Source organism: Natrix helvetica (genome assembly GCF_964273705.1).
Source record: "Natrix helvetica genome assembly, chromosome: 1".
Lineage (NCBI taxonomy): Eukaryota > Metazoa > Chordata > Lepidosauria > Squamata > Natricidae > Natrix > Natrix helvetica.
Window position 1 is genome coordinate 219,707,119 of NC_138548.1, and position 72,089 is coordinate 219,779,207.

Sequence of the window (72,089 nt, forward strand, 5' to 3'; positions counted from 1 at the left end):
CTACAAGAAAAGCAGATTGTGGAAGAAGAAAGACACAACTTGAATGATTACATCCAGAAAAGTGAGGAACCAATGATAAAGGAAGTAAATAAAGGAGGCCTTTTGAAGACAACTAAGTTAAAAGCTGAATATAAGAAAGAAGTAATTGAGAAGCGAGCTGAAAATTGGAAAAGCAAAGCTATGCATGGCCAATACTTGAAAAGTATTGAAGGCAAAGCTGACCAAAAACTAACTTGGAACTGGTTAAGATCAGGAATACTGAAAAAAGAAACAGAAGGCTTTATTTTGGCAGCTCAAGAACATGCCTTAGCCACAAATTGGATGAAGGCAAAAATTCAACATGTTATCACCAACAGCAAATGTCGCCTCTGTAATGAGAAAGATGAGACAATCGACCACTTGATCAGCAGTGCAGCAAAATTTCACAAACTGACTACCTACAATGCCATGACCACGTTGCTAAGATCATTCACTGGAAATTGTGCCAAAAGTTTGGATTTGAGTACAGCAAAAACCACTGGGACCATCAGATTGAGAAGGTTTTAGAGAATGAGAAAGTCAAGATCTTGTGGGACTTCAGAATTCAGACTGACAGGCACTTGGCCCACAACACACCTGACATAACAATAGTTGAAAAGAAAAAAGTATGGTTCATTGACATTGCAATACCTGGAGATGCACGAATTGAAGAAAAACAGCAAGAAAAAATCACAAAGTACCGGGACTTGCAAATTGAAGTTGAGCGACTGTGGAAAAAGAAATCGTGTGTTGTCCTGATTGTAATTGGAGCCCTTGGAGCAATACCTAAAGGACTACCTCGCTATTTGCAAAATGTAAATTTATCAAATTTGAACATTCTGATTCTACAAAAAACTGCCTACTTGGAACAGCTTATATCCTTCGACGTTACCTTAACAGTTCCTAGGTCCTTGGTTAGGACTCGAACTGTTGAGCTACCAACCAGCCCCAAAGGCTGTGAATCTCACCAAAGATTAACCACATAATAAGAATAATAATAATAATAATAATAATAATAATAATAATAATAATAATAATAATAATAATAATAATAATAATAATAATAATAATAATTTGGACAGACAACTATCTGCCACATATCCTCCCCCTCCCCATCAACAATTGTTGATAAGAAAGAAAGAAAAGGGAATAGTGGGCATTGCAGTACCTGAAGACAGCAGAAGGGAAGAAAAAGGAAAGAATCGCACAATATAAAGACCTGTAAATCATCGTGTCTGATCCACTGGAATTTGTGCAAAAATTATAACATTAAAACAGCAACAAACTGGTGGGAACATAAGCCTGAAAAAGTCATCGAGGGTCAGATGGTCAAGATCTTGTGGGATTTTCGCATACAAACGGATAAAATACTGGCGCATAATACACCAGACATCACACTGGTTGAGAAAAATAAGGTTACAATCATAGACATCGCAATACCAGGTGATAGCAGGGTCGCCGAGAAGGAATATGAAAAAATCGCAAAATACCAGGACTTAAAAATTGAAATTCAACGATTATGGCACAAACCAGCAGTGGTAATTCCAGTGGTAATTGGCACACTGGGTGCTATTCCAAAAGCACTGGAATTACATTTAAAACAGTTAAAAATTGACAAAATCACCATCAGTCAAATGCAAAAGGCCGCACTGCTTGGATCTGCACGGATATTACGAAAATACGTTACGACGTCCTAGGCCCCTGGGTGGGGCCCGACTAGTAATCAATGCCAAATCCGGCGAAACAACTGGCCGCTGTGATACAATTCTGTTGATGCAATAATAATAATAATAATAATAATTTGGACAGACAACTATCTGCCACATATCCTCCCCCTCCCCATCAACAATTGTTGATAAGAAAGAAAGAAAAGGGAATAGTGGGCATTGCAGTACCTGAAGACAGCAGAAGGGAAGAAAAAGGAAAGAATCGCACAATATAAAGACCTGTAAATCATCGTGTCTTCGGTTGCAATTCCAAAACCTCTGGGGCCCCACTTGAACACCCTGGGCATTGACCAAATCATCATCAGTCAATTGCAAAAGGCAGTTTCACTTGGAACAGTTTACCCCCGGCAATGATACATTTAATGCCATCAAACAACATCTGCCTATCCCAGATCCTTGGGAGGGACTCGATAGGTGGATAAAAATGCCAAATTCAGCTTAAACATCTGACTGACTATACAACCAAATGCAATAATCAGTCACAACCAAATTAACTATTTTTTTTCTGCCCAGAAATAGGGCTGCAAACTGTGTACCGCAATTCCCCTAATAATTTAATATTACACGGTAATGAGGGAAAAGGTGGCCTCGGGGTTGAACCAGACCATTCCCAGCTCATGAATTCTGAGGTAATCCACACTTGAGGAGGAACAGTGACTGAAAAAGCCCCCTTGCTGCTAGCCCCACCTTCAGCCCCTTTGTTATAAGCCATTTCTCCCTTCCTCCCCAGCCTTCTGGGGAACCAGGAGAAGACTGAAATCCTCCACCTTCTCTGGGTCTGGCTAGATTGCAGGAAGGTGATGGATTAGCCCTAGAATTAGGAGGGGGCCATCCTGTGGAGAGTGGAGACATCCCAGGAAACTGTGTGTGTGTGTTTATTACGTGCCTGGTGGAGCAGAAGGGAATTTATAAATAAATATTTAAAGGGATGGTGTGATTGTGATGATCTGGCCAAGTTGGGGTGGTCTGTGCCACTTGATGTTCCATATAAGGCAAATAGTGTATGTTTAACCAATGAGGTTTTTTTGTAACCATGCTGTTTCCTTGTTTCCTTGCTTTGAACTATATAAACGTAATTGGAAAATGCCGCTTTGGGTCTTGGCTCCTTTTGATGGAGTACTCTAATAAAAGAAGCTGAAAATGCCGTTCCTTGTATCTGGTGGTCTTTATTGATTTTGGAGCCAGACTAGGACCCATTTTGGGTTCAACAAAGGGAAACCAAATAAAACCTTTAGGGGATCAATAGCTGAGGCAGGTGCTGGAAGGCCACCAGTGAACTCAAGGATTTAGCCCAAATCAACTTTATTGAAGGTGCCAAAGGAGACAAATACACCAAATACAGTTTTTTAAAAAAGATAACATACAATCTTAATGCTATTCCAACTACAGCTAAACAACTCAACGTCCAGGTTTCCTTGAGGCCATCCCCTCATACAGGATTCCAGTTAATCCCCCCAAAAAACCCCACTCAATAAAACACCCTTCTTTTCCTTTATTGGCTCCTAGGGGTCAGGTAACTCACTATGGGCATATGACTGATTTGTTTTTTTTGAAGGAACAGCTACTCCCCACTACCTATTCATATCAGGTACATTAAAATTGTGTGTCATCTGTGACAGTCTTTAATTAGCAGCAGTAGGACCCCCATAATGGTGATTTTGTAAAAAGAAAATTATTTTAATCTCATGATTCCAGCAACTTCATTTTGCAATCTAATGCAGTTTCAGTATTCTTTTTTAAAAAGTTTTTTATTAGATAAACATTAAAAACATTGGACGTAGTGCGACATTTCTTGCATAATTGTTTCCATATAGTAAATAGATCTTACAACAATTACATTTTATATCCATTACATAGGTGTGTGTAGTCAATCAGATTACCTGTTCATTGATCCTTTCTTTTATATAATTACTAATCATACAAATTACTAATCATACAAATACCACCCTTCTTCCCTCGTCAACACAGAACACACTCCGGACCAGAACTACTTCAACAGGATTTATTGCACAGAGAGACAGACAGATCCTTGGCAGCAATCCACCACGACCAGGCTCTCAGAATCCTCCGGCACAGAGACACAATAGCAGCTGCCCAGCATGCTAAGCTTCCAAGACAGAACTTTCCGAATAATTCCTTTGTTGACTTCTGCAAAGGCCGTATGCTCAATCAATCCTTTTATAGACTGAAGGGGAGTCTACTTATCAGCAGCTGAGAGCAATTATTGCCGGTAACTGCGCCCTTGCTCCTTGCGCTTGTGGGCGCGGCGATAACGGGCATCTAAGAACTCCCTGCTTATGTCTGAGTCACTGTCCCGTGACTCCTCCCCACTGCTCCAAGGCATGGCATCCGGAGCCCCCCTCCTTTGGCTCTCACCGCTGCTCCATGCCTCAGGTGCCTCCTGGTGGCTGACCAGACTCTCCGATCCCTGCTCAGAGTCAGAACCCTGCCCAGGGTCCTCCAGAGCCGACTCATAGGGACCCTCGCTGTCGGAGTCTGGTGGCAGCTCCAACGGCTCCTGCTGGGCCACAACACATATCCAATTCATACCTATCACACATTCTTAATACCATATTTTCCAATTCTTAACTTGTCTGTGTTTTTCTGTCCCGGCCTTTTCCCCTCATTTCTAACATTCGTCCCAGATTTCACGATATTCCGTCTCACTCTTGTCTTTAAGCTCTAGAGTCAGTCTGTCCATTTCTGCGCATGTCAGTATCTTATTTATTATTTCTTGTTCCGAGGGGGTCTCTTTCTTGTCATCATGATGCCCAGGACCTGTAAAGTTTATTAATACTTGAGTTAATTAATCAGTATTAGATAACTTGAAACTCAAGAGCAATATAATATAGATTTACCATTTTGTAAAATCTGTACACTATCTTGTATAATAGGGGAAATACTTTAGAACACTATTTTTATATGTTGAGAAAATGCCAGCTGGGAAGTGTTCTTATAAAATTAGTACGATATGCAGACAGACTGCATAATTTGCAGAGCAAATTAACGTGTAACACAGTATGATCCTTATACAGTAATTAAAAATGAAAATGTCCTATTCTGATGCCATGTTCACCTCATCCATAGAAGAACAGAGGCCTCTAGTGGTGGCATTGGGAAATAACACAAGCAATGCAGTTAGGATCCGATATAGAAATGAAGAAATTAACAAATGGAGATGCTTCTGAAATTTTCATATGAATTTTTACTCGGAATTGGGTTTATTAATTTAATTTTCCTTTGGAAGTGGAAACAGATTATTTCCAAAACTTTCCATTCCTCCATTATTTATTTTGGAGCAACTGGATACCGTGGGCCTTCACTTATATCCTTTCACCCATTGTTATTGATGTGCTTTTGCACACATGGGCAATTTCATATAATTGTGTGGATTAGTTGTGTTGATATTTTTTGCAGTGTTTTTATTACTGAATTGGAACATAACTGCATAGTAGGAGAAACATTCAAGTGCTGTTTTGAATCATGTTCAAACGTTTTGGTGCAGTCAGCGTACTGTATACAATGTGCCTCTTGTTAGATCTGGGCAACAAGAGACAGACTGCGGACACGAAGTGACTTAACAGCTCTTTATTAATAGTAGTAATGATCCAGCTTGCTCTGTGGTCGGAGGGTTCCCCTTTTATAGGGATCGGGTACGCCCCTCGTCCAATCAGAACGATACCTGTTTCCCGCTGTAGCAGCGGACCAGAGGGGAGACTTACTACGATATATGCTAATATCTAACACCTCTCTCTTGCCTATAATCTTTCCCTTAACTCACATACTCGAAACATGCCATGTATATTTTCCCCAAGTCCTCCAGTGATTCTTTTTTAAAGCCCTTCCAACAACACTTTCTTTGACTCTTGGTCTGTTCCTATTTTACTTCCCCCCCCCTCTATTGTTTTGCCCTTTTACCATTTTCCATCCTCCCTCGCCTCGCTCCCTGTCAGGTAGGTAATACTGACCTCAATAAACATTGCCGAGCAGAGTCTGAACTAAACAATGTGCTCTGCTTATTTAGGAATCTGGAAGCCCTGAGATGATGTGTAAAGCACTAGAATGAGCTGATAGATGTGCAATACATTGGCCTTCTGGTTTATGAACATTTGTGGCTAATCCTCAAAGCATGTGCTAGGAAATTTATCCCCACAAGAGAATTCACTCCATTGTGCAGCATCCAGAGCCATCAAGACTTCAGGAAGAAAGTTGTCATCTAGTTGCTACATATCATAACAAAACTTTCTACCAATCTGCCATAAAAGTGCAATTAAAGAAATGTGCTAACCCCTCTCCTCCCGAAAAGAGAGGGGGCCTGAAAATTCTGGCCCTGACCCCTAATACGGTCTTAGTGTTATCACCGCATTTCCAGTGAGCTTCCGCAGGCTAAATAATGAAGAGAAGGCATACTCCAACCTCAAAACTAGCTTATCCCTATGATGAAGAGAATAATAGATGTTTTCAGATGTTCCCTGCAGCTGGATCAGGGCACACTGATGTCTCTAACGCCGGGATCTAACAAAATGTTTTGCCAATCCAAGCACTGAGATGTTGAAAAGGAAAATCAATTTTCTTCCTGCCAAACTTAGGGATGGGTCGTCTCCTCGTGGCATGAAATAGGGCGTTATATCAAAGTGGATGTTACCCAAGCCAAATTCTGAAATTCAGTTCCCATTACATTCCTGAGAATCTCAGGGGCACATTGAGGGCCCAAATACCTCTTCTTGACCCTTGCTGCTCCTTTTCCGTCCAATTATTCAGCAGTATCAGGGCCGTGGGGAGGTCACAGCCTCTCTGTGATATTGGTATGTTCTGAGTTGTTTATTCAGACCAATTCCACGGTCCGTGCTGAGGTTTTCCTATCAGGAGTGGCTCAGGAATTCATGGTTACTATAGCAACTACAGAGTCTATTGTGAGTTATTTCTGGCCCTACCCATTCAGCTGGATATAGGTTTAACTAGATAATGTTAACTACCATAGATGTCCTATTCAATAGGACCTATTGGGTTATTGTTTCAAGATATTTCCTTACATCAGCTGAAAAATAGAATGACCATGGACAGACCAAAGAATAATGGGAGAGAGAACAACTTCCAACTTCCTGCTGGCTTCTCCACTGGTTTTTCTTGTGGGAATTCACAGAGCACACTGGAAATCTTCCTTCTGTCCCTTCCTCTTTCTTCATTCTTTCCTGTTCCTTCCTCTTTCCCTTCCACTATTTCTTCCTTCCTTCCCTTCTTCCTTCCCTCCCTTTATTTTTCCTCCTTGCTGTTCCTCCCTTTCTCTTTCTTCACTCCTTCTCTTTCCACCCTTCCTTTCTTCCCTTCCCCCTCCTTCCTTCTTACTGTTCCCCCCTCCCTCCCCCCTCTTTCTTTTCCTCCCTCCCTCGAATTCCAGTTGGTTTCCCTATTCAGTTTGCTTGTGGGAAGCTTTCAGGGGGAATGTCAGTGGGGAAGACAGCTGGAAGTTCCAAGTCTGAGTAGGCAGGTAAATGGCTGTTGCCATGTGGAGGAGGGAGCGAGGGTGTGTGGGACAAGACAAGAAGGTTGTATAGGTATGAACAAAAGATGCAATGTGGGTTGTGGAGAGTACATGGGTAGCCAGCATGGGCCAGGAGGCTGCATGGGGGTGCGTGAGAGATGCTATGTGATGTTAGGAAGGGCATGTGGGGGGAAGTGCAAGCCAGGAAGCACGTATGGATGTTGTGGGGCTATGTGAGAGGTGTCAGAGACAGGGCAGCATGGGTTGAGAAGGTTTGTGGATTTACCCAAGAGGTGCCATTTGGATCAGAGAAGTGTGATGGAGAAGGAACATGGACAGTGTACCATATGGGTTGGGAAGGCACATGGGGAGGGGATGTGGGTCGAGGGAGCATATAGGGAGCAACCTAGACCAGGAAGGATGCACAGTGGATTCTTTCTTCTCTGTTTCTTCCTCCTTTCCTTCCCAGGAGACAGATAAGTGGCCGATGTTGGATGGGGAGGGAGCAAGATTGTGAGAGCGGCTGGGAAACTGTCATGGAATGTTAAAAATGAGCATCTCATGAGAGCAGCAACAGCCTGGCAGCGCTGAAGCAACCCCAACTAGTAAGTACCGACTGCTAGTACTAAATTTGTAAGTAGTTGAATTTAGGAAAAATTCGACAACCTGTAGCCCTTGACCTAATTTCCTGTGGAGGTAGCTTCAGAAGTTTTCTGCAAAAAGAAAAAAAAAATAACCCCAGTTTAGGTCTTTGATATGAGAGGTGTGTCTCTTTTCTGCCATCTGCTATTTGGGGGAGAAACAAGTTGGTTCAGCTCCCACTGATCCTACTGGCTTGGGCTTATAGAAGTTAAAGCCAACACATCTGGAGTATACCAGGCTAGGAAGACTTCCCTGTTGAAAAAGAAATAATACAAATGCATTGTCATAAACTGGAAATAAACCAATATACCCGCAGGCGAAACAATAATTAGAAAAGCACTCAAATGTGCAGAGATGGACAAAATGACCATGGAATTAAAAGAAAGCAAAGAATCGGATTTCTATAAAATATGGAATAGAATTTATAAGTGGCTAGAAAACAGAAGCCAAACAGGAAATAGAAGTCTTTGTTGGTGTTTTTTCTAAACTAGTATTGAGTAAAAATTAACCAAAGTTACTAATTACTATCAAACTTAAAGTACTGACTACAATGTAAATATAATGGTGATATGAACAATTAATGTTATTACAAGTGTTAGTACTACTCTTACTACACTATTAGAGAAGTTAAAATCGATAGGAAGGCAATGTAGAATGGAGAACTACAAAGGCTAAATATGAATGCAGAGGGCTGTATAACTACTTTATATTGTTACGTTTGTCTTGATTTTTCTTTCTTTTGTGTGAGTGTGTGTGTGTTTTTCTTTCTGTTTTTAAAGGTAAAAATGTTTAATAAAACCTATTTTGAAAAAAAAAGCATTGTCATGGAAGAAGAAAAGCTCTTGAGATGGTAGCATGCATGGCTTCGATTTTATTATAATGTGTTAAGTTGCCACTGCTTTATTGGGCCATTGGGGGAGGGATGGAGTTGCTCAATTCTACTTAATGACCCTAGGGCAGTTATGGGTAACCTTTTTTGGATCACGTGCCAAAAGCGGGGGGAACGCAGGGGGGTTGTGCGCAGGCATGCCACACCCATAATGCTATGTGCACGACCTCACGTGCATGTGCATGCGTATGTGACCTGTGCTCCGCCCCCCACTTTTGGCACACTTTTTTTGCCCTCCCCAGGCTCCGGAGGCTTTCTAGGAGCCTGGGAAGGGTGAAAACAGCCTCCCTACCCCTCCCCGAGGCCCTCCGGAGAGTTCAGGAGCTTCCCTGAAGCCTCCAGAGAGCAAAAAATGGCCCTAGAGGCAACCTAGAAGTTCAGGAACTGTGACCTCCGGTTTGTCCATAGGGCTGTTTTTTGCCCTCCGGAGGCTTCAGGAGGCTTCCCTGAAGGCTCCGGATGGCGAAAAATAGCCCGATAGCCAAACTGGAAATCCTCCTGAAGGCTCCAGAGGGCAAAAAATGGCTTTACAGCCAAACCGGAAGTCTGTTCCTGAATTTCTGGTTTGTGGGTAGGGTCAGTTTTTCACCCTCCGGAGGCTTCAAGGAGGTTTTTCACCCTCCGGAGGCTTCAGTCTCAAAAGACGATGGTATACTCTGGAAAGAGGTCCTAATGCAGCATCTGGTGTGGCTAAAAAGGCCAATTCGGGAGTGGCAATCCCTTCCACACTGAGGGTAGTGCCCAGCTCCCAGTCCCCTGTCCAGCCCCCAGATTTCACTGGTTCTGGGACTGCCTTTCTGCCTCAGCAAACTTTTTTTCCTTCCCCCCCCCACCTTTTTTCCCCTTCCTTTTTCCCCCTTTATTTTCTTATTTTTCTGATTGTCAAATTTGCTGTCTTCATCTTTTCTTCTCAACGTGGACATTAATATTCAGTATCAATACAGTGGAGATCTTACTACCAAATTCTAACCTAAGACAAAAATGTTTATTCTATAACAAATCCTTGAATGTAATCTGCAACATTTTTTATTCAATTCTGGATGAAAAGGGTAAATAATCTGATGATCCAAAAAATGGGCCATTTTTTGCTCAATTTTGCTCCCTTCCCCCAGGAGCACTCTATAAGCCTCCTAAAGGCTATCCATGCCCTTTAAAAAAAAAAGGCCGCTTTTTGTGAAAAAATGGGTTGTTTTTTGCTTGTTTTTGCTCCCCCCCCCCCCGCCCCCAGGAGCACTCTACAGCCTCCTAAGGGCTATTCATGCCCTTTAAGAAAAAAAAAACCTGGGCCCGTTTTTGCAAAAATGGGCCATTTTGAGGAGGTTTGCAGAGTGCAAAAACTTGTTTTTTTAAATTTGCCTCTTCAAAACCTTGGTGCGTCTTATACTCCGGTACATTTTATACTCTGAAAAATACGGTAATTTCAGTCACTTTCAATTCGGGATATATTTCAATGCATTCTGAAATTCAACTGAGTTATCCATGTTCAAGGTAAGATGGATCATGATTTTGTAATCAAGTGTTCTGAAATAAAACACTGGTGAGGAAATAGCTCTTAGCTATCTATGGGTGGTTTTTTTTTCTTTTTAAAATGTAATCTATGTAAAACTAATCCATACATATGAATATATAATCTGTCGCTTGAAACTATTTTCACCTTGCCAAACCTAGAGTATGCACAAACACATAGAAAAAAGGAGTAAATATGCTCCTATGTGGCAAGTCCAGGGTATGGCATCTTTTAAACTTCCCTAAAAGTAAATTATAGGCTAATTAAATTTTACAGCCAAATGTCATTTTACAATCAGGATTCAATGGGAAAAAGAAATTGTGCAATCTAATTGCAAAATACTAGGTAGGTACAGATAATCTACAACTCTAACCTATTTAGCCATGGTTAGCAACTTGCTTGTTGCCAGACCTGAAAAATTGGATATGTCCCAACTTACAAATTTTTCAAGGCATTGTCAAAAGTGCTTTGGGCAAAGTCTGGGGATCATGCACTTAAAAAAAAATGGCCCATGCATGAACCACCATCCAGCACCGCATGTGGTTCTTGGGACTGAGGCGATTGCCCTGCCCTGCTATAAATGTTCCATGGCAAGCTGTCTTCCTTTCTGCAGATTTATTGCTGTGAGTATGTGCTCATAACATGGTGCATGAACTTCTGCTTTCTCAGCATCTTAGGGATTTAGCAAAAGAGCCCATGAGCTCCACGCAGCAAGCAAACGCTTTGCAAGATCAAAGCTGCAGACTACTGGCCCAGGCAGGAAAAGGAGATTTAAAACCAGGCCCCAACCGTGAAAGTCTCTCTGCTGAGTACAAGTTTTGTTTCATTTGTGTATAGAAAGGGAGGGGAGAATCAGCACTTTAATGTGTGGTGCTTTTAAATGTAATAAAGAATGTTTGTGAAATACCTGAATCCTAAAAGCCATGCTGTATATAGGCCAGGTAGAAAGTTGGGTGAGAAACCATGATAGCAATAGCACTTAGAACTTATATACCGCTTCACAGTGCTTTACAGCCCTCTCTAAGCGGATTTACAGATTGTTGTTACCCAACAATTTGGGTCCTCATTTCTTACAGAGTTGGTCCTCCCTTATTGACCTCTCATTCAGAGGTGTCAGCGCTGAATGAGTGGGACTTAGGACCAGTCCTTGAAGCTGTGGTCATTGCAGCAACCCCGCAGTCATGCGCTTGCAATTGGGGTGCTTGGCAACCATCTCATATTGCTGAGGGTTGCAGCATCCTGTGATGAAGTGATCACCATTTGTGACCTTTCTTTCTGGCTTCTTGCAAGCAAAGTCAATGGGAAAGCGGCCAGAGTAAGTTGCAATTAGCTCTGGTAAGTCTGCTTACGCACCACATTGGGCCCTCCTTCCCTCACCCTCCCCATGCTTGCACCCACTTGCACTACCATGTCCCCTTCCTCTCAGCTTCCCTGAACTCAAATGTGCTTGCGCTGCCACGTCCTCCTTCCCTCAGATGCCCTGCACTTGTGCCTGCTTGCACCATGCCGTGCTCTCCTTCTCTTAGCTTCCCTGCACTCAAATGTGCTCACACCACCGTGCACACTCCTTGCTTCCCTGCACTTATACATGTTCGCACTGCGCCGTGCCTTTCTTCCCTTGGTTTCTCTGCACTCATACATGCTTGCGCTGCACTGCACTCTCCTTCCCTCAGCCTTCTTGCACCTGTACACGCTAACGCTGACCCACACTCTCCTCTCCTTGGCCTCCCTGAGTTCACTGCGCACTGGATCATCCCCTCTCCTAACTCACTTGTGGCCTGTGCCAGGTTTCCCAGGACCTCTTATATCCCTTTGGGGCATTCCTGCATCCCTTACATGAGATTCTGAGCACTTCCTCCTTAACAACCCACATATCTTGAGATTATGATGGCAACTGAGACTGCCTGGATTGTCATCCCTAAGCAAAGCAGTCATGTGACATTGTGTTTTACAACCACATCACTTAGCAATGGCAATCCTGATCCAATTGCCGCCCTACTCTGAGAGCTACTTGTGTATGGCAAGAAAATAACATGAAAAATGAATGCAGGGAAAGAGTTCAATTTTTCAGACATAATACTTGTGAATCTCCCTCTCTTTCTTTCCATGTAGTTAGGAATTACAGTAAATGTGAAAGCTTATATGCCCCCCCAAGTACCGAAAGAGACATTTTCATGATGTTATCATTCTATAATGATGATGTCATGTAATTATCATTATCTCTATAATCTGCCGTAGACTTGATTGAGCATGGGCCACCTAGAATACAAAGGGATGTACATCAGGGGAAGTGTGATTTCATTGCAAATTTGCTGACTGCTTATACAAGCTTTTTAATTTAATAATTTTAATTTAATTTAATTTGCTTCTCCTTGGCTTGTGTTCTTTTATCTTGAGGGTGAGCGTTCTCTGTATGAGAAAGGCTTGCTTGTAGGTATTTCATATGATCTGGCTATTGTGTTTATCTGGCCATTTCTTCTGGAAAACCGACTTGTTACAGCTTCTCTTGTTTCTGCTTTATATCTTGAGCCAGGGTACCAGCAATGTGGAACATTTTGCAGAATCCAATAACTGCAGCTTATTTGAAGATGAAAGCCTTGTCTCTCCTTTAAAATCCTAGAAAACGAAAGCCCATTTTCATTGTCAAAAAGAAAACACTATACATCTTGGCACAAAATCTGCCTCTTTGAAATTTGTACCCATCAGAATCTCCTTAGAAGTGTCCACCAGCTTAGGGGCAGAGGTATCAGCCTCGGCAACGTGATGGATGAAGAGTTGAAATGCAGTCCCTGCCTCCTCCTGTATTTTTTGTTAATAGCAATTTTATTAAAAATTATCATAATCATAAAAACTAAAAGAAATAAGGGGGGGGGAGAAAAAATAGAAGGTACAGACCAGTAATGGTTTTCTCTTACCTTCACTACCGGTTTGGAACTGGGACCACGCGCAGAGCGTCCATGATAATGACTGGGTGGGTGGGCAGAGCCTCCGGCCACTGCTGCTACTGGTTTGCCCGAACCAGGGCGAATTGGCAGAATACCACCTCTGGTGCAGATAGAAAAGAAAGAGGAAAAAGGGAAAATACTGTAAAGAAAAAGAGAAGAAACATATAAAGAAGTGACTTCCCTCTTCATCACAGTTATAAATAATTTTAGTAATTTATCACTTTTAAGTATTCCCTGTGAAAGGACAAATGATTGAGGCGAGTGATCACTGAAACACGAACTGCTTTAATCAACACAACTAGGAGAACAGAACAGAGCCTGACCGTTTGACAGCTGTTTATACAGGTGGCTGTCAAACCGGCAACCAATTAGAACATGACCTTTTCCCTCCAGAACCCTCCTTTAATTTCAACCAATGGCAATCATCCTCAACCCTGATTGACACTGAAGACACAACACCACTTTCCCCCCAGACTGCGCACGAGTAGTCTGAGAGATAGGCCGGCCATTGCCGGCTTTGTTCAGAGTGTCGAAGCGGTTGACCCGGCGTCTGTGTAGTAAGTGTTGGAGTCGCTTCCCGGCCTTTGAGATGACGCCCCATAGGACTCCTTGGAGACTCTACCCCTGCCTGGAAATGATGTTCCCCAGGTGAGTTGGCCGTCGAGATGTCATTGGGCAGGATCGGTGGGCTTATGAGGTTTGGTGAGGCAACCGGCCGGCAGACGGCGCTTGATGTTTCCAGGATTTGTCTGTGTTCCATGTCAGTTGGGGCCTCTGGGACCTGTGAATCGTCGCTGTCTCTTGGGATGGAGGCCCTAGGGCCAATCGGTGTGTGTCAGCTACGCAGTTGATCTATATGTTGTCTCCACAACCGACCATTGGTGAGTAGGACCCTGTAAGAGCAGGGTCTTGTTACTTCAATTATCTCTCCAGGCACCCATTTTTGAGTGCCTGCAAAATTTTGCGCGAAGACCCAGTCCCCCTTAGCAAATCCCCAAGTGTTAAATCCCCTAATCGGGCTTTGGGTATTAGTTGCATAATGAGGGTGTATTCTGTCTAGAGTCGTTCGGAGCTGTCTGGCCATCAGAAGCTCCACTGGACTCTTATTATTTAATGGACAGGGGGTTGAGTGTTGTAACAACAAGTATTGTGATATCTTCTCCTGTAACTGCCCATTCCCCATTCTTCCCAATAGCTCCTTTGCAGAGTGGACCGTTCATTCCCTCGGCCATTGCTGGCAGGATGGAAATGTGGAAGTGAGGGCTTGACGCACTCCAAGGGAGGCTAAAATGTTTGGAACCACTCGGCTGTCCATTGCGGACCATTGTCTGAGACCACTATGTCGGGTACCCCATGACAGGCGAATAAACGCCTAAACATCCTGATTGTCGCCTCGGCTGTGGTGGAGCCCATGGGTACAATTTCAACCATTTGGAAAATGCATCCACCACTACCAAAATCATTGTTCCCTGGATTGAGCTGGCAAAATCCACATGCAGCCGGGACCACAGAGCTGGGGGCATTTCCCATTCCCTGGCCTCTGCCATCGGGGGCGCCGGGCGAGACAACTGGCAAATGTTGCATTTTCTTACCCATGCTTGGATGGCATCATCCATTTTAGGCCACCACAGGGCACTCCGGGCCAAGGCTTTCATGTGGACAATGCCCAGATGTCCCTCCTGCAGTCACTCTAACATTTAGGAGTGTAGTGTCTCGGGAATGACAACATGGTTGCCCCAGAGGAGGCAGCCCCTTAGCTCGAAGAGTTCCGTTCACCTTTGGATGAATGGCAGAAACTCCTCCGTCATCTGACCAGAAGGCCAGCCTCTACGGACCCACTCCAGGACCCTTAGAATTATCTTGTCCCTGCGTGATTGCGCCTCTATATCAGATGCAGTAATCGGCACCTGCAAGTCATCCAGGGCGAGGACCTGACACGCAGGAGCAGGGTCCTGCATCTGTATGGGCAATGGACAACGGCTTAGGGCATCAGCGTGCCCTAAGTGTTTTCCAGGTCGATACTCTAACCTGTAAGAGTAGGCAGCTAAGAATTCAGACCAACATAACATCCGAGGCGATAAAATTAAAGTTGTCTGGTCACCTGCCAGAATGCCCAGAAGGGGTTTATGATCTGTGACAAGGAGGAAACAGCAGCCGTACAAATATTTGTGGAATCTCTTGATTCCCACAACGGCCGCTAGTGCCTCCTTATCGACCTGGCTGTAATTTCTTTCTGTGTTCGATAAGGTGCACAAGAAATAGGCAATAGGAGCCTCCTGACCATCTGGCAGCCTGTGGGCTAGAACTGCTCCAACACCATAGGGCGAGGCGTCACATGTGAGAGTCAACAGTAGCCTTTCATTATATTGTATGAGGACTGCGGCTGACGTCAGAAGTGACTTCACGGCGGAAAACACTTTGGCCTCTTTATTTCCCCAATGCCACATGGTCAATTGGTCCAGAAGCCTGTGGAGAGGCTACGCTACAGAGGCTTTATGTGGCAGGAATACCACATAAAAGTTAAGTAATCCTAAAAATGCCAGTAGTTCCTGTTTAGAGGTAGGGGTAGGAGCCTTATGGATAGCCTCTACTTTGGAAGGCGTGGGGTGTATTCCTTTAGCATCGATCAAAAATCCTAAAAATTCTACTGATGGAACTCCCAATAGGCACTTACTCTTCTTCAGTCAAAGGCTAGCTTCCCTAATACGTGTTAAGATGGCCCATATCTTGATGACAAGATCTGCTGTGTCCTTGGCGGCCAGCAGTATGTCATCAAAATATGGGACTACACCTTCCAGCCCCTGCAGAAAATGTTCCATTAGTCCCTGAAATAACCCAGGAGCCACGCAGACTCAGAACTGGAGTCTGCGACATTTGAAGGCTCCCTTATGGGTGACAATAGTTTGAGCCCTGGCAGTAGACTCATCAACAGGTAGCTGTTGATAAGCCTGGGCCATGTCTAGTTTAGCGAAAATCCGTCCCTGTCCCAATGAAGGCAATAAATGTTGCACTACTGCAGTGCTTCTCAAATAGTGGGGCGGGCCCCCCAGGGGGGGTGCGAGGCTCCGTAAAGGGGGGCTCAGCTCAAATTATTTTATATATTTTTGTTTTGCAGGTTAAAGTTTTTTTTAATATTGTGTTCCTTTAAATCCTGTGCTCCTTTAAATCTTTTCTGCTACAGTTAATAAAGCTATTCTTTGTTGTAAATTGATCCACATTTCTTTCTTTTTTAATTCTCTTATACGTTAATAAGGATACAGTGTTATGCAGAGGTGTACTTATAACAATTTTATAGACAAATGATACTATTTACAGTCGTGCGGGGGGCGCGAAATGTTTTCTTCTTCCTAGGGTGGGCATGACAGAAAATAATTGAGAAGCACTGCACTACTGGAACAGGGTACGGATTGGCCTGCAATGCTTTATTTAAAGTGGAACGGTAATCAGCGCAGATCCTTATGGACCCATCGGCCTTCACAGGGGTGACTATAGGGGTCCCCCACTGCGAATGATCGACGGGTTCCAGGATACCTTGATTTATTAATTTATTCAGTTCCACCTCCACTTTAGTCCTAATAGCAAAAGGCACCCTTCGGGCTTTTAGCCGAATAGGTGCAACCGTGGGGTCTAAATTTAATGTAATAGGGGTGCCCTTATAGTTACCCAATGTCCCCTCGAACACATCAGCAAACTCTTCATACAAATGGTAAAAATCATCAGACATAGTCGCAGCATGTATCCCGGCAATAGTTAGACCTAACAGTTCAAACCAGTCAATGCCAAAAGGCTAGCCAGCGGATTGGCAACGACAATATGTGGTAGGTGACCCTTGAATTCCTGGTGCTCCGCCAACACCGACATTGTTCCAAGCACCAGAACAATCCAGGAATCGCCTTTCCTTGGTAATCGCGGAGACGGCAGCTGCAATGCGTTAACGAGTCCTTCATAACAGCAGGCATCAGTTGTTTAAAGCTTGACCAGGACACGATGGTTTTAGTGGAACCGGTGTCGATTTCCATTTTGCAAGGTGATCGTTCAATCTGTACTGTAAGAAAAAAAATGTTTCTGGGAGCGCTCTACTGCGGAGCGCACGTCCCAAACTTCTTGGGATGGCTCGTCGTCCACAGCAGCGCAGTAAGCTTTTGGCCATCCAGATTGCCTGGCAGTCTTTCTTCGTGAAGAAGCGTCATTACATTGACCGGGGTTGGGTAGAAGAGCTCGGCACATGTGGCTGTTTTGAAACGGCAATTTGATCGATTGTGGTTACCCCCACAACTGAGGCAACCCTTCTGAGGTAATTTGGCAGACCATCCACTTCCATTTGCCCTAGTCCTCAGATGGGCAACCTCCTCACCCTCATCAAATAATTTCTCCTCAGGAATTTCTTATTTGTTGACAGCCATTGATTTGAGCCCTGCAGGGGCAGCCGAGAGATAGCACTGTATTTGGGCGGTGGAGTTTTTGGCCATCTCGCTGGTGCTGGCCTCATCAATCGCAATTTGGAGGGTGGCTTCCAATTTAGCTAATAGCCTCCGTTGCAATTTCAAGTCCCTAATGCCACACACAAATTGTTCCACTAACGTGTCGTCTACTTCAGGAAACTGGCAATTTATCGCTTCTCTGCACAGCGAGGCCACATATTAAATTATTGATTCACCCTCCCTCTGAAGCACTGGCTAAAAGCATGTCTTCTCGCAATCTTAGACGGGGTTGGAGCATAGTGATTTTTTAATTTACTCAGGAGCACATCCCAAGGTACTGTATTCACGGACGCCGGGACGGACAACGCTCTGGCTGTGCCAAACATTTCCGGGCCACAGGCACTAAGGAAGAATCCCTTCTTCCTTTCAGTCGTCGCCTCAATAAGATCATTGGCTAGAATGAAGCAATCAAATCTCTCAATGAATGCTTCCTAGGATTCTTTTTCTGCTTTGAAAAGCGCGAAGCTCGGGGTGGCTGCCATTATGAGGATTAGAATTAAAGCACTAGCTTGGGTGGCTGAGGGAATTTAATATCCCATCCTCGTCGCCAGTTTTAAGTATTCCCTGTGAAGGGACAAATGACTGAGGCGAGTGATCACTGAAACATGAACTGCTTTAATCAACACAACTAGGAGAACAGAACAGAGTCTTCCAGTTTGACAGTTATTTATAAAGGTGGCTGTCAAACCGGCAATCAATTAGAACACGACCTTTTCCCGCCAGAACCTTCCTTTAATTTCAACCAATGGCAATCATCCTCAACCCTCATTGACACTGAAGACAAAACAATCACTTTCTCTTAAGATACAATAAATAATCTCTTCTTCCCATATGCCATCTCTTTATAAATAAATCCATATAGCCTTGTTGTTTCAGTCCTGATGTCAGGAAAAGTCCATTGAAGGTTACCAGAGATAAGGTATCTATCATAAATTAAAGCAAATATAGATGTCCAAGGATAATGTTGCAGGATCCAATCTGGTTCAGTCACTGGGACCAGAGGTTTAGTCTTCTGAGCTTTCGGATTCGTGCTGGAGCCCATACACGAGGAACTTATTTCTACTGGAATGTCACATTCTGGAAAGAGAGAAGTTCTCTGAGGATGGGTTTCAGCATGAATCCGAAAGCTCAGAAGTCTAAACCTCTGGTCCCAATGATTGAACCAGATTGGATCCTAAAACATATCTATTTTGATCTTGATCAAATAAATGAAATTTATATTCTTCCTTTTACTTCTAACAATCTTGATTTTTAGTCCTTTTAAGTAATATCATAGAACTTGATTTCTTTTCATTTTTCTTTGTCCTTTCCTCACAAAATTCTTCAAAGCTCAAACAAGCTTCTTTTGCAAATCCAATGTAGGAAAATTATCCAGGTCGCTCTCTTGATTTGTTATTTGTACATCTGGATCCTTTTGTATGTATAACATCTTTCTCCATGGTACCCTCAGGGTAGGAGTCTGCCAGACTTCAGCTACATAGTGCACACCCTTATTAAGATTCGTATGAGAGATGTAACTTCAGTTGCCTCGAGGTAGAAATATTCTGGGCCTTCTCAGTAGCCAACCCTGAGCTCTGAAATGCTTTTCTCTGAAAACCTGGAGAATGTTCATGATGCCTAGTAATTAGGAAAGATTTGAAAATAAAATCTTTTAGTCAAGTTTTTTTCCCTTACCTGGAATTTGAATATTTTTAGGCATTTTACTCTACTGCTTATATAATTTGGGAAGTGCTTTCACACATTCAGTATTTTTTTTTACAATTCTATAATCCCTTAATTCAGGGTAGAGTCAGGACGACCGAATGAAACTGTGCATTTACCAGCAGGATGCCCTTCCTGATGCCTACGTGAAGTTCACAGCAGATATTTTCTCTTTGAGCCCTGAGTAATTAACTTCCTATAATGTTGAAATGAATAGATGAAGGTGGGGGAGAGCATTTCGAAAGAAGGCATGAATGGATATAGTATTATATCATTTGTAGAGTAATATGGAAATGATACTTGTTTTGTCTCTCCATCCCAAAATAACAACATGTTGATTCAATAGAAGCTCAATCAGAATCCTCACATACCATTTCATATTTTCCAATTCTGCCAGACAGACATTTTTCATTCTGGAACAATGTTATTTGCACTCTAGAGGCCTGCATCAGTCAGCAGACTGATCCAGAAATGTTTTGGGACTTGAAAAAAGGCTGTAGCTGCTACTTTAAATCTGGGGTTAATTTTAATGAATGGATTCCTTGAAGAATCTAAAGTGCCTTCTCTGTATTTATGTGAAAACCTGAAAAGAGTCAGGCTGTTTGAACAGTAATGTGGGTGCAAAGCACTTCTTCGGAACTGTTTTTGAAGTGTGCAGCGCACACACACACACACACACACACACACATGCATATAATTTTGTACAATAGACATAACATGAACATTCAGCTCATTTATGTATTTTTTATTTTTATTTTTTTAAGAAATATCAATGTGTGAACAGTGTGGCACCTGGGTTTCATACATTCCAATACAAATAAAACTAATGAAATTAATCATAATTATTACATTCAATCAACTCATGTATATCTAGCAATAATGCATATTTATATTAGACTATAGTCTATCATCATTCAATTATTCCATGTTGTATAGAAAATTATTTCTGTCTATCCTACCTTCTAATCCTGTCACCTACCTAAAAGGAGAAAAAAAAAGGAAAAAGAGTGAGAGGAGAGGAAAAGCAAACCAGAATAACAACAAATAGAAGGGTCATCCATCCATCATATATAGCCTACTTCAATATTTTAATTGCTACACTTTAAAGGAAAAAGAGAAAGATGGAAAAGCAAATCAGAACAATTAAAAAGAAAGAAAAATCATCTAACCATCATCCCTTGCCCGCTTTTATACTTTAATTGCTATGCTTTTTCTATTGACCTGCCTCCCCAATTCCTCTCCTACATCTTCCATCTTCATCTGCTTCTTGACTGTTCAGCACTTCTCCCATCTCTACCCTCTTCCATTGCCCAGTTCATAGGTTCCTACTCAAACCCCAGTCTCCCTTTCAAGTGTATCGTCCAACTCAGCTCATGTATGTATTGATGCATTGTTATCAAGAGCTGGAAGGCAAAACAATTGACTGTATAATTCTTCAGCCTGCAGACTTGATGGAAATTTGGTAACCGGGTCCGGGAATCCTGTAATGGAGTCTCTGCATCTCCTTTGGCTATTGAGTCACTAATGTTTATCTTATTGAACAGTTACTGCCAAGTGTGCAAAAGCAGGACTTGTTGCAGGTCCCAGGGATGAAATTGGTTGTGGGAGAGGAGCATTACAGTCTAGCCAGAAGTTTCCCAAGAGATTTTCTGTTTCCTTTTGATTCTATAACTTCTCTTGGTGGGGAATAAAAAGGAAGCAAGTCAGGACAAAGTCCTCAAGCTTAGCAGATAATTATCCACACACACATAACAATTACAAAGATTTTCCTCTGAACCCCCCACACAGTTTTGATCCCATGAATGTCATAAGGGTTGGGTGGAAAAACTGGAGAAGAACAGTTGCAGAACCAGCATAATCATCAAAAAGGCAACTTGCTCTCATTTCTGGTTGGTTATTTCTTGGTTCTTCAGGCCAGCTTGAGGAACATCTAGTATGTGATGTTACATATGTAGCAGGAGAGAGATGATCAGACCTCCTGACACTTTGGAGGAGATGTTGGAGATCTTGATATAGATATAAAAAAGGCAGGGATTTGTCCATGCTCCTGTGACTTTTTTGACCCCCTCGCCCCGAACCCGGTGCCAGTTCCTTATTATATTGGATATGTATTGTTTGTGTGGTGCTATATTGATTGTGCAGTAATTATTATGCCTGAACCAAGGAGTGGGATTGAAAAATTTTAGCAACCGGTTCTCTGCCTGGATGGCCACGGCCATTCAGGGTGTGGCCTACTCGGCCTCCTGCATCACAGCGGGGTGGGGGGATTGTCACCCTCCCCAGGTTCCGGAGGCTTTCCTCAAGCCTCCAAGAGGGCAAAAACAGTGTCCTCAGGCTCCAGAGGCCCTCCGGAGATGGAAACAGACCAGTTTATGGAACTTCTGTGAGACCCATTTCTTGCCCTCCCCAAGCTCTGGAGGCTTTCCTCGAGCCTCTGGAAGGGCGAAAATGGCCTCCCTTGGGCTCTGGAGGCCCTCCAGAGGCCGGAAACAGGCCCATTTTCAGACTTCCGGAACTTCCGGGAGGCTCGTTTCTCGCCCTCCCGGAGCCTCCGTGTGGGCCCTGCACTTACCTGGCATGATGAACGGGCCACATGGAGACTCTTGAGAAGGGCAGGATGGGCAGGGCCAGCCAGTCCTTCCAACTACCAGTTCGGTGAACCAGATGCAAAATTAGCATCCACTTCGTCCGAACTGGTCCGAACTGGCTGAATCCCACCCCTGCCTGAACCAAACTTTTATCTTCCATTTGATGTTCTTGTGATTCTCTATTAGGCTTACAATGCTTATTGCATTGAAATAGTAATTAATATGCATTGCTTCCTCTTCTTGTCCTTGTTCGGTAATAGAATATTAGTTGAATTGATTAGCTTTGCATAATTTCTACTGAATGTTGAATCATAATATACAGCCCTGACTGACTATCATTATTATTAGTTTTATGAAACAAACTATCTTTCAGGCTAATGTGCTTGCTTCTAATCCTGTGTGTGTCCCTCTCAGGAACAGAAATATAGCAATCTCAGTATATTTTGAAAGTAAGATATGATAAGAACAAAGAGCCTGTCTGATGTCAATCAGGAGTCAGGAGTGTCAAACTGGCGGCCAGTGGGCCAGATCTTCACATGCAGGCCACCCCCATCTCAGCACTGCAAAGGGAAAAAAATGTTACGATACATCACATGTCGGCAATGTGACATCGCAGGTATAGATCTTTTCAACGTCATCATGAAACATCCCTCTCAGACAATCACACAGATCCAGAAGTTGGAACATTACCCAAAGGAGACAATTCTAAGCTGGACTTTGTGTGGGGAGATCTACTTCAAAGTAGCTAAACAATCAAAAGTCAGAATGGACAAGATCTAATCGGCACCAGGGAGGCCAATGATGAATTTTGATGCTATGTTACTACCAGTCTACCATTTACTTCCTGACTTGGCTTCTCAAAAAGACCTCCTGCGCTTTCTTGCTTCCTTGTTTATTAATCTTTCTCTCCTAGCCAGGCTAAAGGCTTTTTGGATATAGAGCAGAACTGGCTAGATAATGTGCGAAGCGTGTGCTCAGCGAACCGGTTGTTAAACTGATAGGATCCCATGCCTGTCTCAACCCACAGACAAACTGTAGCTTTGAAGACGTTGTTTGGCTTACAAAGAAGCAGGGTCAGATGGATGTGACAGAGATAGATAAAAAGATACACAGCATGGAAGCTGGGAGTGTGGAAAGTTATTCTCCTTTGCTCATGATGTCGGAATGCAAGATCAAACGCTGAAATAAATCTGGGGAGATCAGGATTAATAAAAGAAAATCCTTCTGTACAATACATAGCTGTAGCTGCCAAAAGATGAAACAAAAGCTCCCAATTTAGGTGGTTTTTATATAGTCTGGACACACCCATACAGGACAGGCCTATTACAATCAATGACTGCTATTGTCAATGGATATAATATACTCTTGAATCACTCTTGAATCTTGTATACCCTGACAGTGGGTCTCCAGGGAATCTCTGCTGGATTAATGTGGAAAAGTTGGTCTGCTGCAGCAACTTATGATCTTAACACATCTTAACACAAAGTTATATGTTGCTGCCAAGTCACATTGAATAAGTCTCCACTGATTTTAATAATATCTCAGGAGAAGCAGTATGTGTGTTTGGGTGTATGTGGCTGTGTAGGTATGGATCTGGCTCTGTAGGTATATGTAGGGTATGATTGTGTAGGTGTGGGTATGCGTGGAGGAGCAATAATAATTACACTTAATAATTAATTTGTAATGACACTACTAATTTCCATTATGGTGTTAGATTTTTCAAACCTTTGTAATACGTATTTTTAAAGCGTTGTTTTGTTACGTTGCTAAATTGTTTACTATAGATCAGGGGTGTCAAACTTAATTTCACTGAGGGCCGTATCAGGGTTGTGTTTGACACCCCTGATTGGGGGGGCAGGGTGTGTGTGGCCAGGGTAGCTGTGGCCAGCTTGACATCACTCATGTCGGGGATGCCTGTGGTGGCCGAGTACTCTGCCAGCGAAAACAGACTCCCAAGCTCCATTTTCCACTGCAACGGCCTCCTGCAACCCTCTGCTAGCAAAAATACATGTGACCCTCCTGAGCTCCATTTTCACTGGCAGAGGCATTGTGGGCCAGTCCTTCATTGTTTCCAGGGAGGCCCTGCAGGCCATATCTAAGCACTCAACAGGCTGGATCCGCCCCCTGGCCTTGAGTTTGAAACCCCTGCTATAGATGTTTTAGTATTAAATATACCATAAATGTTATAGTATAGTAGATATAGAAGTATCTTATATACCAGCAGCCCTCAACCTTTTGGGCACCAGGGAATGCCATGGCCCGTGCGAATCCATAGACCGGGGTTGGGGACCCCTGTTATATATTGTATTTGGTATTTCCTTTCACCCCTGAAGCAGTAAAAGAGGAAGTAAAAAATAAGTAATTTTACCATTGCAATTATATTGCTTTATGTTATTATGTATCCCATAGACTTTAACTGTTCTTGCAAGCTGATGTGAGCTGGAATGGATTGGGCACCTTACCAAATTAATAAATAAATATGAAATATGTTCGCATTAACACTGGCCTGACTTTCTGGGAGGGAAAGGGGTCTTATTAAGCATGGTGAAATAATGCTTATTTGGAAGAGCCTGCAAGCTGATTTTTGACACAATAGGTTTGATGTATTTAATATTTTCCAGCCTCACGTCTTTCATGTTCCATGCATCAGACAGTATTGTCTTCTTGCTTGACAAACCATCACTGAAATACCAGGTTAGGGACAAAAATATTTCTATGTGGGTGTTAAGCAGTGATGGGATTCAAAAAAAATTTACTACCGGTTTTGTGGGCTTGGTGGGCGTGGCATGGCTTGGTGCGCGAGACAGGGGAAGGATACTGTAAAATCTCCATTCCCACCTCACTCCAGGGGAAGGTTACTGTAAAATCTCCATTTCCTCCCAATCAGCTGGGACTCGGGAGACAGAGAATACATGGGGGTGGGGCCAGTCAGAGGTGGAATTTACCAATTCTCTCAACTACTCAAAATTCCTGCTACTGGTTCTCCAGAACTGGTCAGAACCTGTTGAATACCACCTCTGGTGTTACGTTTGGCAGCACATAATAAATCAGTTTGATAAAGTCAGCCAAGTATTTTATAGCATTTGAAATTTGCAAACATTACCTAATGATTTAATATGTTGTCAAGATTCTAATCAAGACAGATTTTGGTGCAATATGTCAATGCAGTCATTATGTGAATTCTGTCAACTTGCTAGCTATGAAATGTCAAGATTGGGATGATCCTATTTTACTTGATTGGTTGTAACAAAATCAGATATAATCCATGTGAAATGGCAGCTCTAGTATAAGGCAGTATGAAGCACCTTCTGTGGTCATCCTTGAAACATATTGGGTGTGCACACATTTTTCTCCAGCAGTTTTGGTGAAATTATAATTGGTGTGTGTCTGTCTATCTGTCTGTCTGGTCTTCATACCATTACAAATTCACCCTCTGTTATTGCAAGAATATTTGAAGTTTGTTTATGGTGCAGGAAATCTAATAATAATTTTGAGGCACTAAAATACTTCAAAAAGATAAAATAACTCAAATCTGACAAGATCATTAAATCTCAACATATTAGAAATTATGTGCAGGTCCTTATGAGATCTCATGTGAGCAGTGGTGGGATTCAGCCAGTTCGCACACTTCGGGAGAAGTGGTTGTTAAGTTTCTGAGCAGTTTGTTAAACTGGTTGTTGTAAGAAATCATTAGAGCAGAGAACCGGTTGTTAAATAATTTGAATCCCATCACTGCATGTCAGATGTGGTAATTTGGCAAGCTTTTTGGCCATTTTATTATTATCTTTTAATTGTATGGTTCTATAGATGGTATTTGGAGTTCCTGCAGATACCCTGGCAACCAGAAGCTCCATATTGTCCACCTTGCTTTTCTATTGACCTACTTCATGGGACTGTTGTGAGGATAAACAAGAGGAAGAGAAAGAGCCATGAGTATGTGATCAAATTCAATGGAGTCAACGGTATTCAAGTAGCTCCCATAAATAATGTGGTAACTTTGATTTCTCTCCCATCCTAACATTAAACTTTTATTAGTGGACAAAAGCTAAAACTCACAATGGGGACAATGATGCATTTTACTGGTTAACTTTTTCCTTCAAAAAGAGAATGGTGTTTGCTCTTCTTTCGAAAAGCTTGGAAATTTCATCCATTGCTAAATAACGTGTAAAAGTGTTTTTTTGATACAATCATAATACATACTAAGCCATTCAGAAGACTTTTTAGTAGCTACTAGGATAGAAATTCTGCTAACCTAGCAGTTCGAAAGCATGTAAAAAATGCAAGTAGAAAAAATAGGGACCACCTTTGGTGGGAAGGTAACAGCTTTCCGTGCACCTTCGGCGTTTAGTCATGCTGGCCATATGACCACGGAGATGTCTTTTGACAGCGCTGGCTCTTCGGCTTTGAAACAGAGATGAGCACTGCCTCCTAGAGTCAGGAACGACTAGTACATATGTGCCAGGGGAACCGTTACCTTTTAGGCATAGAACAGTTTGTTTTCATAAAATCCCAATTTATGCAGCAATGTGCAATTATTACTTGAGTGAACTTTCTGAGGAACAACCCTTTCCTAGTTTTCTTAATGACAGCATATAGCTCTGCCTTTTGGATCTTATAAATTATTGGATTGCTTGCCTTCTCTCCATGTCAGCCTTAAATAATTATCTTGGCTGTCATAACACAAGAATTCAAAGGGCTGATCAATTTTCTTTTTCTTTTTTCTTTTGAGAAGTGGATGATAAATGTTGCACCATATCCATTCTTCTTTATCCAGTGTATATGGAAGAAAAATTAAAAGAATCACAAAAGAACACCATTTAGGAGAAAAGTAAGATAGCCTCAGCTTTATTTGTGTGACTTTAACTCCTTTGCCACTCCCAACAAAAAAAGGTAGGAAAATGCAGCACATTTTTTACATCAAAGCCAGAGCATGTGGTTACTTTCGGGATACTTCTGATCAAGGTTTACTCTGCTGTCCGTGAAATTGACAGCCAAGTTCTCCTTGGTCTGAATGGGGACAAGAAGAGAATTAAGGGTGTTTAAAGTAAGTAGGGAGGAGCTCATGAATTTATAGATTTGTATCATCACTGCTGGATGTTGTGGCCATTTTGGGGTGCTGAGGAAAAACAATCCCTTTCCCCAAGCCCATATTTTCTTCTCTGTTGCAAGGAAAGGAAGGGGCATTTCTTTTATTCAGTGATGATTCTTTCTTTGCTTATTTCAATTTCTGACGCTTCTCCTGGATGTGCTTGTCACACTGTATGTCGATTTCAGGCCGCCCGAGCCGCCTCCAGAAGTAAAAGTAAGAGGTCCACCGCCCATTCCACTTCCCAGATTAAATCCTCCACCAAGGCCAAGACCACCTCCGCTGCTGTAGGTATTACCACCACCACCGGAGCTGACCATAGCTGCAGCATACAAAAAAAGCAAGTCATGTTTAACAGAAACAGGGAGACATATTGGAATATTCTAACAAATATTCTGCCAACAACAGCAAGGCATTGGTTCTTGAAGAGAGCGGACACATTAACTATAGCTCAGCACTTATTTATAATCTCATACATATGAAAGGGGATTTTGGCCCAGTTATTCTTGCTCTCCCATTCAGTTGCCTTCTTTCTACCTATATCCTAAAGTGAAGGAACATACTATTTGAGTATGGCCCCAAGAAATTGCTCCCGATTATCAAAATGTGATATTTAACATGATAGAAGATGAAATTATTAAATGCATGCCTATTATAGAATCCCCATCCTCCTATCCTTCCACAAGAGTGGCTCTGCCGGTTGGTCTGGGAGCCAAATGGGGGATTTCCACACTGGAAGTGGCTGCCGGATTGATGGCAGACTCCACCTCCCCTTCCTCCTTGTTCTATGCCAGTGGTGGCTAACCGTTTTAGCATCGAGTGCGCAAAGCACTTGCGCACACCCATAATGCAATGCGTGATCCCCCCTTGTGCCCCCGCATATGTGAGTGACACCTGCACATGCGTGCATGACCCCTGTGTGTGCGCCCCATCCTCCACACATGCATATTCATCTCCTGCATGCGCCCCACCCTTTGCGCATGTGCAGCAGAGACTTGAAAACTAGCTGGCCAGCTGGAGGCACATGTGCATGCGCTGTGGAGCTGAGCTGGGGTAACGGCTCACGGGCCTGCAGAGAGGGCTCTGGGTGCCACCTGTGCCATAGGTTCACCATCACAGCTCTATGCTCTCCACCCATCCATTTTTTGGTTTTGAGATTGATGAATTCTCATTGTATTACTTCCTCATTGTTTATTTTACAGGTAGTACTCAGCTTACAACATCAGTGAAAAAAGTGACTTATGGCCATTTTTCACACTTATGACCATTGCGGCATCCTCATGGTCATGAGATCAAAATTCAGATGCTTGGCAACTGACTCATAGTTATGACAGTGGCACTGTCCCAGGATCATGTGATCACCTTTGGCGACCTTCAACAAGCAAAGTCCATGGGGAAGCCTGATTCACCTAATAACCCTGTTACTAACTTAACAACTGCAGTGATTAATTTAACAACTGTGACAAGGAATTGAGCAGAACTCACTTAACAGTGAGATTGTAAGTTGATTGCTACCTGTAAAATAAACAATGAGAAAGTAATACAACGAGAATGTCTCGCTTAGCAACATAAATTGGGAGCTCAATTGTGCCTGTAGATTGAGGACTATCTGTATGGTATTCTATTATTTTATTACTATTCTGTTTACACTGCTTTCATTTTCTTTTTTATTAGCCCCATGGTGAAATAGGAGGCTAAATAAATAAATAAATAAATAAATAAATAAATAAATAAATAAATAAATAAATAAATAAATAAATAAATAAATAAATAAATAAATAAATAAATAAATAAGATAAATAAGATAAATAATCTCTACTCTTCTTCTAATTAGGTCTAAATGTTTTTCCTACCTATGTCTCCAATTTTTTGGAACACAAGTATAAGTACAGATAGTCCTTGTTTAGAAAATTGCAATTGGGATCAGTAACTTGGTCATTAAGCAAGGTAGTCACTAAGTGAAAATGATATGACCATGACTATGGTTATAATTTTTCAGTTTTCCTTTGCTTCTTGCTACTTTCTTCAGCTGAATTGGGGTTCTTTTTGGTTGAGGACAATTTGGTATGGGCTAAGTAAGTGAAAATAAATGCAGAAAGACACTGCAAAGTTCATAAATGTGAGGACTGGTCACTAAGGAGATTTTTGAACACTGAACTTTGGTCACTAAACAAGATAGCCACTAATTGAGGAATCCTAGGGAAAACTTTCATCTTGGAGAAAATTATAAATTGCTGCCCTAAGGGATGATTTCCATGATCTGTGATCTGGTCCCTGGGGTTTAATATATACTGAAAAGAATAGGAAGTAAACTTACTCATGCTTACAGCACCAACTCCGTCTCCAGACAACCTATGGTGTGAGAAATAAGCACACAAGCAATTAAAAAAAGAAAAAAAAGAGAACATTCATTTTTCTAATTGAAAGATTTTAGTTTTGGCAATAAGGAAACAAAACATTATTAATTTAAAATATTCAGAAGAGACAGCTAACTGACTCTTGCCAGTTTTAATTAATGTGTGTTATTGGCCTTAGGAAGAAGATGAGAAATACTATGTTGGATGGGATTAATGATCCGGAAGATAGATTCTCTCCCACCCAGTCCTTTATTGTTGTTAATTGACAACAATACAAGTAGGATACGCTTAAAGGACAAAGCATAGGTCTCCTTCATGATTCACTTAATCTCAACCATTTCCCTATAGGAGTTTTAATTGATGAAAGGAAACGTTGGATTAAATATACATAGTGGATATATAAACATAGCGGACTTTAGCAGTTGATATTGTTATTGATGTATCATCAGAGTCATTTTAGCCATTTGCTGTCCACTGCAGGATGAAGGCCTCTTCCACACGTTCCCAAACAATACGGTCCTGAGCTTTTTTTTACCAATTGGGACCACAACGCTTGCTGATGTCATCAACCCATCTTCTTTTTTAGGTCTCTTTTGTGGATGCTTTTTATCAAGTGAGATCCATTCTTTGACTATTTATACATGCATACAAACACACACACATACACACAGAGATATAGATACTGTATATAGATACATACATACAATACATATACACGTACACCAGTGGTGAAATCCATTTTTTCCCCCTACCGGTTCTGTGGGTGTGGCTTGGTGGGCATGGCTTGGTGGGGGGGTGTCATGTGACCGAGTGGCTGTGGCCAACTTTACGTCATTGACAGCAACCCACCAAGCCACGCCCACCAAGCAATGCCCACAGAACTGAGTTGTACAGCCGTACAGCCCAAAGCTAGTGGTGGGGAGGCTTCGGGACGATTCTCAGGACTGCTGAAAAGGCTCCCCCCCCCCAAGCCTTCAATGTATCCCAGGATTGCAACACTGAAGGCTCAGCAGGAAAATGGGGAGGGTTTTTTTTTCCTGCCTGTCCTTTTCTCAGTCTGCTGATCTTAAGAAAAGGCTGAAGGCTTGGGGGGGGGGGACCTTTTTGTCGATCGGCAGGAAAATTGTGAGGGGAATTTTTTCTGCCTGTCCTCCTTTTCCTGCCTGTCCTTTCGAAGCCTCTGTGAGTCTTTTGGCAGCCGAGGCAGAGAATCTTCTGGCAGCTGGGGCAGAGAGGCGGCAAAGGGCGAAGCAGCCCTGCGTGGAACAGGAACCATAAAGCGGGAAGCGCATTCCCAGAGTGGCCGCTACTGGAAGACTCTCTGCTCCAGCTCCCAAAAGACTCGGCAGCAGGTGTCTGGCCTGACCAGCCTCTTCTCTGCTTCCAGTGGCTTCCAGCCAGGGTTTGGAAACTGCAGAGGAAGCCTGCCATGCCCGGTGAGGGTGGGAGAAGAGACAGCAAGAAGAGCCACATCTCACTCCATGCATCTTGCTTCTCCCCCACCCACCCTGCCACCCCCCTCGATAAAGAGACGGTGGGGAATGGAAACAGCCAGGCTGCTGTTGCCATTGGGGTGGGGTGGGGCGTGTTGGATCGCAAGGCACACAGTTTACTGAGACTTGCAGCTCCATTGTGTTCCTTGCCAATGTGTCCAAGGAAACATGTTGTAAAAAAAAAAGTCTCGCGAGTTCAATCAAACTTTGTGAGAAGTTTTCTTTTCTTTTACACCGTGTTTTCCTGGACACAACAGCGAGGAACACAACAGAGCTGCAAGTCTCAGGTAATACATACGTCTCGCAGCCCAACATACTCCACACCCCGCACCACCTGCCACCCCCAAATTGCATCCCTAAAAGGGGTAGGTGGCTAAGCAAGGGACAGGAAGCCCTGCCATGCCCGGCGAGGGGGGGGGGAGGTACTGTAAGAGGAACCATGTCTCACTCCACTTGTCTCACTTCTCCCCCGCCCACCTGCCACCTTTCTCGATAAAAGACGCCAGAAATGAGTCTTTGTGAGACTCTTGGAGCAGGACTCGGAAAGGCGTGTTGTGCCATTGCACGCACGAACTGCAGCACTGCTGCAAGGGTCAACATACTGGCGCAGCCAGAAGTAGCAGGATGCCAGCTATGCTGGGAGTGAGTGGGCAGAGGCTCCGGAGCAAGGCTGGAGTCGGGGAATGGCACGTCTCTGTGAGACAGAGGCTTTGGGGGCCTCGGGAAATGGTACGTCCCTGTGCCCCAGCTCCCGACCCAAGACAAAGGGCAAGTAGGTGACATGCATTGCTTACCTTTAGTGAGGTGAGCGGGCAAGGTGACTGGCAAGGCGATTAGCTGGGCCGTGTGGTGAAGGCAACCTATATAGGGCAGGGGTGGGTGGACAGGACGAACATCCGGAAGAGGCAAACGAGCAGCCATAAGGGCTGAGCGAGCACCCAGAAGAAGTGTGAGTGGTGACCGGGAGGGAGTGGGCGTGGCCAACCAGGTGTGGTTTTTACCAGTTCAGCGAATCGATTGAAATCATCCATACCAGTTCGCCCGAACCGGTTGAATTTCACCTCTGACATACACATACATATGATTGCAAGCTACTCAGAATTACCCTGTAGTAAGATGGATGGTCAATATATTTTATAAATAAACAAACAAACAAACAAATAAATATTTTGAAAAACAACCATTTTTAAGAAACAAAATGCCTTCTTGGCCTTAGATGTTTGTGTTATAGCAGAAGTCTTATTAGAAGAGGCAATCGCTTCCATAGGCAATGATCGTAAGTACTTATTTTATATATAATCTGGACGGGGACATAAAACCTTGATTGGTTTTTTAAAAAGCTACTTGACTGAACACTGCAGCCCTAGTAAAGTTGCTGCAATGATCAGAATATTTCTTCAAGCCACATACCTGCTCTCCTCCCCTTCCAGCAGCTTTCTGTAAGTGGCAATCTCAATATCCAGAGCGAGCTTGACATTCATCAGCTCGTGATATTCGCGCATCTGGTGGGCCATGTCTTGCTTAGCTTTGTTGAGGGCCATCTCCAGCTCCTCCAGTTTCGCCTTGGCATCTTTGACGGCCAGAATACCACGTTCCTCTGCTTCAGCAATGGCGGCTTCCAGTTTGCCACGCTGGAGAGACAGACCAAGAGGACAGAATTACTCAGAAATTCTGTCATTTCATTTCATCCACCATAGAGCAGGAGAAAACAATAAGTGTTCCAAAGTCATAAATGAAGGGTAGTATATGGGGACGTCCATTCATCCTTTTTTCTTCTTCTTTTGCTACTTTTTTTTTACAGAAAATATATTCAGAACCAATCCCTAACTGTGTCCAGGGCGGCAGAGGGGGGGGAATCTAAGGTTTGCTTCAACTGCCAAGGCAAGACTGAACCTGTTAGGTCAGTTTACAAGAATCCAGGAACTTGTGGTGAGTAATTTTTATTGTAAAGTTACTAGCCGTAAAGAAAGCATTTTAGCAAGTAGTGGGTTTCAAGCCTTCTTTATAGATTCAATATTCAACCCCGTTTGCATCTTTTCCTTCCGCTTATCCTACGTAAGGGATTATTTGGCCCTCACTGTTTTCATCTACCCTATTTAGAAAACAGTTGTCCTTCCTCCCACTGTGGAAGAATGAGCTTTTACAGGTTGGATTGCATCACAAAAATGTGCATCCTGTGTATTTGATGCCTGAGAAATCGCCAAATTTCTAAAGACATTTCAAATGTATGTTGCAAAAAGGGTATGTCTTATCAACTCTGGTGGGCTTATGACAAAGCAAAGAAATACTGGGATTTTTATTTTAATTCAGAACATTCTTAAAATATAAATATAAAACTGAAACTAGAAACTTTCCTTTTAGGTTTAATGGACAAAGAACTTGAAAAAAAAATGGAGTTTTATTATCTATGTTGACAACAGCAATGATGGAAAGACACACTAATTCCCGCAATTGGAAGAGTGATGGAGTTAGAGGGATGGTGAAACTGATTGTTTTAATTAAAGAGAAGAACTTAGCCAGTTTCATGTCTATTGTTTCATCTTTGTTTCTGCTCTATTTCTGGACGTTTCGCTCGAAACTGGGGAAAAAATGAAACTTTGATTTTAGGTTTTGATGATTAGAATGATTTTTTTAAATTTTATAAATAGCTTGAAATGTTTATGTTGTATATTTTGTTTGCATTTTACACTACTGAAAAAAGTTGAAACTCACAACTTTTTTCTCGCTTTGCCTGTCTCTCTTTCTTTTAGTTCTCTAAGTTTTGTTTTTCCTGTATTTTTATTTTATAATGAAACTTTAAAAAGCCATGGCAAAAAAAGAATGAGCATCCCGCATCAAATAGCTCTGGTGAATAAAAGACAGGGAACTCCGTATTGGTTATTTTTATATGTCTCATCTTATTTATTATTTTTATTAATATGCCACCCTCTTTCTGTCCACTCTTCTTGCTTCGTTTGCAATTGCACTCTTTAAAATGACCAGGAGGGTGTCTTAAAATAGCTAATGAGAATATCTTGAGAATAGTATAGCGGTATGCTAAATGGAATACATCGCTTCCTACTACTAGTGAGGAATCTGAGTTCTCAGTGTAAAGAAAATAAAATAAAAACTTTTCTGCAAAGAGAAGGGGAAAACAGCTGGGAAGTAAAGGGAACTTCAATCAATTCTATTTCCTAATTTTTCTCTTAGGGCAGATCACATTCATCCCATAGAACAGCAAGGCATTAACGTCTCTTTAGAAGTCAGTGCAATCATTCAACTGATATTGTACAGTGATTCACTGCTCTCTAGCTCAAAGTCCAGCAAATAGTGCCGTGTCTTTAAGAAGAAAAAGAAAAGAGGGGGAAAGGACAGGAGACTGTGTCAGCGGCAGGACAGTGCATGCATTGTATACTGAAAGTAGTTCAACAAGTACAAAAAGTTCAGGTTGGAACATTTGAGAAACCACCTACTGAAGATCAGGAAAGCCCCTGGCAGGGCAAAAATAGATTACACTAAACGAACCAAAAATCTGACTTTATAAAACAGAGCTGAGGAACTTGTGCTAGCAGTCATAATTTAGTCATCTAAAATCAGTGGTGGGATTCAATTTTTTTTTACTACTGGTTCTGTGGGTGTGGCTTAGTGGCCATGGCATGGCTTGGTGGGCGTGGCAGGGGAAGCAAAATCCCCATTCCCTCCCAATGAGCTGGGACTCGGGAGGCAGAGAATAGATGAGGGCGGGGCCAGTTAGAGTTGATAGTTACCGGTTCTCTGAACTACTCAAAAATTCCGCTACTGATTCTCCAGAACTGGTCAGAACCTGCTGAACACCACCTCTGTCTAAAACTCTTTGGAGAGGAAGCAAAAGCTTTACCCTTTACTTAAATCAATGCACAAAGATCACTTGCAGCACACTTTTGATTTGATATATTAGGGGAGAATGGCTCACAGCCGAATGGCAATGCAACTTTTTCTGTCTCCCCACGCCACTTCCAGAGTAGACTCAATTAGTGGCACCTCCAGTCAGTAAGTCAAGAGGTGCTTTTGCTTGGCAATCCTGGAGAACTATTACTGCAGTCAGCCACAATAATTTAGACAGGAATTCAAGAAATGCGACCCGCCGCATTAAAATCAATATGAGGATCAATATTAATCTGACGTCGGTGTCAAATGCACTTTCGCAAGGGAGCATGTTCCTTAGCCTGAGAACAACACACAGGGAGGAACTCTCCTCTCCGTGCCCCCAAAAATGGGCCTCTGTGAGCAGGAGTGCTTCCAAAATGACTTGTGCTAATCTTCACGGTCAGCAGTCTATCATCCGCCCTGGCATTGACAGGGTGAAAGGTAAAATGCCTTCATATGCAGCTAGGGTCAGAAAACAGCAATGCCCTGTTTCCAAGGAAAGGGAGGGAGGGGAAAATCTTCTAATCATCTGCCCTTTGCTCACCATTGACGCCACAACCATTTATTACACTGCTGGTATGAGATAAAATTACTAGCCATTTGCTATGCAGGAAATTTGTAGGTGGCTCCACCCCTTGTGCTCCACTCCCTCTATTGTAAGGGCGTTAGAAGAAGAGTGTAAAGCTTAGCATCTGGACTTCAGATCTCCCATTCATCAATTAGAAATGAACTCGCCTGGGTCACTGTGTTTGCATTGCTTCTCTTTGAATGTTTGCTGAAGTCTCCCTGCCCTGAAGCTAAATACACACTATGGAGAGACAATAGCTTATCTCTCCCTTATGTGCAAACAGTCTACTTCATTTATCACGAAATATCCAATCCTTGCAGCACAATTATATAAGCAGGTGGGGGTTGATTTTTTGTTTAAACCGTATATATCATTTATTCAACAAACTGACAAAGCTGCCCAAGCGGGGGGGGGGGAGGTTCGTGGCTTGGAACAGCATGAACTCAACGCTTAGGTAGGTAGGTAGGTGAGGGCCAAAATGAAGGAGACAGGTGTGTGGCCAGATCTTCCCATATTTTTGTGGGTTTTTTTTTACATTTCAGCAGCTACAAAGGGCTCCAATTTCTCCATAAACTATAATCTATGCTTTTTACCAAAAGAACTTTGACTCCAGCCAGGTTTGCGACAGAATCTCAACCTGCTTTTTCTTGCAGTTCTTTTATATCTAACACGTACAGATGCATCTGACTTTAACAAGAAACCATAAATCCAACGGTATAGTTCCAGCTGTGGTCTATTTCCTGTAAGGATTTATGTCGTAGGTAGGATGGTGAGTTGGGCTATTGGGGCTGTGCATGGACATTATACCACACTCTTACACACTTTTATTCCTTGGTACTTGGTGTAGTTTTTCTTTCTCTTACTCACCTGGTTTTTCACACTGTCAATCTCAGCTTGCATCCTCAGTATTGTGCGGTTGATCTCTGCAATCTCATTCTTTGTGTTCCGCAGGTCCTCTCCATGCTTTCCAGCGGTGGCTTGCAAGACCTCAAACTAAAATTAATAAAAGATGCAGAAAATATAAAGGGAGGTTGCTAGTCTTCCCCTCCTCATCCACTGCCTGGGCTCAGTTCCCTATCACATCCTGAAACTCTACATAATGTTCAAGTTTCAGAATCGTTTTCTACACAAAGACAAAAGAAACATCATCTTTGCTCCAAGTAGCAACTGACCCATTTCTGAGGCTAGAAGGACAAGTACAAAATGCCCATGGGAGAGAAAGTTAGAAGAGTGAGCGAGCTAAAAGAGGATAAATGAGCATTAAGACAGTTTGTGGAAAACTAGTAAAAATTCAGAAGGGATAGGACACAAATAACATCAGTCTCCATCACATATCTCCAACGTTACATATACGGTACATTTGTCTGATTGCTTATTTGAGAAATTTCCTGAATAATTCATTCAGTGCGCACTGCAAAATGAACAGTCATAAAGAAGGAAAAGGCTAACTGATGGTGATATCATTACAGCTTCTACTCATAGGAGTAGTTTAATGATGTTGGAGCTAGAAGTTCCAAATATGACGGCAATAAAAAGTATCCGTATTAATCATAAATTTGAGATTCATATTCAGCAGCTATCCAACAAAGTCAGTACCTACAGGGGGCTTTCTTAAACATCTGCAAATGTATTTGAAAACTATAATACAACATTAAGCCATTATAAATAATCCACTGGATATCACCCAGTGGGCTTCCTTTTAAACCCATGTTTTCCGCCATTGCTCACCTTGCTTTGGTACCAGGTTTCTGCCTCCACCCTGCTCTTATTAGCAATATCCTCATACTGAGCCTTGACCTCAGCAATGATGCCGTCCAAGTTCAGGCTCCGATTGTTGTCCATTTGAAGGACAACAGATGTATCTGAGATCTGGGTCTGCATTTCAGCCAGTTCCTGAGAGGAAAAAACAACCACCACCAGACATTAGTTGTGTGCTGCCCTTCCCGTGTTGTTCTGGTGAGGATGTATGGCAACACAACAGTTGAAATCTAAAGAGGGGAAGGAGGTAGTCTTTGAAACCAAGTTTCCTGCTTCCATTAAATGTTCAATAAGAGTGATAACTAATATGGGCAATTTTTCATGGGATTAGGATCAGAATGGCAGCTAAGTATTCACTGAATTACATGTACTTTGTATTATGTACAATGTACATTGAATTATAGCATAAGCCATTGCAATATACGGAAGACACATGTTTTTTCCCTCCATGGGTTCTGTTAAACACAGAAAATAACAAGAACAAATGTCCCAATTAAGACCTGGCAATAGTATCAATGAACAAGTGGCAGCAACTTTCTCCTGTTCATGCAGGTTGAACAATTCCTAGCTCAGCTCATTGTGCCATACGCATGCAGAAAGACAATATTAACTCATTCAAATAGACGCATTTGTAAAACTCCTTTGATATCCATCTACTGGACAAAAGAATCACATAAGATAAGCAACTTGATATGTTTAACAAGGGTTTCAGGTTTCCATTACAGAGCCATTTGTACATTAAATTGTGACAGCATTGACAAATAGCCTAGAGACTATGAAGAAAAGGGAGTCAGAACAATGAAAAGTAAATATAGATGATTATATCAGTAGAATTTCAGTTCTTGTAATTTCTAACAGCTTTGTATTCAATGTCCTGTCAAGCTTGAATTTAATCTTTTGAGTCTCTTTATATAGGGAAACTGGATTTTCCAATGGAATTTTGGAATATAGAACCAACTTCGCTTGAGCAAAGTTCTCCTGGAAAATCACATTTTAGTTTAAAACATGCAGCCTACTCAGTCAAAGGATAGGGTTTAAGCTAACCAAAATATTGCTGTAAGTATATTTTGCTCATTGCACTAGACTAATATTTGCTTAATCATGGTTTGTTGAATAAGTTACAATGTCTTGGTGCACACATCACATTAATCCACTGGAGTCTGGCAGCCAATAAATTTAAAAAGATAAAAAAATGTCAAAACTAAACAAATTACATTTTGGCTTACAAAGTAATATAAACTCTATTAAAAATAGAATTCCGGGCAGACTGGAATTATATCTGAATCTAATTTCGTCAGTGAGAAATTTCCAATGAAAAATTCAGGAAAGCAATTCACCTACCCGCACAGTGATTATATTAGGGATCAAATAACTTGGGATCAATATTAGTGATAAAATATTTTTGACAATATTTAACAATAGAAAAGATAATACTTCTCAAGGTTCAAATGTAATGGAGAACCATAATTTGCTTTCTTTGATTGCAATTGTTACGTCTGCGTATTTACATTACTGCTAGAAGAAAGTGGTCTCCTTTAGTTTTCCTTGAATAAATTTATGAGAATTTAATTTATCTCTTTTTATGTTTCCTTTTTAGATATAGACTGGGCAGTATGAGATGCTAAATGAATACTGCCACCACGAATGCTTATCATTATTATTTGCTAAGTTATATATTTTCTTTAATGAATCTTTATTTCTGTTAATTCTTCCCCTCCCTTCATAAACAACTCCTTTGCTCAGTTGGCATCCTCCCATGCCAACTTTTCCAACTTTTGAGAAAGACAAACTAACAGGTCATATATAAATATTTAAACAAATTATTTACAAGGATCACTTAATTTGTCCTCTGTAAGGAGATCAGTGCCTGATCTAAAGACAGTAATAGCACAAACATTCTTCCTTAGCCTTGTATCTTGCAGATATGCATCTTGTTGCCTGGGAGTTGTAAACCAGCACACCTGAATGGTGCCAGACTGTGGAAAGTAACAGTAAAGCTTACTTACTGCTTCATAAAGCGCTCTCAGGAAATTTATTTCATCTGTCAGTCCATCCACTTTGGCTTCCAGCTCCACCTTATTCATGTAGGAAGCATCAACATCCTAAAAGAAACCATTAGAAGAAAAGCAACTTATGTTTTTGAGAAATGGAGAAGAAGGAAAGGACGAGATTGCTACTATGGGCAAAGAAAAAAAAATGTAATGGAGAATCTCATTTCTTTGTTGCTAGGTTTAATCATCCTTGTCCCTGCCCTAAAATGAAATTGTCAGAATGATTTAGCATCAATGTACACATGATACTGTGGTGGCGCGATGACTCAGTGATTAAGACACTGGATGCTGGAAAGCCAATGGCCTGGCCTCAAGATCCCAGCATCGTGTCACAGGTTGAGTTCTTGTTACTTGTCCCAGTTCCTGCCAACTTAGCAGTTCGAAAGCATGCAAATACAAGTTGATAAATGGGTACCACTTTGGTGGGAAGATAACGGCACTCTGTGACATCATGCTGGCCATATGACTGCAGAAATGTCTTTGGATGTCACTGGCTCAATGGCCTTTGAAATAGAGATGAGTACTACCCTCTATAATCGGCAATGACTAGCAGAGTAAAATCCGCAGGGGCTCCTTATACATGATACAGAATATGCAGCAAGCTACTATGTCTTTTTAAACATTATTATTTAAAGGCACAACTATAATTTAGTCCACTGCAAGTGGGAAGGAGAAGTTTACCCTTTCCTTTTCTAGTTTTAATTGCAATTACACTTGTCTTCTCCTCCCATGGCACAGTCATTTTTGTCAAGCTTGGAAATTAGTTTCCTTTTCCTGTAATATTTAAGGGGAAGAACATAACTGCAAGTATTCCATTTCAGATAATATGTAGAATGTCCTTAAATTTCTTCTCCGTGTGGATAACTCAATTGACCTTGGGTAGGTCACCTCTCCTTCCTGTGTGTGTATCCATTATCTTTTCCTCTTCTGTCTCATCTGTTTCAGTGGTGGGTTGCAGGTGGTACGCCCCAGGACAGGTGTACCAGAGCCTGCCCAGAGCACCGGATGGAGCTCCTTCCCATGTTTTAAAGCTTTCGATGCTTCCGTGCATGTGCATGGTGCGTACACGCCTGCACGAACCTCCGCCGAGCAGCTGGAGCATTGGGGAAGCATCGTTTGCAGCTACAATGCATGCGAGTGCACCACATGGATCCATGTGGGTAATGCCGGGCCTGTTCCAACCGTATCGGTTGGAATGGGATCCGGAACCCACCACTGATCTGAAGAAAAACACCTGTCTGCATAATATAAACCCCTGCTTTTAGTGCTGTAACCATATAATAAGGGAATAGGTGTTACATTTATTATACAATGTAATTCTTGCATCAGGACTATCCAATAGATAGATGAATGAATGAATGAATGAATGAATGAATGAATGAATGAATGAACCGAATTTGCAAAAGAAGGGTATCCTTTTGAGGATTTTGGTGGTTGCAGCAGTGTGTTTAAGTGATTTTAAAATGCAATTGTTTTACTCTTCCTATCATTCATATGCTTCATAAAAAGCTGGGTTGTTTGCAAGATTTTTTTCTTTCAGAAAGTTTATCAAATTCAGTTTTCATTCCATTCAAAGCTTCTATATGAAATATCTACTTTATAATGGAGATCACAGTTTGTACCAGTTAATTCCCATGACAAAATAATCCCTGCACAGAAATAAAAACTTGACATTAAAAAAGTCTGTAACTCTTTCCCCCTAACAACTTATTTATAGGTTTATAATTTTCTTTTTTATTTGAAAATAAAAGTAAACGATCTTTTCCCCATTGGCAGTTTATGGTGATGCCATCATTTTTTGCGTATATGGACAAGAACAGATGCCACCCAAAAGTTTACATTTCCATAATTAATATTAAATTTGAAGACATTTGACATTTGGACATCATCACTAAAATAAAATTTTACATCCCAATGTACTGCTAATAAATTTAATAAAAAGGTAAAGGTTCCCCCCGAACATATGTGCTAGTTCTTCCTGATTCTAGGGGGTGGTGCTCATCTCTGTTTCAAAGCTGAAGAGCCAGCGCTGTCCGAAGATGTCTCCATGGTCATGTGGCCGGCATGGCTAAACGCCGAAGGCACATGGAACGCTGTTACCTTCCCACCAAAGGTGGTTCCTATTTTTCTACTTGCATTTTAACGTGCTTTCAAATCACTAGGTTGGCAGAAGCTGGGACAAGTAACGGGAGCTCATTCCGTTACACGGCACTAGGGATTCGAACTGCTAAACTGCCGACCTTTCTGATTGACAAGCTCAGCATCTTAGACACTGAGCTACTGCGTCCCTAATAAGTTTAAATTTATTTTAATAAACTTTATAAGTAGACTTAAATTTCTACTTTGATCTATTCCAATTGTTTAAAGGTACTGTTTCTAGGGTTATATCCTGCATATAATGCTACAGAATTGTACTAGTAAAATCATGTCACACTGGAAACCCTGCCATCTATAGCACAACATGTGAATTTAGGTTAATAGACTCTTACCTTCTTGAGCACGACAAACTCATTTTCTGCAGAGGTGCGCTTGTTGATTTCATCTTCATACCTGTGATGAATGTGGAAGAGACAGATGGTTTAAATAGGCCCATGAGTTACTCATCACAGAAAGTGAAAATTTATCTAACCCTAGGGAAATCTGCAATGATGGGACTAATTAAGTTTCTTTCCCTCACCCTGCTATTTTAGAAAATGAAAATATATCTTTTAACAAGATTCTTCATGTTAAACCTTCAAGTTTGGGAAGTCAAATTGTGACCAGGGACATTCAAATCTGGAACAGTACGCTTAGATATGTCTTGCTTATTGTAAGATTAAGTTGTACCTAAGGGGATTTATTCCCAAATATATATGATTACCAGAAAGCAAGTTGCTTTATACCAAAGCACTCAAGTCATGTAGCCTAGCATCACCTGACTGGCAAGAGATGTCTGGAAGTCTGCCTGTTGAGATGAGATGGACCGGTTGCTTTCGTGATGTGGAGACAATAACTTGGTCCTTAATACCAATAAGACCAAGGAGCGTATAGTGGACTACAGAAGGAATAGATCAGATATCCAGCCCCTGCTTATCAATGGAGACTGAGTGGAGCAAGTGACCAGTTTTAAGTTTCTGGATGTTATCATAAAAGAGGAACTGACCTGGGGTGCTCACATTGCAGCACTGGTCAAAAGGGCCCAGCAGAGATTATATTACCTGAGAATGCTGGTGACCTTCTACCGCTGCACCATAGAGAGTATTTTAACGTACTGCACCTGTGTATGGTTTGCCAATTGCACAGTGGCAGATAGGACAGCGCTCCAGAGGGTTAATATCATTGCCCAGAGGATCATTGGTTGCCCTCTCCCCTCTTTGGAAGAGTTTTATAGCTCCTGCTGCCTTAAGAAAGTTCAAAACATTCTTAAAGATCCATCTCATCCTGGGCACCCTTTTTTTTGAACTATTGCCATCTGGCAGACGTATAGTGCAATATCAATGCAATATCAGGGGTTTGCAATTCAATTGTATAGAATGTGAAGTATGTGTGTTTGTGTTTTATTTTTATAGTTATAATGTGCACTGAAGATGGCATTTAATTTCGTTGTATGAGGTGCAATGACAATAAATTAAACTAACTAACAGTAGACAGACAAACCCTGGGACTATCAGCATGTACACTCCAATTTTTCCCAATAGAACTGCACTGCCAATAAAATAAAGATATAGTGATATGCTGTTTTCAGTTCCAATAGTTCATCATCTAGTAGATATTGGCTACTAAGGTGTTGAAAGCTGCTATCTGGCCTATTGAATATTTTCCAGCTTGTACAAAATAAGCATTAAAAAAACTTATCAAACAGGATATATACTTGGAATGTCCATTCTCAAAGGAATGCTTTAAGCGACAGTATCTAGTTTCTGAAAACTATGTGTGAACTTGGAAAAGAGAATACAGTGCTTTTGCAAAGAAGGTTGCGTCCTTGCAAGCCACACAGCCTTTGAAATGCACAAAAGAATGCCGAACAAATAAATAGCCTTGAAAATGCTGCCTTTAGGAAAATTAGATTCTCTACTCTGTTGAGGTAAGGTTAAATGAAATGGCAGAAAACAGGGTGTGGTTGGCAATAACTCTGATCCCTTATCCATCAGTTTTCAAACAAACAAACACCAAAAAAAATAATAAGGAGAAGTCACCTACTAAAAACAAAAAATGGACACATGTCTATTGTTAAGTCTCACCAGTTACCCTTCATTGAAATATATTTTTGCCTACAACAGCCAAGAGCATAATCATGGTTATGACACTTAAAACAGCCCTGGAGATAGGAAGAGACCTCCATTTCAATAGCAATAGCACTTAGACTTAGATACCGCTTCCCAGTGCTTTACAGCCCTCTCTAAGCGGTTTACAGAGTCAGCACATTGCCCCCAATAATCTGGGTCCTCAGTTTACCAGATTGGAAGGATGGAAGGCTGAATTAACCTTGAGCCGCTGAGATTCAAACTGCCAAATTGCAGTCAGCTGGCAGTCAATAGAATACTGTATTTATCAATATTGTAGCAAATCACAAAGGCAAAATTATAGGAATGTCTTTCCCTTCTCACTTCACTGTCTCTGCCTGTCAAATGCCCTTCAAAGAAAGAAGTCGGGCAATTAAAAAAAATTGGAAAGTTATGTGCACCTGAAGGCAATGAAACTGAGGGCAACTTTCTATAATTTTATTGTAATGGATTTATTACTTTATTGATTAATAATTTCAGTATTTTTGCCTGCTCTTGGTTGTAGCAGCTAGAGTTTCTGAGGACCAATTTAAATCTGAAGATTACACAAACAAAACATTCCACTATGAAAGTTCAGCATCTAATTGCAGCCCACAGAAGGATTTTAGCAAGTGAGAGTCTCTTCCCCCTTCCTCCCTCTCCCTCTCCCCCCCCCCCCACTTCTCTCTGTGTCTCTGTTTCTCTCTGGCAACAGTGCACAAGGAGTCACTTGTCCTTACTAGATTAACATAGATAGCATTTCAGTGTATTGTACTATATGCCTTCTTCTGCTCTCCCTTTTGGAAATGTGCAAATTAAACTTGATCAAAAGTTGTAATCATAGGGAGAGTGGCAGCCTCTGCAAATATAAAGTGCTGTAAACTGAAATAACCATTTCAGCCCAAGCTGGGAATCTTTTCAAAGTCACAAAACGAGTTTGTAAGAAAAATGGACTTTTGAGAATTATAACCTGGTCTTTTCCAGGTTTATTGATTCAGCTAACTGATCCTCCACAATAGGGGATAGTTACAGCTTGAGCTCCCTTTGTTCCTTTTTCTCTACCTGCCCAATATAGCTCCTCCTTATCTTCATTTCATTTCCAATTTCCTTTTTGCCTCCTTTCTACCAGGAGGAAGAAGGGTTTGTGTGTGCACACGCACAGGTGCTTATATTACACAAACCTCAATCCACCATTAACCATTTTTTTTCTTTTAAAAATCCTGTCTATCTTTTCTCAGACTGGGTTCTGGCAAGCAGGACCCAGGCCTACATTAAATGAGGAAAGGGTAAAAATTATCCCCTGGATTGCTTTCAGCTGGAACTGGCACACCTACATTAATGAACAAAGAAAGGGGAACTCTGCATAAAGTTATTTTTCTTCCTCTCTTGTTGTGCATGACGACCTCTCAAATCTGCAAATTTCTTCTTCTCTGGAAGAACCTAAAACTCCTGAAACTTAACAACTGCCATGGCTCTTTCCTATTGCAAAAAAGTGTGGGGATTGTAAATTGAAGCAGATGCAGAGAATATTCTCTAAGAGACCCTCTCACAAATTCCGGGAGTTCATAAAAGCAAAGACCTTTTAAAGCTTTTTATGGCACAATTTGTGTCTCATACGCAGAACTATCCCTGCTATGTAAAGGGTTGGTGTCCCTCGATCGTATAAAAAGGCCTAGTTAACGTCTATCCTCAGGCTGCTGCTCCCTTTCTCCAGCAATCCATATTTAACTTGCCTTACCTTTGGGAAACATTAATAAGTTATTGACTTTTCTCCTCCACAGAGACACACCCTCAGGTGTTTTATTGGTTTTGTTTGCTGTCCATTCTTATTGGAGCTAGTGTGCCAATTTCTGTTTCTTAAACATAGCAGGTGTGACTGGGTGGGGGAAAACAGGCGTGGAGTCTATTTTTCTTGGATATTTGTAAGAAGCAAAGAGCCTTTTTTTACACAACTTCAACAGCCATTCGATCCTTTGTCTCCACAGGCACTTTTTGAAGAACAGCAGAGTGTGCTCTGTGGTAAAATGCAGAGCTATCAGCAGATAAAGAGTAGTATACTCTTCCTCCTTCCTTCCTTCCTTCCTTCCTTCCTTCCTTCCTTCCTTCCTTCCTTCCTTCCTCCATCTCCCTTTTTCAACAGTCCTTTGTCAAGTGATAGGAGAGAAAAAAACAACCTTTCGGTTGCTGGCTTGCTCTTTGTATGAACTGATTGCATGAGAAGCTAATCCAGGAACTTCTTAGGGAGGGATTTATAATACTTCCACTTAAAATGGCTCCTAACGTGTAAGAGTTAGGCTATAATTTATTATACCCTTAAATTACACAGATGCGATAGCAGGTCCTAAGTTCAAGGTCTGCCATATCAGCATAATCGCATAATAGTTGAATATATAGTTGAAGTATGGGGACACAGACTGGGAAAAATCTCTCTCAAAATCCTCAATCATCCATACAATTTCTTAAGTCATTCCTTGGGTTGCTCTCAGTGAAATCTACCTCACAGGAACAGTGAGAAGACAAAACAAGGATTTGTGTTTGAGCTGTGCACCCTGCCCTGAATTCTTTAGAAAGGAATTTGACGTTAAAGATAACTACCAATATATACATTTTCTAGGCTAAGTAAAAGGCTCATAAACAATCAAGCCATCAAATAGGTTGCAAGCATCAATTTTTTAAGACTAGTATCCAAATTTCACAAAGCAGCAAAATTCAATCCAACTATGTCTTTTTTGTAGCGCAAACTTTTCGCTTTTCATTTTAAACTTTTCACAGCCAAATCATTTTTCCACCACTATATGAGGCAGAGATAGGCTGTCATTCATACATTGTGAAAGAAATCAGAATGTTTTTAAAAGAATTCCTTCTCAGTTGCCTAGATTTGTCCCTAATGTGGTCATGAGATCAGAGGCTGAACTCCCCAGAACTGAAGGTAGAGTTTACAAATAATATTTGCCTGACTAAGCCATAATTTACAGGTACCATTAATTTTAAGGGGCAATCATATATAAAACTGGCAGGTGATGGAACATTACAAATACATTTTGCACATGCAGTGTTACCTGCAGTGTCTGTTACTGAGGGTAGAGATAGTTAAGGTTGTCATCACACAATAAGATATTGTGTTGAGCCAAATTATAAGAATATATGACTCCGAGAACACAGTGGATTCCTCTCCACTGTCACCTCCATATTTATTTTCACTTTCATATTCTACGCATTGGTGGTTTTCTAAAGCCTGTTTTAATGCCTTACTACCAGCACATTTTAAGGGCAGCTTTAATAAAATCCCAATATTAAAAGATTATGCCCAAGTAGAACCAATGAAGAATCTATTAAATGAATTGTGCTATACTGTGCCTGAATCAAGACGGTTGGTTCTTCCCTTAAATATTTTCCCAGGCTCATGTGACTTTAATATAAATTATCTGCTAATGTCACAAACAGGGTTGCAAAATATTGCTACATATAAAGGTACACCATAGCAGCATAATTATTGTGGAATATATGTCGATTAATATGACCTGGATAGTCATGGATCAAATTATAAGGATATTTATCATTATAAGGGTTGCTTTGCAATAGTGGCTTTATTTGTTGCTTTATTCAATCTTGGTTTAAGACTGCATCAGATTTGTAAACAATGCATAAACTAAAATAGGGTGACCCAGCTATCTAGGGCTAATACTGTGCTTTAACTATATGACAACTCCTTTGGATTCTAGCAATTTTCATTCCAGACTACAGAACACCACACATAAAACAGCTCCAGGACATTCACACCATTAAATCAAGGATGTGTGGTAGAAAAGTAGACAAAGCATTCTCTGTCTCTGCCCATAAAGTACACATGCAGAGTTCAGGCGGATGAAACAAATTGTTCAACACCCACATTTCTGCACCTCCAGAAACTGTATACCTGAGGAATTTTTTTGCAAGGGAACCTTTTAAGCCATTACAGTTATCTGCACACCTGCTGGAAAGCCCCTTGTAAGAGATGTGTAAGCATCGGGCAGAAGCATTTTAATGCTGTCTCCTGAATGATTTAAATGCGATTTCCCCCCCTCTGCAAATCAGCAAATGGTGCTATGCAAGGAGGGCTGTGTCATACTTAGATTCCATTTTGGCCAGACTCAGCCAGTCTTAAGATTTCATAATTAGTAGGTTAAACAGGCTGGAGATCTTAATGGCCATGTGCACGTCATGCTCAACCACAACTATTCTAGTACATTTTAACATAACTTAACAACCAACATTTCTGTCACATGCAGCTATAGTACAGCTGTACTAGGACTATGCCATTTCTAAATAGCTTGAGCCTTTAAAAAAAACCTGTCTGACAATGTTTAATCTTCTTAACCTTGAGTAATTTTTACAGCTATATGCCACTCCATATGCTGTTTCCCTACCGTCCTCTTTCCAGTTTAACAGGTCAAGCTTTTCTAAATTCCCTACACTAATCCTTTTGGTTATTCATCCTTTCACCTTTGCAGGAAGAATCCATATTGGGACATGAACATTAATACCATGGAACTTTCCAGTGGTTTGAGCCTAAATACTGACAATTCAATAAGCAGAAATGCTTCATCTAAATTTCTCTGGACTGAAAACCCCTTAGACTACTTGAATCTTGTATGTATGGGAACGTTGGCCTAATGTTCTCAGGTTTTGTATTTTGTTTTATTTATTTGAATGCTCCAACACTGGAAGTTTTTAAGAAGATGTTGGATAAACCATTTAACTGAAGTGGTGTAGAGTTTCCTGCCTAGGCAGGGGGTTGGATTAGAAGACCTCCAAGATCCCTTCCAATCTGTTATTCTAAATTCTATATTTTACTAACAGGGCCTACGTTTGGATCCTAGGCATTATATGATTAACCCCTAATTTCTCTTCATCTGCTATTTTCAGCTATTGATGAAAGCAGCTAAGAAGTGCATGTCATTCAGTGTCTATAGTTCACATAATTCTACATTATTAATATTCTTGGTCCTTGCAACTACTACAGTTCAAATGGTTCTGAACTTGACTGTACTGCAGATTCTACAGTAATTACCTTCCTTGTGGTTTCTCACCAATATTGAATCAACACAGCCCCACCCAACCAAACTGCTTTAATGAATAACAGAGATGTTCTGGGATTGTGCATGTCGCTTCCACGTAGTTTTTGAATCATGCATAGCTTTAATATCTAATACCCTGTGCTTTAGAAGTCAAGGTTGTTTTGGTTGGATAAAAAACAGTATATAGGCAAAACAGTCACCCATGCGCTGGTGACGTCTCGCCTGGACTACTGCAATGCTCTCTACATGGGGCTTCCTTTGAGATGCACTCGGAGACTACAGTTGGTCCAGAACGCGGCCGCGCGGGTGATCATGGGGAGGACTAGATTCTCCCCTGTAACACCTCTCCTGCGCGAGCTGCACTGGCTTCCTGTGGTCTTCCGAGTGCGTTTCAAGGTCTTGATTATGATCTTTAAAGCGCTCCATGGCACAGGGCCTAGTTACATGCAGGATCGCATCCTGCCCCACACATCCCTACGACCAATCCGCTCTCACAGAGAGGGACTTCTCCGGGTGCCGACCGCCAAACAGTGTCGGGGGGCGACACCCAGGAGCAGAGCCTTCTCTGTGATGGGCCCAGCCCTGTGGAATGACCTCCCCCGGGACATCAGGATTACTTCCGATCTCCGCTCCTTCCGTGTACAACTGAAAACCCACCTCTTCCAACTATCTGGCCTGGCTCAACCGTAATTTTCTCGTACTCCTCCTGACTGTCTGTTTTTTAACATTTTGAATTTGGATTGTACATGGGGTTTTGTAATTAGGGTATTTTAATGGTTTTTAATTGTCTATGTATTGTATCTGTTAACCTCCTCCGAACATGTGTGTCTTTGTACTTATGTATGTCATGGATTTATGTAAATGTTATATGTTTTTTACTCCATTGTACGCCGCCCCGAGTCCTTTTCGGAAAGGGAGCGGCTAATAAATTTAAATTATTATTATTATTATTATTAACAATTATAAATACATGGCACATTTTTTCCCCAGCCACTATCATGTGTAGAATGGTTTGCCTTTCTGTATCTGCTTCATATATTTTGCACAGAAGATTAAACAGTTCACAAGAGAAATATGTGTTGTATCAGCAATTCAATCTTGTCTCTTTCAATGATTAAAAAAAATCATCTGGTCAGATTAAGGCTATTCCATTTACAAGCAAATAGCTTCTCATCCTTCTCTGAACAATATTAATATTCCTTTGATACAAGTATAGAAGAATGAAGAATAAGCCACTGACTCCAAATTTCAATTGTCTATGGATTTCTTCAAGTATCAAGTAAATTATCATTCACAAAGAATCCTGGGGATTGTCATTTGGTATGATAAAGGTGCTTAAATAGGTTGGCAGGATGCAATGAAAAATGCTGTTCCCTGGAGGGGCTACAACTCCCAAATAACATGACAACTTTAGGGCAGCAGGTTCGGAGAGGCTGATCAAAGCAAGCGTATTCTGCTTAAAATCCCACTCATTTTAAACTTCTATATCTCTGGGTATTTATTCCTTTAATATTTATTCAAGCTGGTATTTTTCAGATGTGTTCCAATTATACCTCCCAGATCGTCAATAGGCCTTTATGGTTACAAATTCTGGGAGTTGTCATCTGAAAGTATCTGTAGAACGTTTTAGATTGGGGAAGGCAGATTAGTTGTTAACTTTAAATTGAAGGTAAATCCACCCATATATATTTTCTCGCATTCAATTGTTTTGTTTTACCCCATAAAAGGATGGATCAGGGAGCAAGCCAGGGACAATACTGGGCAATGGTTGGTAACATTGTGCCAAGTCTAGATATACTTATGCTGCATTCAGGTTTGGACTCTCCATGCTATGTACACAATTTCTGATGAATCATAGGTACTAACTTAGGTGTGTTAAGTGCAACAGTTTCCTGGATTCTGCACCGGACTAAGAAGGTTGGACTAAATAATCAAGACCTCTTCCAGTCTTTATATTTTATGTTTCCAGAGAAGCCCATCGGATCCCTATGAACTTTCCAAGGAAAAGCATTTTGAAATTGAATCTGTTTTTACTTGTATTACTGTTATTTTGGCTTTATCTTCCAGAACCTCCCTGTCATTCCTTTCTTAACTATTTGCACACTTCCCCTGTATGGCAGAAGTTGTCCTAAGTAACCTAAATAGTATAATTACCAGATCTAGGTTGCAAAAATGCAGATCGCCAAGAAATAAAAATAGCCTCTATTTGAGGGAGATGGGCAGTTCGGAAATTAGATAGATAATTCCGATAGATAGATAGATAGATAGATAGATAGATAGATAGATAGATAGATAGATAGATAGATAGATAGATAGATAGATAGCTAGCTAGCTAGCTAGCTAGATAGATAGATAGATAGATAGATAGATAGATAGATAGATAGATAGATGATAAATAGATAGATAGATAGATAGATAGATAGATAGATAGATAGATGATAGATAGATGATAGATAGATAGATAGATAGATAGATAGATAGATAGATAGATAGATAGATAGATAGATAATAGATAGATGATAGATAGATGATAGATAGATAGATAGATAGATAGATAGATAGATAGATAGATGATAGATAGATGATAGATAGATGATAGATAGATAGATAGATAGATGATAGATAGATAGATAGATAGATAGATAGATAGATAGATAGATAGATAGATGCCAGCCAGCCAGGCAGGCAGGCTGGCAAGCAGGCAGGGAAAAAGTAGAGTTTTCCAAATCTTAAATAGCATGAGAATAATCTCAGCTCAATTTCTGCACAAAATTCCATGCTTGAAATAATCTCTCCAGGGCTTATTTCAACCATCCATGAGCTCATATTCCTTATTTGCAACTCAATACAGGTTTGTTTGAGCATGAGTCTCTATAGGGCCAACTGGAATTTGCAATGAACTTCTGTCAAAAAAAAAAAAAGCCCACACACTTTTCAGACCCATATTCTTTTCTAGATACTGTTCCCCCTAAAGGAAAACCTGGGATGCTTTGCACAGAGGCACCTTGACAAAAACCGTTATGAATACATTACTTGTTCTTAAAATCCTCAACAAGATCCTGCATGTTCTTCATCTCTCCTTCCAGCCGTCCTTTGTCACTGGACAAGGCGTCTAGCTGTCTCCGCAGGTTGTTAATGTACGCCTCAAATAAGGGTGTAATGTTGCTCCGAGTGCCGGTCTTTTGCTGCTGCAGGAGGCTCCACTTGGTCTCCAATATTTTATTCTGTTGCTCAAGGAATCGGACCTGAGAAATACCCACAAGCACATTTTAAAGAACAGCTATTTTACAAGGACAATGCGACATGCCACGGAATCAGAAAAAAATGCCCCGCCTGAATAATGCTCCAGATACAGAAAAGAGGATAAAATAATGAATTATCCGGCAATATTAAGTAGCTAGGGAAGGAGGGAGGGAAGCTGCAAAGGAATCAAAAAAACCAACAACAACCCATCAATGGATAAATCTTTGTTTTAACCGATTGGTTCTGAAGCCAGCCTTTTAGCCATGGGTCAGCGTGAAACACATGCCTGGATTCAGCTGCACATTTTGCAAGCATTTTTGAACTTCTGGCATTTATTTAGCTTTTGCATGACCAAACAGTTTAGGAGCTCTAGGAATGTTTGCATTGCCTTTTACTGCATTTTCTCTTTATCAGTTTAAGAGGTGTGGGAAGGTTACAGACTTGGATTTCCAACAGAGAAGCCTCCTAGTCGGTTATACAGCTAAGCAGAGATTCATTCATACGCGCACATTGTTCTCTAATGTTTAAATGAATCGATTACATTTGAAGAGGGATGCAAACTTACAAGCAAAATTGGGGCTAGAACTTCCATGGCTAAGCAAAAGGGTTAATAAGTAAGCCATGCCCTATTTTATGCCCATAAAATGCCCATAGTTGGCCAGTGAATCACTGCAGTTGTTAAGTGAATTGTGCAGTCGTTAAGCAAGTCAGCCTTTCCCCATTTGCTTTTCAGAGGGAAGCACCTGGGAAGGTCGCAAATGACAAGCATTTGTTATGTTGCAGTTGTATATGCCCATTGCCAAGCTCAGAGAGACACTAAGGACTCCTCATTTCAACCATGAGCTACAAATATGCTCCTTTATTGCTACCATCAGTGGTGGGATTCAGCCAGTTCGCACCACTTTGGGAGAACCGGTTGTTAACTTTCTGAGCAGTTTGGTGAACTGGTTGTTGGAAGAAATCATGAGGGCAGAGAACCAGGTGTTAAATCATTTGAATCCCACCACTGGCTACCATTGTCAATCTCCTGAATTTTGGTGACATGACGGTGGGGTTTCTGCAATGGTCATAAGTGTGAGGACCAGTTCTAAGTCACCTTCTTTAGCATCTTAGTAACTTCAAACCGTAACTTAACAAATGGTTGTAAGTGGACGATTACTTCATATGCTCAGAGCTTTGGCTTTTGGGCTAATTACCCAACCCAACCCAGAACTATTGGGCAGTATAAGTGGCACAAATGGCATCACAGTATATGGCTTATAATGAATACTTATGGGATATCTCTGTGTAGGTATCTGACAATATGCTCCTAAGCTTGATTACTCAGAAGAAAACCCCATAGAATTCAGTGCAGCTACTCCCAGGAGCAAACAGATAAAATGCAGAAGACATTAAAAGGTGAACAAGGGTATATATAGACATAAAATCATCACGGGACAGAATCCATACTTTTTTTTCCTTTGTCAAGAACTGCATTAACTCAGACACATTGCAACAGCGGGTGCACAAATGTAAAAAAAAAAAAGATACTTAAGAGCCAAGCAAAAATATTACAGGACATATCAAGTGTAATTACTAATTATTTCAGATGTGTGCGCTCATAGGAATGTGTTTGACCTCCTGGATAATTTTGAACTTTGGGGGATCTCTCTCTCCTTTCCCCCCTGTGTGTATAGCGTATCAGCCTTCATCCTTGACAGCATGTGAGGCATATCTATATTGTGAAGATGTACAGTCTTTTACAGATCAGTTCAAAAGCCTGCTATCCTGCTATAAACCAGCCTTAATCAAGGGATTATCGAGAACAATCATGTGGTACATATGGAGTCACTGAGCCATCACAGTTTAAATCCAAGCTATCTCAGTGAAAACCAAGCGTCTCCTTGAATGCAGCTAAAGCAGTCAGCCTGAAGGAATCCCTCGCTTTGTAGAAAAAACAACAAAGAAACATCCCAACTTTATGAGTACAGTTGCAACCCACTACTAAGACCTGTAGAAAGTTCTTGATATCCCAAAAAGGCTCATATCTCACCTTGTCAATGAAGGTTGCGAATTTGTTGTTGAGGACCTTGATCTGCTCCTTCTCCTCCTTGCGTACCTCATGGATGAGGGGGTCAATTCTCAGGTTGAGTGGGTTCAAGAGACTTGGATTAATAGTGACCTCATGAATACCACCGGCATATCCAGGTGAGACAGGGTAGGACGGGGCAATCCTCCTGCTAGAGCCCACATTATACAAGCTAGTGCTAGCAAAACTACCAGGCTTCTTAAAGCTTCCTCTAAATCCGCGTGACGAAGAAGAAGCCGAGCTGACCCGGACCTGGGAAAAATTGGAAGGGCCAGTTGCTGAACGAGAACTGAACGAAGTCATCTGCGACATGACTGCTTGAGCAGGGGTTTGTATCTGGCAGCTACGGACAAGGAGGAGAAGAACAGCAAGGTGTAGACTCAGGGGAGTTTTAAAAAAAAGAGTCCCTCTGAACCTGCAGGCTGGCACTTCCTTTCCTTTATATCTATTAGAAAGAGCTGGGCTTGGCTTGGGGGCAGAGAAAGGATCATTTTACTGCCTGGAAGAATTGGGTGTGTCTGACTGCCGGCCCACTGCCTTCAACCTGCTGAGCTCAGTGGAGAAGAAAGGCGATGGGGGCGGGGGGGGGGGGGGAAACGCTATCAGCTCCACTCCCTTATACCTTGCCCTTTTCTTAGCAGCTATTGTCCACCTTCCTGGATAACTTGGCCTCAAGCAGAATAAAGTTAAGGTCTTACAGTCTTTTATTCCTGCCCTGGGAGTAAAGACATTCGGAAAATACATAGGGATCAAGGAGAAGTTGTAATAAACCCATGGTTTTATGTTAATAAAAGAAATGTCAGGAAAGATAAACCAAGAATAATGAGATCAAAAGGGAAGAAAAACCCATTGAACGGTGCAACTCCAACACCTTTGATCAGGGGCTTCACTCAGATATGCTGTTTCTGGGGGGGGGGGTTGGGTTTGCATAAAAATACATTTTAAAAGATCCAATAATCAAAAATCTACCCCAGCTTGATATCCTCCCAAATAGCTTGAATAACAGTTCCTATCACCTTCCAGCCATGAACAGGATACACAAAAGCAGAAATCTGGGCTGTGTAGCATTGGATTGTTGGTAATGTAATATCTGCATCAAAGGGATACAGTACTTCAGTTTGTCATCCTTTCCATGATTAATTGATAGTTTGCTTCCTCTTTTTCTGTTGTTACGCTCTAATCAGTGGGATTTTGTTCCTCCTTACTGAAGAGAGGAAACCATGGGTCATTTCATATATGCTTGCCACCACCTAGACCCAAAAGGTTTTTAAATACTCTGATATAGCAACAAGCAAGATTTAATCCTAAACCTCCAAATGCAATATATGTTTGCTGAGCAAACAGAACAGCAAACATAGGCCCAGTACTATTCAACATCTTCATCAATGATTTGGATGAGGGAATAAATGGGGAACTCATCAAATTTGCAGATGACACCAAGCTGGCAGGAATAGCCAACACTCCAGAAGATAGGCTTAAGATTGCAGAAGGATCTTGACAAACTTGAACATTGGGCACTATCTAATAAAATGAAATTCAATGGTGAAAAGAGTAAGGTTCTACATTTAGGCAACAAAAATGGAATGCACAGGTACAGTATAGGTGGTACTTTGCTCAGTAGTAGTAACTGTGAAAGGGATCTTGGAGTCCTAGTGGACAACCATTTAAATATGAGCCAGCAGTGTGCAGCAGCTGCCAAAAAAGCCAACACAGTCCTAGGCTGCATCAACAGAGGGATAGAATCAAGATCACGTGAAGTGTTAATACCACTTTATAATGCCTTGGTAAGGCCACACTTGGAATACTGCATTCAGTTCTGGTCACCACGATGTAAAAAAGATGTGGAGACTCTAGAAAGAGTGCAGAGAAGAGCAACAAAGATGATTAGGGTACTGGAGACTAAAACATATGAAGAGCGGTTGCAGGAACTGGGTATGTTTAGCTTAAGAGAAAGAAGGATTCGGGGAGACATGATAGCAGTGTTCCAATATCTCAGGGGTTGCCACAAAGAAGAGGGAGTCAAACTATTCTCCAAGGCACCTGAGGGTAGAACAAGAAGCAATGAGTGGAAACTAATCAAGGAGAGAAGCAACTTAGAACTGAGGAGAAATTTCCTGACAGTTAGAACAATTAATCAGTGGAACAGCTTGCCTCCAGAAGTTGTGAATGCCCCAACACTGGAAGTCTTTAAGAAGATGTTGGATAGCCATTTGTCTGAAACGGTATAGGGTTTCCTGCCTAGGCAGGGGGTTGGACTTGTCCTACCCTCAGGTGCTTTGGAGAATAGGTTGACTCCCTCTTCTTTGTGGCAACCCCTGAGATATTGGAAAACTGCTATCATGTCTCCCAATTTCTTCAGGAACTGGCTGGTTTACTACATTTGATGCACTAAGCCAAAGGAAGCACCTTACAAATCTCATGGAGGGTAGCCAAAAAGACATTTTGTAAGATCTTCTTGTTTTACTGTCTTTTAAATTGCATTGAAAGAATTGCTAAGGTTTTAGAAGTAGCCCCTGGCCCTTTTCATAGCAGCATCATTGTATACATTCTTGTCACAAAGGGTTAATGCTTATTTTTGTGAGGAGAGGGGTGGACTCCCTCTGTTATTTTTTGCCTTTCAAGGAGTTTTAAAGGCCATTCTTTTCCCCTGGCACCCCAGCAAAAACCGCCCACCTTTGGTGGCTCACTTCAAATCCTGCTTAAATGGAATTTGGGAGCAATTCATTTACTTAGTATGAGTTAACTCAAGAGTTATTCTGAGAGGGAGGGAAAAGAAAGAACAGATAAGAATTTGCCCTGGGAAGTTTCAGGCTAAACTTGTTATCCGAAGCAAAGGTACAAGTTGATGTTTTGGTTACTGTGGTAACTTCAACCACCATTAGACAAATAACTTCCCAGATCACAGAGTTGACTATTGATAGTTCTGTCTCCTGCAACACATGAGTGCACCAACCTGCCTACCGTCCCTGTCCTAATCAGGGGTGGGTTGATGCCAGTTTTACTACCCGTTCGCTGCGTGAGCATGCGCTGTTCAATGTAAATTGTTCTGCGTGCATGCGCAGAACAATTTACAGTGAACTGCACACGTGCAATCACTAAAATCCAAAATGGCGGCAGCCCGGCAGCAGCGAGGGAACCAGTTCAGGGGCGTGGCAGGTTTGGGTCACTGCCAGTTCTGCGACCCAGGCCTGACTTCCACTACCAGTTCGGCTGAACTGGGCCGAACTGGCAGCAACCCACTTCTGGTCCTAATGTTCCCTTTTATTCGTATCCATTTCATGTATTCAAAATCATGTTTATACTTGTATATGTTATCTAATATATGCTGGATGAAATAAATAAATAAACAGAGAAAAGCCCTTCCTCTTTTTGATACAAAGCTGAAATGAAGACTGAAAATTCAGTCTTAGGTGACAGGCTCAGATCTCTGAGTGTGTGAACCTAAGAATGGGGATAGAAGAAAACAGGACAGTTCTCTGCACCAGTAATAGCTAAAGCAAACACTGAGGTTTGCAGGCATGCGGAAAATTGCTGCAGGTCTATGTAAATGTAGCAACTAACTAAAAGACACAAAACGTCTTGATCTTTGCTGCAAAGGAAAAAGGGAGCTTCACTGGTGGCAAAACCTTTTTAGGGAGCTGGTTCAACTCTTTGGTAAGTGTCAACTTCTGTGACAAGGATCTTTGTGTACCTGCTTTGCTCTATTGTCTTCTCATATCACCACCAAGATTATCAGAGAGGATGAAGAAAATAAAGGATGGATGGCAAGAAAAGAATGTTAAACACAGGTAATCCTCAGATAACTATGACAACTGGGACCAGAATTTCATGTAAAGTATGATGTCACCTAACCCCACTGCTGAGTGTGGGCAGTTCCGGTTTTCATTGTTAAGTGAATCCCATGTGGTCATTAAGCAAGGACATCATGTGGTCACCATTTGTGATCTCCTGTCCTCTCCCCCATTGACTTTTCTTGTAGCTAGTAAGCAAAAAGCGGTTGCAGATATTAATCATGTGTCTGTAGGATGCTGCAATGTCATAATTGTGATCTGCGCACCGAGCAACCCGGATCATGATTGCATAGCTGTGCAGACACCAAGATGGCTGGAACTTTGAGGACTTCTTGTAAGTATCACTTATTCAGTGCTATTGCAAGTTCAAATGGTCACTGAATGAGTGCTTGTTAACTGAGGTTACCTGTTTTTCTATGAAGAAGGAGAAAGAGATAATAGAGATTGTGATTGATTAATTGATTGATTAAATTGGGCCATAAAAGGAAAGCATTCAGCTGATTGTTCTGTCTGAGGAAAAGTCTGAGAATTGTAGACTAAGATTCTATGATGAATTAGGAATCAACAATTTCCTCATTCCTCTCGTCTACACTTTCTCATAAGACACACCTTGGAAATGCACGACAGTTTTCTCAGGAAAGAAGCCGAGTAATAGTGGACAGTCCTCAGGCAAATTCCTTTCCCCAAGTGACTATGAAGACTTTTTGCAGAGGTGATTGTCACAAGCTTCAGAACGACAGGTGTCCCTAAGGGCTTCAGGATATCCCTCAGAAACCCTTAAAACTTTTTTTTCTTAACATGACAGAAGGAAAAATATATGTCTTTTCCCCCCAATAATTTTATTGAAGATTATATTATATGGATAAAACCGAATACATCCGCATATTACAAGAATATATTTTAATTAAAAAAATAAAGTACAAAAAAGAGATGTCGTGCTGAAGTGATAAACTGCTAATACTCATTATACTTGCTGGAGATGAAGGGCACATTTTGTTCTTTTATCTTTTCTATGATAAAAGAAGAAAATGTGCCCTTCATTCCCAGCAAGTATAATCAGCATTAGTAGTTTATCACTTCAGCACGACATCCCCTCGTTCCATACATTAGCTCGCTCCATCCTCTCTAAAGCCTTATCCTGTCCCTAAAGCCTCATCTCTCCATATTAATCAGCAAAAGAGTCCAGTAACGATTATTAGAAATAATAGTATAAGGATTACACACTTTATTTGGACGCGGTGGCTCAGTGGCTAAGACACTGAGCTTGTTGATCAGAGGATTGGCAGTTCAGCAGTTCGAATCCCTAGCGCCACGTAAGAGTGAGCTCCCATTATTTGTTCCAACTTCTACCAACCTAGCAGTTCAAAAGCATGTAAAATGCAAGTAGAAAAATAGGAACCACCTTTGGTGGGAAGGTAACAACAATCCGTGTTCCTTCGGCGTTTAGTCACACCAGTCACATGACCATGAAGACGTCTTCAGACAGCTCTGGCTCTTCGGCTTTGAAACGGAGATGAGCAGTGCCTCCTAGAGTCAGGAACGACTAGCACATATGTGCAAGGGGAACCTTTACCTTTACCTTACAAACTTTGCCTATTATACCAATCTGAATCTTTCCTATCAATAATTTGATAGCAGACACCCATGATTTACTGCAGACAAATCAACATGTAAAATATTCTCTGAAGGTAAAAAGTTTTATTTTACTTTTTTTTTCTTTAAAGGACCTAGTTTGTGCAATTTTCATTCATGAGTCATATGACACAGTCTTGTATTGCCAAATAGACACCTCATCTTTTCTTTTTCTCTTTCTCAGTCCCTATAAGTCATCATCAGCCAGGCTGAGAGAACTAACTTCATTCTTCCCTGTTAACAAGTTTTATGTAAACAATAGCTTTAGGTTTTAAAACAATGATGTAATGCTAGACAATGGATAATTGTTGGGATTGTCACTTTATACAAAGAAGAATGCACATTAATACCTAATTGTTATTTACACGTTATAAGTCTGTCAATCTGAATGAATGTTTGTGGACTCACAACTTAGTCTCCCAGCTGCTTAGACTTGGTTTAATTATGAGTTGTGGTCTGAGGGCATTTCCACAAAATGTGCTGATTGCCCCTAGCAGAACAGAATCGTGCAGATTCTCAGGTTTTAATGTCAGGAGCAGGATCTGTGGCAGAGATTGGAAAGGGTTGTTTTTTAAAAAACTGCCTATTCCTCTTTTTCAATGCACAACCTTGTGCTACAATCCATACGTGGCCCACCCTCACAATCCAAAATCTTGCAAGATTTCAGCTATCTCACTCAGCGATTATTGTGCTGCGTCATGTGAAAATGGTAAGATCTCATTTTTGAGAGAGAATTCTGAATTGGTCATTTTCACAATATATAAAACAAAGGGGCTGGAAGCCACATTTTAGAGTGTTCATAGCAAAGTAACAGCAGTTGGAATTTTAGTTTGAAAAGTACAACACAAGCCTGTAACCACATAACCTGATTTATTTTGCTTTGGAATGATGACAGACGAGAAAGGAGGATTATGTAGAGACAGAAGAACTTGAAACTCTGCCTGGGAGGCCCTTACTTGAAGGGCTCTGAACCTGGTTTGAAATATCTTCAAGTACAGGGATTTAAGGGGAGGGGGGGAAGGGTTGTCACAAAGCAAGCAATTCCCATGCATACTATTGCAATTCTAGGGATGAGCTTTCTTTGTCCACTTCAAGTTTGTGCTGAAATTAGACATGATTTATATCCCATTTCTGGAGAACAGTGAAGTGGGATTGATTTATGTTGGTGTCAACGTGTTTTTACCATAATAATAGCAAGGGAATATACCGTATTTTTTGGAGTATAAGACGCACTGGAGTATAAGGCGCAGCAAGGTTTTGAAGAGGAAAAGTTTTTTAAAAAGTTTTTGCACTCTGCAAACCTCCCAAAAATGGCTCGTTTTTCGCAAAAACGAGCCCGTTTTTCTTCCAAAAAAGGGCATGAATAGCCCTTAGGAGGGTTGTAGAGTGCTCCTAGGGAGTGGGGGAGCAAAAACAAGGAAAAAACGGCCCGTGAAAACGGTTTTTGTTTTTAAAAAAAGGGGTGGATAGCCCTTAGGAGACTTATAGAGTGCCCCTGGGGGCTGGAGGTGGAATTGAGCAAAACTCAGTCCATTTTTCACTCATTTCTTCCCTCCCCAGCCCCCAGGAGCACTCTGAAAGCCTCCTACAAGCTATGCATGGCCATTTTGGTGAAGGGGACAGGGTTTTAGGAGACATAAAATGCTGTATTCAGTGTATAATATGCACCCAGATTTTCAGCCTCTTTTTTGAGGGAAAAAGGTGCATCTTATACTCCAAAAAATATGTTAGTCCTCTTGCCTCCTCTATTGGGTAAGAAGCTTGTTTCTATGCCAGAGGTGGGTTCCTACTGGTTCGCACCGAACCAGTTAGAAGAGGTTCCACCGGTGGACCCGGAAGTAAGTTCTGGAACACCTGCCCCGGCCCTGTCGTTCACTCACCCTGCCCATTCCATCGCAGCTCACTCACTCCCCCACCCATTTGCACTAAACTAGCCCAGCCTGCCACTCACTGATTGGCTGGAGTCCAGCCAATCGGTGAGCGGGCTGGAGTTGACCCGCCCACCTCTAACACCCCTTTAAAAGCGCGGCGGGTCCTCCCTTCATTTCGTTTTGTTTTGCTTCGCCTTCCAGCAGCTTGCTGCTTCCCTCAGGTAAGCAACTAAGTGTGAGGAGGGGCGGCGGGGGTAGCGGGGGCGGCGGGAGGTTAGCTTACATCAGCTCGCGGCTTTAATCTTATTGTAGTTTATCCATTGGGGCAAAGAATTCAGTGACATCGTCTTGGCCACTCCACCCAGTCACATGGGCGGCAAGCCACTCCTACCCAGTCACATGGGTGGCAATCCACTCCCACCCAGTCACATGTGCATCAAGCCACTCCTACCCAGTCACATGGGCAGCAAGCACTCCCACCTGGTCACATGGGTGGCAAGCCACTCCCACAAAGCAGGCCACACCTACAGAAGAGGTTCCAAACATTTTAGAAACCCACCACTGTTCTATGCCTACAGTATATATGAAAGGAAAGCTATTAAAGCTGGGGCAAGAGGCATGTTGCAATGCACTCTCACTGTATCCTCCAGAGAAATCTTATACAGGCAGTCCACGGCTTAGAACAGTTCATTTAGTAACCGTTCAGAGTTACAACGGCATTGAAAAAAGGGACATGACCGTTGCAGCATCCCTATAGTCACGTGATCAAAATTCAGACCTTTGGCAACTGATTCATATTTATGACGACCACAGCTCCTGGCAACATGTGATCACCTTTGATAACCTTCTGGCATGCAACATCAATGGGAAAGTCAGATTCCTCTGACAACTGTGTTACTAATGTAAAAACTGCAAGCGATTCACTTAACAACTGTGGCAAAAAAGGTTGTAGAGTAAGGCAAAGCGTACTTAACAAATGTCTCACTGAACAACAGGAATTTGGGGCTCAATTGGGTTTGTAAGTCGAGGAGTACCTGTAGTAACTATATTAAAACTCATTTTGCTTGCCTTTGGGCTCTTCCACATAGCAACCTTAAAAGTGCTATAATGGACGTTCCGGTTCCAGCGGCTGACGGCGACGGGCAACTTGTTGCTCGCTCCGGCTCCCCGGTGGGCTTCCCCACTTTTTGGGGGGCACAGGACGCCCCACAGAGGCGTCCTGCCGGAGGGGCGGCACCGCAGGGGATCCCTGGATCGGCGGCGGCCGGCGGGAGGTCCCCCGCCTCGCCCAAGGCACCGGGGAGCAGATCAGAGGACGCGTGGGCGTCTTCGCTGAGAGGCTGTTAGGAAAAAAAAGAAAACTGAAGGATGCGGCGGCGGAGCGGTGAGGCATAGATTCCCTTCATTCCCATTACTAATTTAAAAACTCGTCAGTTGTGCAAACTTTTTTTCCGGTTTGACTTGAAGAGGTGCGGCTGGAGGGGAGGGGGATTTCCCCCCCCTCGGACAAGCGGCTGGAAACAAGCTCTCAGCCCCAAGGGAAGGAGGAGGGGGAGAGCCAAACCAAAGATGCCACACCCTAACTAAGTGGATTTTCGGACTTAAACCTATAAAATAATGAGATCTGGAAGCTTTGGGATTTTTGAACTTTGAAAACTTTATTTGTTGCCTCGAAACCCGAAGCTGGCAGGGCAAGATGGCACACTTCCGTTGTCTTTATGAAATGTGAAACTTGACTCCACCTTCCAAACTTCAGGCTTCCGGTCTTTGTCTCCGTGCTCTCTTGTTGATTGTTTGCCTTTGAACTCCTTGGAGTGAAAAACTTTTGCTCATCTGCCAGGGTGATTAGAAAATTCCCCTCTGCCTGGACTCTCTATCTCCTGGACTCTCTTGGCTGTTCTACTCTTCTGACTGATCCTTCTTTATACTGACTGGACTCTTTATTTTATAAACAATGGCATCTAAAAGACCACCTCCTGGAAAGTCAGGATTTGCTGCCTCTGCCCCAACATCTGCAACCTCCAGTTCTAGCACACAATCAATGTTAACAGCCTTCAAGCAACCTAAATCTACGGACTTGGAGTTTCATCAAATGTTTCAACAAATTCTACAGGGACAAGATGAAATAAGAGACAACTGAAGGAGATGAAAGAAGAAATTAAAGAGAACCAGGATAAAATTAATAAGAACTCACAGAGACTGGATCTTTTGGAGGATGGGGCGGCTGAGATGAGGGGGGGGGGATAGAGGGTATGCAGAAGGGAAACAAAGAACTTGACACTCAACAAATGAAAATAGAGTTTGAGAGAATGTCTTTTTATCTTAGATTCCAAAACGTGATGGAGACAGATGATGAAAACATAAGGGACATCATGACAAACATTTTGGCTGAGTATATTCAGAAGAAGAAACAACAGATGGGGTGGGAAATAGACCTGGCTTATAGAGTAAACTCAGTTTATGCTAGAACACACAATGTTCCCAGGGAGGTACACATTAAATTTCTTAGGAAAAGTACAAGAGATGAAATCCTGAATGCACAAAGGGGGCAAGCCTTGACATATAAAGATAAGGAGATAACCATCCTGAAACAGATCCCCAAGAAAGTGAGGGAAAAAAGAAAACAATATTCGCAATTGGCGAATAAATTATACCAGAAGGGGGTGTGGTTTAGATGGTTGATGCCTGAAGGTATGTTAATATTCTAGGAGATGACAAGAGTTAGGATTAATACACCCATAGAGGCGCAGGCCTTTATGGAGAAAAATAAACTGCTCCTAGAAAAACCAGATGATTCTTCAACAGACATACAAGACACGGGAGGGGCCGGAGTTTTGCCAGCGGGGGGAGATGGGGCGACAACAAGAAAGCTCAGATCACACAAATGAGTAAGAAAAGTCATCTGATATAAACTGATCGAAATTACCAATTGAATCTACCACACTGACTACATGTTATTACTTAATATTGAATTTTATGCAAATGTATACTATGAGTTTGGAGGGGGGGTGCATCTACCGTATTTTGCAGCTGCCAAAATTTGTAACTTTTCCCTTACCTTTCCCCTTTGTAAAAATTAAAAAAACCAATAAAACTTTGTTTTTTTTTTTAAAAAAAAGTGCTATAATGCAGGCCCATTTCCGGACTTCCGGAGTTTTCAGTCCCCAGACTCTAGAGGTTTTCGTCGAGTCTCTGGGCGGGCAAAAATTGCTCTCCCCGGGCTCTGGAGGCCCTCTGGAGGTCAGAAAGAGGCCCGTTTCTGGACTTCAGGAACCTCCGGTAGACCCATTTCCCCCATTCCCTGAGCCTCCACGCAGGCCCTGCACTTACCTGGCATGATGATCGGGCCGCGTGGAGACTCCTGGGAGGGGCGAGATAGGAGGAGTGGGGCAGGGTGGGTGTGGCCAGCCAGGGGTGGCATTTGGGGGTTCGCCGAACTTGGCACAATCCTAGCTAGAGGATTGCCTGAACCTGTGCCAACCCACAACAGAGTGGGTAGGGGGATGCTGAGAGTCCCACCTACATGAGAGTCCCACCATATGACTCCTGGGAAGGGAATCAAAACAATATAATTTGATTGGACATTTGGAAATTAAGTGATTGTTCTGATGACCATCTCAATATACTTTGTGGGATTTGGTGGGATTTTATTCCTTTTGTGAAACACTAAGAGTTTAATAACTAGGATTACGCTTTGCATTCTGTTGCACTGTGCTGCATTGCATTGCATTAACTACAGTGCATTAGGGCTAGATCTTGGAGAATATCTATAAGGCTGCTGAGAGTCAACACTGACTTGATGCCACCTGTTCAATCACTCAATCCCACACATTGCCTGAATATAATTATTTCAGATTTTCTCCAAATAATTATTTAAATATTTCAGATTTCCCAACAATGTCAATAATCATTAAAATTATTCATGGCTTTATAATTTAATAATTTCAAATGTCCACCCGGAGGAAAGAGGTTCCCATGACAACTCAGTATATGAAAGAAAGTTTTTACGGTGTTTATTTATGACTCTGCCATAATGAATGTCCCATTCCTTGTGGAAATTTCACCCCTGTAACATTGTGGTATCACTAGATGGAGCTGTACTGCTGTGATGTCATGGCATTGTAATAAATGGGCGGAGTTTCCTGACTAAGATGGGTGATGATGCTATGGTGAAGTGAGTAGAAGCTAATTACAGGATTCACCTCAATTTCCAGTCCTCTGGTATGTGCCACATTAAAATATACCAAAATAGCTGTGGTGCAAAGTTAGTTTTGGGGATTATTCTTTAAACAGATTCCTTAACAAGTGGGAAGTTGGTGCAAAATCTGTGTTGTATTTACTCCAAAGGACAATGAACCTGATTTTTAAATGAACTCTTCTTCCAAAAGGAAAACAAACAAAAATAGGATGTGTGTGTGTGTGTGTGTATGAGAATGTGTGCACGGACAGACTATAAAAATGTGTAATACCCATTTTCCCTACCTTATCAGTTTATCATGATATATTTTATCTTTCCTTTTTATATATTATACATTATCACATCACATACCCTATGTTTCGCACTATAGGACGCACTCCACCCCCCCCCCCAAAAGAGTGAGTGGAAATGTTTGTGCATCTTATAGAGCAAATATTGTGGGGGGGGGATTGGTGCAGCCTGTCACCACTGCCCCCATTCGCCGCTGTCAGGGAACTTTGCATCTTCTCCTGGGTGATCCCCCACAAAGTAACCTCCAATCCACGGATGTGATTCAGCCAAGCCCAGCCCTGCAAGCATAAATCTGGTTCCTGATTTGAAACAGATGATTCATATACAAACAACAACGATTCTGAGAGGAGGGAGAGAACTGGGGAGCTGGGCATTTGAGGGAAACAATGAAAGGGACTGTTTAAGAGGACTGGGATGAGCCAAAGGAAGCCACAGACTCTGAGGTCATTTTCCCAATTCTGCCTTCTGCCACTAGCTTCGTCTGCACACTGGACAAAACTCCCTTTCATCCCACAGCCCCACCCTCACCTGAGCCTCCTGCTGCTTTGCTTTGCAAAAGGTAGCAAACCCCCCCTCCCCCATAGTTGGGTCATAGTTCTGTTTTTGAATGTATGGTGGTGTGTGCTTCTTATTTATATGATAATTAAAAAGTACCATGTTGTAGCACACACATATCCACTAGATCTCTAAGTAAACAGTGCACCATTACAGTATTCATATACTGTAATTCGTTTAGCAAACAATCCAATTCAATCATAAGAGGAGTCTGTACAGGATGTTTCCCCTCTCATTAGCATACCCAGTCTTGGTATATAATAAAAGTAACTCAGGAATGTGTAATGTGTTGGAGCCTTCTTTGGCTTGGGGGAGGAATCTGGCTAGACAAGAATAAGAGTTGTCCTTCTGCTTTGAACAGCTGTGAGGCAAGGGAGCTAGATTCACCGATTTACCTGATACCGTAGTAGTAAACTCGACCATAATATTCCAGGAAGGGTTGTTCCTGATAGGCACAGCCAGCAGCCATACTGTTCCATTCTCCCTCCTGAATTTTTCTTCCCAACATTCATTGTCCACGGAAAAGGGTGGGATTTTATTTGTTTGTTTCCAATTTCTTCAATTTGCATGGCTTATTATTATTTCCTTCCCTTGGTATGGTATTTGCATTCATTTTGTATTTTACATTTGTGCCACACCTGATATTTGCTTGTCTTTTATTTCCCATTATGTACTAAGATTTCTATTCTGTGTTTCCCCTAGAACAGGACTGTCAAACTGGCGGCCTATGGGCAGGCCACGTCCACCCCAGTTCCGCAAAGGCAAAAAAGTCACGATACATGCCGTGTTGTGATTGCGTTTTTCATTTTTATTTTATTTATTTATTATTATTCTCCCTTCTTTCCATAGATCTTCAAAACTGAATCTTAATACTAGGTACGGCATTTTCCACCCCCTCTTGGGTATTTCCCATGCTGTTATCAAGGCAGGCAATAGATCACTTTGTTCCTTTAAATGTTATATGGCATCAGATCCAAATAACACTGTGCTATTAATAGAAAACTTCTAATCGTATCTAATCCCAGGCAAGTGTGGTTTTTTTTTTCTTTCATCTGGGTGGAAGAGGTCTTTATGCATGTTGGCCTTGTGATGATAGGCCATTATCTACTGTTAGGCTGCTTGTCCCACCCTCCTGCCTCCCAACTCAAGTTTCACAACAGAGCCCCAGGGCAACCCCCAATGTTTCCATGTCGTAAGTGTGCAACTGGTGGCAAGACTGGCAGTGACAACAAAACACATTGGGGATCTTTGGAAATGCTCCCTGATGTTAGAACAGTGGAGATGCAAATTGCATTGCTTTAAGGAAAGGAATGTGAGAAAGGTAAGAGGGAAAAATGCACACCTGAAGTGAATCTAGGAATTCCCTAGGAATTCCCTAGGAATCCCAAAAAGGAAGAAATGCTTTGGAATCATTTGGAACTTCAAACTCCACTGGGATTTTCAAAGGGGGTGGATGAGATTTTCTAATTGAAAATCAAAGCTTTAAATTGCCATGTAGAGAATATGAATATTGTAAGTGAGATGGAAAAAAATAGCAGGGTCCTATAATAAGCCTGGAAGCACCGATTATGAGTGTGTTAAACTATGCATCTGGTGACAGCAGTCTTTTGTTCAAGAATTTAATCTCTGTCGTCCCCCCCTCTTCCCAACCATGATTTCTAACCTTTAAACTATTATTTACAGAGAGATCTGGGAGAGCTCAGGTCAAAATAGAAGCTACAAAGAATGGAGCCAACTTTCATTGATTCTCTGGTTGGCAAAAACCGATTGTTTCCCTTTTAGATCCTGCTGTTTAATTTTACTTAAACCCATCACAGCATTCATCCATCGCAGGCTAAACCCCTGCAATGAGGCTGAGTCAGAGGTGGGTTGCTCCTGGTTTGGCCCGGTTTGGCCAAACCGGTAGTGGTGATTTGGCCTGGGTCACAGAACCAGCAGCGATCCAGGCTGGCCATGCCCCTGAACCGGTTCCCCAGTCTCTTCTGCTGTTGTGAGCATGTTTCTGTGCATGCGCAGAACTATTTACAGTCAACTGTGAATGCATGAGCAAAGCGTGCATGCAGCGAACCGGTATCAAGCAGTACAGGAACCCACCCCTGGGCTTCAGTGGAGAACTTGCGTAACATCTGTGTTTGTGTCTACATCAAAAACTTGATAAGGAGGAAACGAAAGAAAATGCTTTGATCTGGGAGTGGCAAAGGGGGAAAAATATTTTGTACCCTAGGGAATTCCACTCCTATTTACAGGAATTTGAAGTGACTCAGTTGACCCCACTGGAAGCCACAGATGGGAGCAGAGGAGGGGTTGGTAGAAAAATAAAATTGACCTCCTCAACTTCTGAACCTAGCTGGCACAAGAGCCAGGAGGCATTGGAATGGAGGATCTGGCACTCTACAGCCCTCACATCCTCCATAATGAAAGTAAGTTGAATGAGTAACTAAAATAAATTAAAACAGTAACAAGCAAAACAAGCAAGTCAAATAGCTAAATAAGCATTTGGCTCAAACCAAGCAAGCTGCTTTTCCCCCCTCTGGCTTTTCCTTTCTTCATTTCAGGCTCATCTAATTTCTTCTCAGATTTTGAATGTGTGACATTTCATGCTAAATTTTGTACCAAACTCAAAGGATGTCTCCCCCTCCCCCCTTTCTGCTACTCTATTTCCTTCGTGCCTTCACCCCTCTTGTTTTATACTGTTGAATGTAGATACGTTGTGCGATTAGGAAGGCTTGTGATCACCCAGATGATTATATGATAATTGTTTTTCTATGCATGAAGAAATGCTTTGTTTTCAGAGGCACAGCTGTAAGATATAGGATATGATGCAATCATTAAAAACCATATCGTCATTTTGACATAGCTGCACGCGTGATTGTACCCAGGCACTTAATGTGTAATTTTGTCAAAGAAATTCACAAAAATAGATAATAGAAAGAATCTTGTGACATCTTTGATATGATGGTAAGGAAATCAGGATTACTTTTGGACATGGGCTGTATTTTAAACTAGGGGTACATATGCTTTGGTAACAATGAATGGCAGCAGATATAAAGGAACTGAGGAAATAAATGCACCTGTCAGGCCCAAAGAAACTAAGAATGACACAAGAAGTTATTGTTAATGTCTTCTGTTATTGTTGTTCGCCTACAAACTGGATCTTGCCAAACTAAAGCAATTATCTGCAATACGTATAAATATATACTCTTCAAATTGCTAGGGAGAGTCAGATCTGCTCTCTTCCGGCCACCAGACATTCCATGTTCAGCTGTCTCTTCGCTGTCTGGGAAATAGCCCCTCCCTCCCACAACTCTACATTCCACCACAGCACCCAACTTTATATGCTACCATTAAATGCAATTAAATCTCAGTTTTAGGAAAGGTAGCTAAACCCTAACCCAGAAACATCAATTTGGGGTTAGGATTTCTTTACAGTCTATTGAATGCAAGAATGGACCAGAACCTCTCACCTTGTAGGACAGGGATCCCCAACCTTTTTGGTTCTGTAGACCAGCAGCAATAGTGGTTTCAACGGTGGAGGCGGGAATAGTTTTCCGCATGCAGCCTAAATCCCACACATGTGCTAATGTAACTTCACATGATTGCCCAGCTCTGTGGCGACCCAATTCCCAACAGGCTGCAGCCTGATAACAGTCAGCAGCAGGGGTGGATTGCTGGGGCTTCTCAGGGGTTTGAGAGAACCTCTAGCTAAGATTCTGTGCAGTTCAGAGAACTCCCAAATCCCACTCCTGGCTGGCCCTGCCCACCCCTCCCCTCCCAGGAGTTCCCACGTGGCCCGTTTTGGATGCAAATAAGTGCAGGGCGCGCATGGAAGCTCGGGGAGGATGAAAAATGGGCCTACCGGAAGTTCGGGCCTCTGGAGCCTTGGGAGGCCATTTTCGCCCTCCCTGAGGCTTGAGGAAAGCCTCCAGAGTCCGAGGAGGGCAAAAATGCCCCCCCCCCCGTGGTGTAGGAGGCCGACTAGGCTGCACCCACCATGGGCACACCCACCCAGCAACTGGGCAGAGAACCCCTTGCTAAAAAATTTGAAGCCCACCCCTGGTCAGCAGCCCAAGGGTTGAAAACCCCTGTTGTATGAGACTGGGTTGTGGTGTAGAGAGACCAAAGCCCAGGAGGGCTACTGCTAGCAGAGCTACTGTAAGGTCCCCCTGGTTGTAGGCTCAGGGACAGGAGTTCAGGGAAGATTCTCAGTTGCCAGGTTTTATGTTCTGTAACCAGAATTCCTCCTGACTTCTTCCTTATATATACTTCCTAATGTCAGCTTAATCTATAAATTAAGATTTTAAAAAAACCTTGAAATCTGATACTCTACCAGGCTTCTCTTTTTATCACAATGTTAGCTGTTCAATTTGGAGTTCTTAGAGCATATTAAACGGATGTGGCACTGTGCAAAGTTTTAATTTCCCTGGAGCTGGAGGCACAAGTTGCTGGATGTCTAAATTGCAGATTTCCTGTTCAAAAGGGTGGATATAGGAGTGTTTGGGCTTCAAGATGTTTTCCCAAATGGTGTAATGGCATAACAAGCACAGTGTGTGGTATGGAGGGAGAGGCCTTGGAATGTGGCAAACGAGAAGATCTGGGTTCTGTTGACAACACTGCTCCATTTTTTTTTACCATTTGACCTAGGATCCGTTGTTTTCCTTTTGTTGTAGGAAAACAATATCCTCCTTAATATGGAACCCATGAAGATTGGAGACTTTTTAGTCTGTAGTGATAGTTGAAATGCTGAAGGCTAGTCACTTCCATCTCTGTAGAAATAAATTTTGCTTTAAATCTAAGGCTAAGTGTTTGGTATCCTGAATTGTTACAAATGGCCACTGTTATACTATTGCATTGCTGTTGTTGTTGTTGCGAAGCTGTGTCTGACCCATCACAGCCCCATGGACAATGATCCTCCAGGCCTTCCTGTCCTCTACCATCCTCTGGATTCCATTTAAACCCACGCCTACTGCTTTGGTGACTCCATTCAGCCACCTCATTCTCTGTCCCCCCCTTCTTCTTTTGCCCTCAGTCTTTCCCAGCATTAGGATCTTCTCCAGTGAGTCCTTCCTTCTCATTAGGTGGCCAAAGTATTTGAGTTTCATCTTCAGGATCTGGCCTTCTAAAGAGCAGTCAGGGTTGATCTTGAAAAGAAAAGAAATGTAAAAGGGAAAAGGCGAGTGCTGGGGTGAGACTAGCTAGCTGTTGCCTCACTGTGAACGACTGCCTAACTGTTTAAAAAAGCCTCTAAAAAAGCACCCTCTACTATGAGGCAGGAGAACTGCATGCCTCATCTAGTCTGACTTTTTAGGGGTTTTATGATCGCTCGAACAGAGTTAAGCGAGGGTTAAAAGCCTAAAAAATCCTGTGGTAGGTGAGGCACGCAGTTCTCCTGCCTCATAGTAGAGGGCGCTGGTTCTTCCTGTGACTCAACTCTTCCTTTTTTCTTCCCTTCTCACTTGCGATACAGTGACAATAAAGGGGGAGTGCCGAGATGTACCTTCATCTCTTCATTGATTTCCTTTTTTGCAGGATGAGCCAGCTTCCTGCTTCTTTTATTTTCTGGAGGTCTCCATTTCTGCCATTTTTTATTTTATTTTATTTTATTGTTTGGTGTGCATGCATGTGTGTGTGTGTGTCGTGCACGTGTGTGTGTGTATCTACTTTGGTGGAGATGAAATGGCTGCTGATATTATTTGGGAATAAGCTTTGGGAGAGAAGGTTGTGGACAGGAAGGGAGGGAGGACAGGAGTGGCTTTTAGCATTTGTTTCCCTCTTTTTTCTCTCTCATTCTCTCCCTTCAGCTCCCTTTCATTTTTCTCTCCCTCTCCCCCTTCTCTCTCTAATTTGTTCCCCTCTTTTTCCCTCTCTCCCATTCTCTCCTTCCAGCTCTCTTTCATTTCTCTCTATCTCTCTCTCTTTCTCCCCTTTTCTCTTTCATCTCTTTCTTGTGCGTGCAAGCAAAATACC

The 72,089-nt window shown here is 41.9% G+C and overlaps 1 protein-coding gene across 1 annotated transcript; it reads right to left on the reverse strand.

Annotated features, from left to right (window-relative positions):
- Window positions 1-26,796: 26,796 nt before the first annotated feature.
- On the reverse strand, window positions 26,797-54,220 carry LOC309382906 (keratin, type II cytoskeletal cochleal-like). Its single transcript, XM_081934868.1, has 9 exons — window positions 53,752-54,220; window positions 51,510-51,721; window positions 41,668-41,728; window positions 39,134-39,229; window positions 37,098-37,262; window positions 36,237-36,362; window positions 32,327-32,547; window positions 29,384-29,418; window positions 26,797-27,388 (listed from the first exon to the last, which is right to left on the reverse strand). The coding sequence occupies exons 1-9, from the start codon at window positions 54,097-54,099 to the stop codon at window positions 27,201-27,203; spliced, it is 1,452 nt and encodes a 483-aa protein (XP_081790994.1). The 5' UTR covers window positions 54,100-54,220; the 3' UTR covers window positions 26,797-27,200.
- Between the last annotated feature and the right edge of the window lie 17,869 nt (window positions 54,221-72,089).

Excerpts from the sequence above, each read along its gene's own strand:
- LOC309382906 (XM_081934868.1), bottom strand. The coding sequence starts at position 54,099 with ATGTCGCAGATGACTTCGTTCAGTTCTCGTTCAGCAACTGGCCCTTCC. Across the intron at positions 41,729-51,509 it reads GTTGAGGATTTTAAGAACAA|GTATGAAGATGAAATCAACA; the intron begins GTAATGTATTCA and ends CATTCATCACAG. Across the intron at positions 32,548-36,236 it reads TTGACAGTGTGAAAAACCAG|CGTGGCAAACTGGAAGCCGC; the intron begins GTGAGTAAGAGA and ends CTGTCTCTCCAG.